Source organism: Papaver somniferum, chromosome 7 (genome assembly GCF_003573695.1).
Source record: "Papaver somniferum cultivar HN1 chromosome 7, ASM357369v1, whole genome shotgun sequence".
Taxonomy (NCBI): domain Eukaryota; kingdom Viridiplantae; phylum Streptophyta; class Magnoliopsida; order Ranunculales; family Papaveraceae; genus Papaver; species Papaver somniferum.
The window spans coordinates 205,034,729-205,106,817 of record NC_039364.1 but is presented as its reverse complement, the minus strand read 5'-3'; the positions used below and the strand labels follow the sequence as shown (position 1 = coordinate 205,106,817).

General features: G+C 36.8%; 4 protein-coding genes and 1 long non-coding RNA gene across 8 annotated transcripts; 2 read left to right on the top strand and 3 right to left on the bottom strand.

The window, feature by feature from the left end:
- Positions 1 to 2,598: 2,598 nt before the first annotated feature.
- LOC113295844 lies at positions 2,599 to 5,589 on the bottom strand. The gene is made up of 5 exons (XM_026544175.1): positions 4,556 to 5,589; positions 4,151 to 4,465; positions 3,873 to 3,975; positions 2,903 to 3,310; positions 2,599 to 2,844 (listed from the first exon to the last, which is right to left on the bottom strand). Exons 1-5 carry the CDS (start codon positions 5,587 to 5,589, stop codon positions 2,599 to 2,601), a joined length of 2,106 nt encoding a protein of 701 aa, XP_026399960.1.
- Positions 5,590 to 41,592: 36,003 nt separating this feature from the next.
- Positions 41,593 to 44,855, bottom strand: LOC113299425. Of its 4 annotated transcripts, none has more exons than XR_003334898.1 (5): positions 44,674 to 44,855; positions 44,286 to 44,375; positions 43,767 to 43,979; positions 42,303 to 43,480; positions 41,593 to 42,015 (listed from the first exon to the last, which is right to left on the bottom strand). It is a non-coding gene; the product is annotated as an uncharacterized LOC113299425 (long non-coding RNA). The 4 variants fall into 4 exon arrangements; XR_003334897.1 differs by lacking the exon at positions 44,286 to 44,375 and having other exon boundaries at positions 42,303 to 42,432; positions 43,336 to 43,480; XR_003334899.1 differs by lacking the exon at positions 44,286 to 44,375 and having other exon boundaries at positions 42,303 to 42,398; positions 43,336 to 43,480.
- Positions 44,856 to 54,124: 9,269 nt separating this feature from the next.
- LOC113295843 (L10-interacting MYB domain-containing protein-like) lies at positions 54,125 to 55,092 on the top strand. The gene is made up of 2 exons (XM_026544174.1): positions 54,125 to 54,457; positions 54,559 to 55,092. Exons 1-2 carry the CDS (start codon positions 54,125 to 54,127, stop codon positions 55,090 to 55,092), a joined length of 867 nt encoding a protein of 288 aa, XP_026399959.1.
- A 1,847-nt stretch (positions 55,093 to 56,939) lies between these two features.
- On the top strand, positions 56,940 to 57,374 carry LOC113295842. The gene has a single exon (XM_026544173.1). The coding sequence runs from the start codon at positions 56,940 to 56,942 to the stop codon at positions 57,372 to 57,374; it is 435 nt and encodes a 144-aa protein (XP_026399958.1).
- Positions 57,375 to 58,821: 1,447 nt separating this feature from the next.
- Positions 58,822 to 60,477, bottom strand: LOC113295841 (protein FAR1-RELATED SEQUENCE 5-like). Its single transcript, XM_026544172.1, has one exon. It carries the CDS (start codon positions 60,475 to 60,477, stop codon positions 58,822 to 58,824), a length of 1,656 nt encoding a protein of 551 aa, XP_026399957.1.
- Positions 60,478 to 72,089: the final 11,612 nt, after the last annotated feature.

Below are 72,089 nucleotides of genomic sequence, written 5' to 3'. Positions count from 1 at the left end.
TCGGTTAACGTATTGGGTTTATCTTTCAGATTCATTGCATGTGTATTTGTGAGCTTATAGTGTTTCCTTTTCCACTTGCCCTTCTTATCTTTAAATATTCCACCATCAATAGACAGGGTACCTTGTTTATGACATTCATCAACAACAAACAAATCCTGAAATGAATAAAAAAAAATTGCCATTCAGTTCATAAGTCACACAAACAATCCTTAAGTTCACTGCAGAGTGTGTTCACCTTAAGTTCGGCTCACAACCAATCCTTAGCGTTGTCATCTTGCAAATTCCAAGGGTTTTCCCAGTTCCAACGGCGAGATTGTTTGAGAAACACACCAATGACACTAGAATATTTGGCTTGGTTTTTTCCACAAGGTCTCTATTTCTTCATATCCCAGTCGACCATTTCCCTTTCTTTCTCCTCTTTTTTCTTTCCAATGAAAGATGCAAAAGTGGTATCACCTCGCACCTTTTTCTCTCGTTGGACAACAACTGCTTAGAGAGTAACATAAGCATTTTGTACACGGTTAACTAAAAATACATCTAAACATAACAGTACCCAAAAAAAAATCACCAGTAGTTTCGGAATTCAAGATACGACTTATACAAAGACAAAATCCATGTTATTATTATTTTATTTAATTTTTCTTAATATATTTTAATTTTTTAATTTCTATTAAAATGTTATTACATGGGATTTGTACGGAGCCTAGCAACAAGTTATACACCTATATCTTTTGGATGGCTAGCACTTTTATGTCAAAAATAAAAAAATTTACCATGATATTAACATCATAACTAGAAAAATAAAATCACAGTGCCCCCAATCTAGTTGTGTACAATTTTACATATAAGCTAATCCAGTTGTGTTTAGCTTTACATAATTAAATAAGAATTCATTGGATCATAGACATTATGAGTGATTATACTTCATGTGAATAATTTATGTATGTATTTCCATTTATATAACTAAATAAAAATATCCATAACTTTTCCATAGGATTACTCGATGATATTCTCTATGACCGATTATCATATAATTTAATCCAACCATGCTCAATTTTGCATAATTTAATTGGATCATAGTCACCATGAAAGCTAAATCGTCTTTATCCTAAACTGAAAGTTAATCGAAGAATTGGAAGCTAGCTAATTTATCTTTATCGCAAAAATAAAATACATCCAATTAATATTGAGTGTGTCATGAACCATAGTGAACAAACCTCGTCTGAACAATTCTCGAATGATCTCTCGGATAATTTGGACTATAAATTCATTTGATTTTGGAAAATTGAAAATAATTCTACCTGTGAATCCAAATAACGAAATCCAAATCGTCTTGATCGGAAACTGAAAGTTAATCGAGGATTTGGAAGCTAGCTAATTTATCTTTATCGCAAAAATAAAATACATCCAATTAATATTGACTCCATGACCTTAGTGTATAAACCTCGTTTGAACTATTTTCGAATGATCTCTCGGATAATTAATTTGGACTACAAATTCATTTGATTTTGGAAAATCGAAAATAATTCTACCTGTGAATCCAAATAACGAAAGCCAAATCGTCTTGATCGGAAACTGAAAGTTAATCAAGGATTTGGAAGCTAGCTAATCTATCTTTATCGCAAAAATAAAATACATCCAATTAATATTGAGTGTGTCATGAACCATAGTGAACAAACCTCGTCTGAACAATTCTCGAATGATCTCTCGGATAATTTGGACTACAAATTCATTTGATTTTAGAAAATAGAAAATAATTCTACCTGTGAATCCAAATAACGAAAGCCAAATCGTCTTGATCGGAAACTGAAAGTTAATCGAGGATTTGGAAGCTAGCTAATTTATCTTTATCGCAAAAATAAAATGCATCCAATTAATATTGACTCCATGACCTTAGTGTATAAACCTCGTTTGAACTATTTTCGAATGATCTCTCGGATAATTAATTTGGACTACAAATTCATTTGATTTTGGAAAATCGAAAATAATTCTACCTGTGAATCCAAATAAGAAAGCCAAATCGTCTTGATCGGAAACTGAAAGTTAATCGAAGAATTGGAAGCTAGCTAATTTATCTTTATCGCAAAAATAAAATACATCCAATTAATATTGAGTGTGTCATGAACCATAGTGAACAAACCTCGTCTGAAAAATTCTCGAATGATCTCTCGGATAATTTGGACTACAAATTCATTTGATTTTGGAAAATAGAAAATAATTCTACCTGTGAATCCAAATAACGAAAGCCAAATCGTCTTGATCGGAAACTGAAAGTTAATCGAGGATTTGGAAGCTAGCTAATTTATCTTTATCGCAAAAATAAAATACATCCAATTAATATTGACTCCATGACCTTAGTATATAAACCTCGTTTGAACTATTTTCGAATGATCTCTTGGATAAATTTAAAAGTGCATTCATGAAATTCAATATGTTCCGAACCATTAATCACAAATTTTGTCTAATCAATGTTCGAATGTTCATCATAAGAAAAATGAGAGCAAATAAAATTTAAGTGAGCATTGAAAGTAATTCAAGCTAAATAAAACATGAAAACATCAAATAAACAGTACATTCAGTAGTAACTTTGACTTTATGTTAGGCGAGATCATCTCGTTCACAATCACTAAAATAATCACTGTGATCACTATCACTGTCATTATTTAGATCACCTTTATCACCGTCAGTTGTACTTCTAATCACCTCTTCCCCTCCAATTTCATTTCGGGTCCAACTCTCAAAGTCTTGGACAATTTCAGCTGCACTGGTTACATTATCTGTGTGGGATGAATCTTCTTGGATGAGCTCAACTTCCGGTGACCCCAAACTATAGTGATCCCTTGCCTGCATGTTAAGTACAATTCGGCGATTCTTGTCCTTATTGTCCCGAAGATAAAAAAACTTGATGTGCTTGCTTTGCAAGCATAAAAGGTTGATTTTTGGCTATGGTTCTTGTAAAATTCAACGACGTAAACCCAAATGCATCTCGCTGCTTCTTTCTTGTCTCGTTGATATCACACCAATGACAATTTAATAAAACAACTTGGTTCCCCTCGCGATACTGTAATGCCACGACTTCATCTAATCTACCGTAGTAATCAATAGATTCAATACTATCTTTATTTGAAGTTTGTACATTAACGCAAACACCATTGTTCTGTGTGTTTCTGTTCTTCTCATGATCAATTGTGTGAAACCTAAACCCATTCACAATATATCCTTTATAACAACTAACTGATTTTTTAGGCCCATAGGATAGGATTTCAATATCCTTTTTCACTATTTCACCATCTCGCTTCATTTCACAAACCTAATAATAATAAGAAAATGGGTATGTTTAAAAGATTTTGAATCAACATTGAATAATAGTTTTCAAACATCAGGATCAGTATCTTCCACAGTAGTTGACATAGGGATGCTAAAAACGTCATAGGGATGCTAAATGCAAATATGTGGAGTATCTGTATAAAGTATAAAGAAGTTCTTCTAAGATTAGAAGTTTCATGTAATTGTTTTTCATCATGATATAAATCGAAATGGATCAGTTTTATACTTGTATGACTGTATTGACAACTATCAGTTTCATCATGGTATCGTAGGTTCCACAGTAGTTGATGCTACTATCTACGATAACCTTAAGTTATAGGTATCCTTGTCTGCTAAAAAGGTAATATTCTTGTGTAGTATACTTGTATGACTGTATTGACAACTTGTATTCTTACTCAGGTGGCGTTCTTGATATATCGTCCTGTCATGAGGCTGTTTAAGTGTGCAAGTGGCTCTGATCCTGATGTATTTTGGCCGTGTAATAATATCAAAGAGACAAGTATGTCAACTACTGTAAATTGAGTTCATAAGATACAAACACTTACATGGTTTTCGAACCAACCACCGAACATTTTGGCATGCCAATGCTCCAACTCATTATCACGAATTTTCCTTCCATATTTATCACGAATTGTTTGCTTGTGTTTCCTGCATAAATGATACAGAAAGTAGACTTACCCGTTTTTTGTTTATATACATTAACTGCATAAATGATACAGAAAGGTGATACAGAAAGTAGACTTACTCGGTTAGTAAGTATATATACATTAAATCATCTACCAACTCATAATGATTTTTATTCAACATCAGAAAGTAGACTTACTCGATGAACGGAATAATTTCATCACAATTACTCAACATATACATTCGGGCTTCCTCCCACTCATTGTCAGATAAAGTTCGGAAAATTGGTTTCCCTAAAGAACGACCTGCGTCTTCAAAGATAGGCGATTCATGAATAGATGTCGTCGCACCATCACCATTACTATTTCTCCCTATCTGGTTGAACTTTGTATTAATCTCAGCACTCAAGTATCTGGAGCAAAATGTCAGACATTCATCAGCAAGATACCCTTGTGCAATCGATCCCTCAGGTTGACTTTTATTTCGCACATACTTTTTCAAGGTGTACAAGTACCTGATAAATACAGGAAAAATTCAGACAGACATCAGTAAAAAAACATCACTATAATAATATTCTACTCACTATTTAAAAATACGTACTAACCGTTCGATTGGATACATCCACCGGTAATGAACAGGTCCAGCAATTATAGCTTCTCCTGCTAGATGAACAGGCAAGTGTGTCATAATATCGAAAAAGGAAGGAGGGAATATCATCTCCATTTTGCACAAAGTGAGATACATTTTTTTAAGCGCCTCCAAATCTTCGATTCTCAATGTCTTGGAGCATAATTGAGTATAAAAATCAGAAAACTCAACTAAAACTCTAGTCACGTCATCGTGTAAGATACCACGCACCGCAACAGGAAAAAGTTGTTGCATGAGAACATGCCAGTCATGACTCTTTAGCCCGGGAATCTTGCATTCTTGTACCTGAACGTGCCGCGAAATATTCGATGAATAACTATCAGGTACCTTTATGTCACGCAAGAATTGAAAAATATTCCTCCTCTCCGCCAAAGACAAGGTATACTTTGCTGGAGGAAGGTAGAATTTGTTGTTCCCCAAAGCTTCAGGGTGAAGTGGTCCACGTATACCCAATACTTTCAAATCTTCCCGAGCGTTCAAGTTATCTTTTGTCTTACCTTCTATGTTCAACAGTGTCCCTATCCAACTCTCGATGTTGTTCTTCTCGGTATGCATAACATCAATATTGTGCCGTAAGAGAAGATCTTTCCAGTAAGTTAGTTCGAAGAAAATGCTTATCTTCTTACAATTATAAGGAAGCTCATTGTCATCCCTCCTTATTTTATCCCCACACACATCATGTCCTTCCTTGCCAAAAGTGATTTGATGATAACCACGGAACTGCCGAAGAACATCCTCACCGCTTAAAGGTTTTGGTGCACTATCATGTTCTCTGCGGCCATTAAAAGAGCTCAGGTTGCTTCGTAACCTATGACCAATAGGTAAGAATCTCCGGTGCCCTAAATAAACATTTTTTCTCCCATTTCGCAATCTTACTGAACTTGTATCCTTGTGGCAACATGGGAAAGCGAGATAGCCTTTAGTACTCCATCCTAACAGGTTGGCATATGCTGGAAAGTCATTAATAGTCCATAAGAGAGCTGCACGCATTTGGAAGTTCTGCTTGGAATAAGCTTCATACGTCTCAATTCCCATTTCCCACAATTCCTTTTAGCTCTCCGATTAGTGGTTGTAAGTATACATCAATATTATTCTCAGGACCCTTAGGCCCAGGAATAAGCAGACACATGATAAAATAGGGTTGCTTCATACACTTCTCTGGCGACAAATTATAAGAATTAACAAAGAATGGCCATGTACTATGACCAGTACCCATAACACCAAAAGGATTGAACCCATCACTTGCCAACCCGAGTCTAACATTGCGATGTTCTGAACCAAATACCCGATGCTTTTCGTCCAAGGTTTTCCAACATTGCGAGTCTGCCGGATGCCTTAAAACATCATCTTTGGTACGCTCTTTATCATGACATATCATATCCTCTGCGGTTTTAGGGTCCATATAATACCTTTGAAGCCTTGGTATTAACGGAAACCATCTCAAAACCCTGGCAGCTTTTCTCTTGACTTTCTGTTTTCCACTTGCTTCTTTTTCTCCAGATTGACAAGTACCTGATATCCATCTAGATTCACCACAGGCGTCGCACCTTTCCTTATCACGATTATCCTTCCAATATAACATACAATCATGTGGGCATGCATCTATTTTAATACATTCCATACCAAGATCTCGAATTTGTTTTTTTGCTTCATAGTAATTCTTAGGGATACTGCTATCTGGAAAAGCTTTCGTGGACCGTAATATAGTACAATACTCGTCAAAAGCTTTGTTACTCAACCCATTAGTACACTTATGGTGTAACATCGAGACAAGAAAAGATAATTTCGAACTTGTTGTACATCCAGGGAATAACGACGTTTCTGCATCTTTCAGCAACTTGTAAAATTTCTGGGCCTCCACATGCGGCTCATCTGGAACACGATCATGCTGACTTGATCCATTTGTATTGGCTTGATCTGGAAATTCACCATCCCCGGCGAAAAACCTTGATTCAGGGAACGCAGCTTGTAACATCCCATGCATATCACCCTCACCTATAACATTTGTGACTTCTTCCCCAATATTATTAACTAGCTCTTCAGGTTCTCCATGTTTTGTCCAACAAGTGTAACTATGTGTTATTCCACTCTCTCTAATGTGCTCTCACACCACATCTCTACCCAAGCAGTTCACATTATTGCATCTCAAACAGGGGCAAAAAATACTCTCACCTAAATCAGGAGTACGATGAGACCAAGCAAAATTTATGAATTCATCGCAGCCAAGGAAATAGTCAGGGTGGCACCTACCCTTCTGCATCCAACTTTTATCCATCTAAGCTTAACAAAGCTTAACAATGAAAAAACAACCAGCTCCTGCCAAAAATTTCCCAACATTAATTCAATGTGAAAAATGAAATAGTTATGTCATATGATACGCCAAGTTGGTTAAAAAAATTTCACAATTTTTCTACAATAAAATATCAAATGCACTATTGAAATTTTCCATAAGTGAGAAACCAGATGGTCGTATTCCGCATGATTTTTGCAGGTTCTTTGAAGGAGGATGGCAATCAACATACTAGACAGATAAAAGAAAAAAAGTAAATTCTGAACCTACTCGAATCTTAGAATTTACAGTACCACATTCCTATTAATGAAGGCGCATTGAAACTTAAAAGCAGGGAGAAATACTTTTTACACAGTTGTACAATACTACAAGGCCTTGAAGTAAATTCTGAACCTACTTGAATCTCAGAATCAAATGCATCTAAGTTTAACATAATTGATTGCAAGGTTGTACAATACTACAAGGACTATAAGAAATCTGGGATGGCTCTGAAGCTTGCAACGTTAAGATAGAAATGTTTATGATGCTTTTAATAATATCTTCCTTTCAATCTTTTTTTTTTTAAAAGTAAAATGTTTATGATGAAACCACAGAAACTTAGGGTGAGAATATTTATAAGCTTAGTTTGGATGCTAGTACATGAGGTGGACAGACATGGATTGAGTTTGAGTCATCATGAAGCAAATGCGAGAAAGCAATTAGAAGTTTCATTTGATTCAAATCACTGAGTCTTAACATGACAAGGTTACCATGATTGGTTTAAGCAACTGAATTTTATCAATAATTTATTGCACCATGAATCACATGGTTTGCATATAGACTCCTTTCAATTTCCCAACCACACTCTCTTGCAAGCTTCTCACATTGCAAACACATAAAATAAACAGAATTCAAGTAACAAAAGTTCTGATGGGAGGCAGGCGACTCCATCATAGTCCCATCTAAAAATGTTAGAATATTTGTGTAGGGACTCAGGAGGCAGGCAGTCCTCATTGCAGTGAATCAGCACCGCACTTCTCAAGGCAATCTAATAGAGAAGCAGAGGCTACCAGATTACCGGAGAAGGTGGGCAACGACGTCGCCAATTAAGCAACGACGACTTCTCTTTACTGCTCGGATAAGAATAAGATCAAGTAGATGCAATTTTATGTTAAACAAGATTGGGAAGATCACCTAAGGATCAATTATTTAAAAAACATCAAAAATCAAACACTAACAAACAAACAAAAAAGGATTTTGGGGATGAAAATAGCTATCTTCCCTAACAAGAAACAAACCAAAATCTAAATCTACGAATTTATACCCAATATGAATTTAGAATGATGGAAATTTAACAAAATTAAAAATCCATACCTCAATTTTAGGTAAACAAAGAACCCCTTGTAATCTGTTCACCGTTCTGCTGTTCCGAGAGAGAGTCGTACCAACTCGAACTTCACTGGTTTTGTTCGTTTTCTCCGTCAAGTAATGGGGGTTTGGTTAATGGCTTCGTGTGAAAATACTCTTGTTTTCATCAGATTTTCATCCTACGGCGATGCAGAAATCTTTCCAAAAATTCCAGACTATTTCTTCTATGAATAACCCCTAATTCCCCTTTTCCTCTAACAAACTTTCAATAATTTGAAGTGAAAATACTCACAAAATTTATCCTCGTTATCTCCGGTTCTCTCTGCAACTTTGTTTTGAGAAGGAAAAAGAAAAAGAAGAAAGAAAGAAAATTGAGACTCTTGTGTATTAGTTAGGTCAGGCCAGGTGTAAACAAGGGAAAAAAAGTGAACATTTTTAATCCTAATTTTTAGTGACGGACGCTTCTATGCCTTCGTTACGTGTGGCTTCCACTTCTATAAGACTATAACTTTCTTAGTGGTTTCTTTGTTAGTACGTGGATCATCTGTGTGTATAGTGATTAACATCAAAAATTTACCAAAAAAACATGGAGTGAGTTGATAGTACCTGATATTGGGAGCCGTCGACATTCTCTTTTTCCTCAACTAAGAATACAAAACAAGTCGAGATGATTTTAGCTGTGGACGTGGGAAAAAAATTAAAATCAAGTTCTAGGGTTAAGTTGCACAGGGTAAGGAAAATTGCACAGGGAAAGAAAGATGAGATTTTGGCTATTCATTACCAAGAATACGTATCCAGGGTTTTCCCAAAAAAAGAACAGAAAAAGGCACGTGAATCACGTGATTTATTTATTTTTCTAATTAACCGGATATTATTGTTATTATTGATATAATTTAGCCTCAAAAAAGAAATGAATATGTAATAAATATTTTTAGCCTCAAAAAAGGGAATTTAAAATTTATTAATTATCCTATTCTACATTATTTAAACCTGTTGCCACCTCTATGTGGATAGAAATTAAGCTATTGCGTCTTCAAAGAATAACATGAAGCAAAAACGTATCTTTTGCCTCGTCTGTTCACATGTGTAGCAAAAACTCTTACTTAATGCCACACCTGTTATGACGTGAGGCTAATCCCCCCCTTATTGCCACATTATTTATAGATGTGTGGCAACATAATGTGGCAATAGACCCACTTTCTTGTAGTGAGACGGCAATGTCATGAGACTTTATTTTCGCAAGAATATTTAGGCCTGTCATATTGTCGCAACATTCCTGAAGAGGCCATAATACAAAAGAAAAAGTTAAGGCAAGATCAATGGGTTCTTGCATGAAAGTGTAAGGACGTCCTGCGATTTTGTCGAAATGACAAGAGGTGGCATAATAAGACCTTTAATTAGGAAGGCAAAATAAGACCACACAAGAATGAGATTTTGAAAAGAAACAAAATTCACTTCGCAAAAGGTTGTGAAATTATACAATAAGAATTTTTTTATGAAATCTCTCATTTGGATTCAAATAACAGAGGCAAGTATGGGAATGTATGAAATTAGAAAATGTTATTTGTCTCCATATGAGAGGTTTACTCAAAAATTCAAGAATTAATGATTATATTGATTAACTGTATTGCAAAGAAGAATTGTTTTAATTTACGCAGGTCAAAATGAAAGAAACACGAATATACAGAAAGAAGAAATAAATGTACAAGTATTACAAAGAATCAAAGAAAGAAGTAAAGACTATTTCTTGGTTAATCCTTCATTATCTTCATCAGACTTGTTTCCTTCTTCATCTGCATCAGAATCTTCACCACCATCAGAACTTCCATCACTATCAGATTCTTCATCGTCAGCTTCGCTATCAGAGATAATCAAACTGGGAGTATTCTGTGGGATTTCTTCTAAAAGAAAAGGATAATCAGAATGTGGGATATTATGATCATCACAAACCATTTGTATGGTTTGATTGCGAAAATGCATAGCGTCATTCTTAAAATTCACAACGGTGATCTTGATTTGATTCTTTAATCTAGAATACTTGTCGTTGCGAGAAGAAAGATTCTTTGCGAGTTCCTCCTTTTCAGCTTCAAGTTCTTCAATCTTTTCACGATATTTATTTTCAGAATCTGAGAAAAAAAGACAATCAATTATTAACTTGATGAAAATTCATAAGAAGCAAAAGATTAGTAAAGAAGAGCAATTAGCAACCTTCTCTGTCAGAAATCATATCTCTAATCAAGGATGTATGTTCAACTTGGAGACTAACATTTACGCCTAAATCTTTTCTAGCATCATCTAAAATTTTCGCAGCCCAGACCAATACACTATCACTACTTATGAGAAGACGAGAACGAATTTGATTTTCCCTTTCGCAGAGTTCAATATTCTTGCGGTTAGCTTCATCTCGCTCAAGTTGAACTTCAACGAGAGCCTATTGGAATTTCTCCAAAGCCTTGGCACCTTGATCAGAGATACGATCTTTATCATCTATGAGACCGCTAATTTTGGTTCTTAAGTCATGGGTTTTCTCTTTGGAATCAATAAGGAGACGCTTAAATCTGTTGGCTAAACCTAAACTGGATCTATGATCAATTTCTAAGAGGCGGAATTTAGATATAAGTTCATTTAGAGAAAGAGATGAAATTTTATCATTTGAGAAGCTATTTAAGGAATTGTTAAGACGTTCAAGAAGGGTATCATTATCCAAGGCATTAGGAAATGAGCGAAGAAGGGTATCTTCATCAGAAAGACCATAAATGTCTGCAAAAATGATCATTTAAATAAGATAAAACAATAGGATGAATGAATAAAGAGAAAAGAGAAAAGTAACATACCGTAAAGCTGATTATTAGCTTGCTGAAGACTAGAACTTCTGTTCTTATACGAGGAAGAATCAATTTCTAATTGTCTATTTTTCTCGCGAAGACCTTTAACTTTAACTTCTAATTCTTCATTCTTTTCGCGAAATTGAAGATTATTCTTTTCAAGATTTTCGCGTCTTCTCTCTAGATCCGAGGCAACAGTAAAAGAATCTTTTCCAGCCTGCGAAAAAATATTAATATAGAAAGAGATTTTGAGTTATAACAATGAAGAAGTAAAAGGATAAAAGTATACCAGACTATTGAGAGAATGCAAGAAGTCGGGAGTCACTGATCTAGAAACTCCACGAAGAGAGCTATCACCATCTAGTAAAGGGACATCACAAAGGGTAGCGAGAGATTTGCAGGTATTTGCGAATTGGCTATCTCCCATTCCTTGTAGAGAATCAGAAAAGAGGCCAGAAAGCTTAGCCATAGAAGATTCAGGTGGAGAATCTTCAGTTGCAGCAAGATCATCGTTATCCTCATCACCCTTGTCACTTTCGAAATTTTCGTTAGGAGGAACATTTGAAGGAGAAGAAGAACGAACTTTTCTTTTCTTTGGAGGAGGACCGGTTGATTTTTCCCTGCGAAGAGCACCTTTACCTTTATCACCAATCTTCGTAGCATCAGCAGATTCTTCTACTTCGGAAATAATCTTCACACACAGATAGAAATAAGAAATGGAAGCATGGAAGTAACAGTACTATTTAAAGTCATAAGAGAAAATTTCTTACCTCATTTGTGTATGATAGAAGAGCTAACAGAGTATTAGATTTCCCAGTCCTGTTATAACTATCCTTCAGTTTTTGGATCTGCGAAATGTCGCAAGAGTTAGCGAACAGAATAATAAAAATCAATAAAGAAATATAAAATGAGTTAAATGGGAGAAACATACCTCTTTCTCTTTCTTGGGCCAGGAGAAAACCCAAAGTTGATATGCAGCGAGATTCGCAGGAAGAACGTTTGATCCAGCAATGTAGGGTCCCTTTAGCATTAAAGAAAAAACACACCATTTATCATCTTTGGATTGGCGAGGAGTTGTGTTTTTACTAGAATGCCAGTCAATATCTTGCATAAGAATTTTGGCTTCATCAATGTTATCTTTCCTTTTTAATCGAATACCCCAGCAAGTATTCTCTTTCTTCATGGAGATAAGTTCGTAGTTCTCAAAGAAATTCGCCATTGTATACTTCTCAGCAACTATCTCTAAGTTTGCGAATTTTGGATCCCTAAGTTCTTTAGAGTAAAGAGATCATCTACCAGCACCACGATTAGCGAACTCTAGCATCAGACGGATGCAGTCCCCACTTAGTTGGAAGATGGCTCGCGAAAATCCCGAATGAGCGAGAATTTCATAAAATAAAGGAAGATCTGGGTTATAAAGAGGAATGGGGAGACCTGCGAGAATCTGACCTAGCGAAATTATGATTGATTGATGATCACAATATGATCAGAGAAAAGCTTGACAGAAAGAATTGATTCGGCATTCTCACCGGGAATGGTGAAGAGTGTGAAACCTTTATCAGCAAGATCTTTTTGGACATCTTGTAAATTCTTCTCATATATATGACCACTTGGAGACATGTTTGAATATAGAGTATGGGAATGTATAGAAAGTAAAAGGATTGAAGGAAGAAAAAATTACAGCAGCAGAATTTGCAGAAGAATAACAGAGTTGCAGAGATGAGAGAATAAAAATAGAAGAGAAAGTAAAAATAAAAGTGGAAAAAGGAGGGTAAGAAGAGTATATAAAGAATATTTTTTACTCGAAGAAATAAACACCATTAAGACGAAGAGACGTGAGCGGTTGAAAAGTAGCGGTTACAGAAGACGTGTCAAGAAATAAATGGAAGAGAGAGTACGTGTGATAAATGTGGAATATGAAAAGATAAGCAACTGCGGAATTTCTCACATCATTCTCTACTTTGCAGAGAAGATATGATAAGAGGCAAGATGTAGGATCAGAATTTCGCAATGACAATGTTTCAGCGAAGTTATCAATGACATAGCATAACAGCATCGCAGAACAGTTTCAGAAATGATAGAATAAATGACGTCATCTAAGGTCACGAGAAAGATGTGATAGTCTTGTGAAGATTATAGAGTTTGTGAAATTAACATCTGTAAGGTTGCGAGAATGTCGCAAACCATATCCGAAAATAAAGGACAGATTAGCTGTCATCCACTATGTATTTCCTTATAAATAGTCATTCGAGTTGTAAAGAAGAGAGATATCTTTTTTTTTGAGTAAGAAACAAGTAAATAGGAGAGAGAAAGTTCAGAGCAGAGATCATTCTTGACTTCTTTATCGTTCTTGTAAGAACATTCAAAAATTAATCAATAAAATTAAGAATATAAACCTAAAAATGAGTTGATCAACAATGAAATCATATGAGGGGTGTAGTGTAGGATTTCCTGCAACTAAAAAAATCATATAAGAGAAAAATGGTTTTTCCTTGGGGCTGGTACGTCCCCCACTAATTTGGTACACCCCCATTAGCCTAATTGCAGACTCTTCCGATTCTCAATATCTAATAAAACTGCCATTAAGGGGTTGATAGACAGTTTAACCAAACACTAATTATGATATTTGATTTTTTTTGGTAGATACTGTCATTAAGAGGTTGATAGACAACACCTGTTGAGAGACATGATGTGGCGCTGGTGTACTGCATCTATAATGGCAGTGTTCACACCTGAAATGGCTTAACATTGATGAGATTTGTTAGGTGTACAAAAAATGGTCAAACATAAGGTCAATAAGAAAAATAAAATCATCACACTTGTTTATATTTGGCATAATTATTTGATTTGTTAATTAGTTAACAGATGGGCTATATCTTGAACTGCAGCATGGTTTGGTTCAGGCATCATGCCATATCTCAATACCCTGGTCCCTGAGTCCTGACCAAAAACAAAATAGGTCAAGAAAAATAAAATCAGCACTGTGCCACATAATGCCTAAATTTCCATCGTTAAAATAAAAAGGTCTAGAAAGTTTCGAACCTCAGACCTCAAACTTACTATAACTAAAATGAATCACTATTCCTCACTACCGTTTTTGAAATTTGATTTCCCTTGAAGATATTTTCTATTTTTGTTGTTGTTATTTGGCATAATTACTTGATTTGTATACTGTTTACTGCTTAACATCTAAACTGGAGTACTTATTATTGTATTAGCTAATTCCTTTGTTACTAGTGCCTTGGATATATAGTAGTATCTTTTCTTTACAACTTAGTCAACTACATTGCACTATTTTACTCCCAATTCACATATTCTTAAAAGCAAACTAATAAATTAATAATATAGTACTAGCTAGTGCCTTGAAAGATCATAAATGCTTTTTGGTGCAATTTTTTTTGATTAATATCTCAATTCATATTCTTAGAAGCAATTCTAGCTAGCTCTTACAATTAAATTTGTATTAAAAGAATCGATCAGTATTTATCTTTTAAAATACTGGCCGATAATATAGGATTTTATCATGAAATATAAAATATCAGTGAAATATGTTTGTGCCTTTAATCTGGACGAAACATGAAATATCAGTGATACATACATATGAATATCCGATAATATCGCATTATTGGTCGTATCGGACCGATCAGCCGATAATATTGGCAAGGATGTTTGGGGATCTTAGGTTATCAGGTGTAACTAGTTTATTTGATTGGTCGGCATTATGAATTCACGAACGACTATGATTGGCTTCATCGACAAGACTCGATATCCAAGTTTTTTACTAATGTCACTCTTGGGCATGGCTTATTCATCTAAACCAATTTTTATTTCGATGTCACGATCATAAAGAGTATAGTTCATCCAAATCTAAGTTTCCGAGAGTATTTCCACCAACATAAATTGATAGATGGTAATTTTCCATTTTTTCCAATGTCACTCTTGAACGAGCTTGTAAACCATTTTTTATTTCGATGTCACGATCTTAGCAAGTGATTATCGTCCAAATCTAAGTTTCTAGCATATCTCCACCAAGATAAATTAATTGATGGTAATTTTTCATTTTTACCGATGTCACTCTTGGACGAGCTTCTAAACCCCTGATTTTAATTTCGATGTCAAGATATCTTAGCACGTATATTTCATCCAAATCTAAGTTTCCGGAGATCACCGAGATAAATTGATTTAATTTTCTATTTTTACCGATGTCACTCGAGCTTATAAACCAATTTATATTTCGATGTCACAATCTTAGCAAGTATAATTTATCGTCCAAATCTAAGTTTTACCGATGTCACTCTTGGACGAGCTTCTAAACCCCTGATTTTAATTTCGATGTCAAGATATCTTAGCAAGTATATTTCATCCAAATCTAAGTTTCCGGAGATCACCGAGATAAATTGATTTAATTTTCTATTTTTACCGATATCACTCATGGACGAGCTTATAAACCAATTTATATTTCGATGTCACAATCTTAGCAAGTATAATTTATCGTCCAAATCTAAGTTTACGGGGAATATCTCCACCAAGATAAATTAATTGATGGTAATTTTCAATTTTTACCGATGTCACTCTTGGACAAGCTTCTAAACCCCAGATTTTAATTTCGATGTCAAGATATCTTAGCAAGTATATTTCATCCAAATCTAAGTTTCCGGAGATCACCGAGATAAATTGATTTAATTTTCTATTTTTACCGATGTTACTCATGGGCGAGCTTATAAACCAATTTATATTTCGATTTCACGATCTATGGTAATTTTCAATTTTTACCGATGTCACTCTTGGACGAGCTTCTAAACCAATTTTTATTTATTTCGATGTCACGATATTAACAAGAATTTTTCGTCCAAATCTAAGTTTCCGGGGAGTATTTACACCGAGACAAATTGCTTAATGTTAATTTTCCATTTTTACCGATGTCACTCTTGGACGAGCTTGTAAACCAATTTATATTTTTTCCAAGTTAAATTCCTTGATGTTAATTTTGCACCCAATTTTTTATTATATATTATACTGTATTTATTTATTTTCCAAAGCTATACTTGTTCACTAGCCAAGTTATCATTCTTGTACGTGGCTAAGCTAGAGGTTGAATCGTAAAGTGAAAACGTGTGTCACGGTATAAAACACGAGCAAGTGAGACTAGGAGAGTACTACTACTCGGCCTTTTCTTTTCCAAGTCTCTCTCTAAACTGAACCTAGGGTTTCAGTATCAAAAACTGAAAGTTTTAATATCAAACCAGAGAAAATGACTGCTATAGTAGTAACTTCCTTCCGATTTCTTCTTCTTGATGATGAAGACAACGAGATTGTTGGTTATTTTGGTTGCAAGGTTGTTCCTTGTTTTGGAGATGAAGAGGATGATGATTATGATGTTGTTGACGATGAAGAAGAGGAGGACGATGAAGAGGATGATGGGTATGATTCTGAGGATGATGATGCTGATTTAGATGATCCAGAATACTTCTTTTGGTTTGGGCCAGCGCTTGAGGATGAATATGAAGATGAAGACGATGATGTTGATGATGATGATGATGATTGGACATACAAAGACGTGGTTACAATTGTCGACAACAGCAGTGAAGAAGAAGGGGATTCTAACTGATCTAGTCCTCTGTTTTCATGGTTCTGCTTTGCAAGAATGGTATTGAATCACATCTTGATCCATCATATTTTGTTTAGTTATATATATATATACACATATTTTTGATGTTTAATTAGTTTGTTTGTAAAGCTGCTTGTAAGTTTACTTTTTGTGAATGTTTAATATTTACGGATGCAATGTTTTGTTTAGATTCCAAGTGCATATGTTGTTTAATTTCTGTCCATTGTTCATCTGTTGGAGTATCAATCTTTTGATAAAACAGAATGAACTAGTAATGTGTTTAAGGGGGTTTGTCTTAGAGATTTGGATCTGAAGAGTTAGGGTTAACCATGATTTTGTTGTGGCTTTGCTGTTAAAGTGATAGGATCATGAATATGTACCGAGTCTTGTATCAGAAAGTTGAAAAATATAGTCAAAGTTTTCATAAATTACAATGCCAAATCTGACAAACTTAACCAAAAAAAAAAATCAGAATTGAGAGCATAATTGAATAGTAGGCCTTTGACTGCTACACAATTTTGCTTACACAAACAAAATTAGCATTCTAAAAATAATGTAAAAAACTTGAATTTAGTCTATGCCGAGTGCTCGGCCATAAATTTGCTCGTCTTGGTTTCTTCCCATGTTCTTATTCATTATAATCATTATCCAAATGTTCACCATAGCTTTTCTCAAATGCATCCCAAGAAGAAAAACCCTTAGGAGGAGGATCATCTTCAATATGGATCATTTTCTTAATATGAACTAATTCCCATTCTTCATCGACATACTCTTCTAATATATCACCAATGCTTTCCACAAAGTCATCCCATGAAGCAAAGCCCTTCGGAGGAGGAGGATCATTATTAACAAGACTATTGGCAGGAACAACACATTTCTCATTAGAACTCATCCTCTCAATTCCTTCGTTCTTTTACTTATGAACGAGGTATCTAATTTCTTATTTCTAGGATCCAAATCTAGCTAAATATATTATTTTTTTCTATAAATATATAGTATGCAAATCTAAATATAGTGGGTGGGTTATGTTTACCAAGGTGATATACGGAAAATGCGATTTTGCGGATTTTGCGAGACCCAGCAGAAAAATATTGCATTAGGATTCTAGGATTAGACTACTGATTGTCAGTTCTAATTAGACGCCTATAATCTTGCTGAAACCCTAGAGAAATGTCTAAATATCCTTACATGTTAAGCATTCATGTCAATGAGATAGTACACATGTTAAAATTAAAAGTTTTCCTTCCTTATTTAACAAAATAGTCCTTCCTTATTGAATCTCAGACGCAATTTTTCCTACTACATTATTACTACAATCATAATTGATTTTTTGTAAAATTCATAGACACCAGCACTTGTTGATCATGCAAGGTTTACCAGGGTTTGTGTGTTTGCAGATCCGGAAGAGCCAGCACCTGTTGACAGGCATTATGTGACGCTGGTGTACTGCAATATGTTGATTTGATTAATCAGAACAGATGGGCCATATCTTGAACTGCAGCATGGTTTGGCTCATGTATCATGCCATATCTCAAGTCCCTGACCAACAATTAAAATAAAAAAATGGTCAAACATAATAGGTCCCTGCACAATTTTGTACATTTATTTAATTTTAATTAGTTAACAGATGGGCCATATCTTGAACTGATGCTAGCATGGGAAACTACCAACATTATGTCAACATCGCCTGAGACATAATCTATTCTTTCTCCCAAATGAACAGCAGTAGAAATCTCTCTCGAATCCTTTCTTTTTCATCGAAATCCAGTTTCATCTTCATCAATTTCACACCCTAAAATCTCCATCACTCAATTTCGACTTAGAGTACATAGTTTGGATTTGGTTGATTGAATATTCAATCTTCTCCAACCTGTAACCCTAAATTCAAAGTTCGGTGAATTGAACGAACCACCACCACCATCACCAAGTTCGTCCTCTGCTTTCTAATCGAAGACTGGGTAAATTCATTGAATTAATTCCACGATGATTACTTTGCATAGAATCATAAACCTTTTTTTTCAGGAGATCCCAATTAATTTTTTTTGTAATCGAAGATTGCAAACTTCAGATTTGGGTAAAAAAATTCTGATTGAAGAACAATTTGAGGTAAGATTAATGGGTCGCATATGATAATTTGGTATAACTTTTACATTTTCCGGGGGTTGTATATTCACTTTGCAGGTTTATACTTTCATGTGTAAACCCAAAGTTGTTCAGGTTTTTGTGGAAGGATGACCCAAAACTGGGGCATCAACTAATTTCCTGCATAGTTATTAGGCTCTCATATCTCACTGAGTGATTATTATTAAATTTTTTGAATTGTATTGGTTTCCCTTAAAAACGATAAGTAATTGCTTGGTGAATGATTTTTACATGTGCAGGTTCACTTCCTCTACAAAGGCATTTCGCGTGTTCTGCTGGTGCTAAAACAATTGATGTTTTGTGTGATTTTTGTGACGGAAATTATGGAATTTGGTTTAGGTTGAGTTAATTTTTGTTAGTAGTGTATGTTAATGGATTTAGGAATTAGATTTTGTTGCTGTAAGGAGTAAAATTTACATTGTAGATTAGGCCGGCGTTGTTATATAGCTGGAAAGGAGAATTTGTTACTGTATTCTATCGATTTTGTTTTTCTTCACTTAGCGACGGTGTTCTATCATGCTAAGCAATTGGTTTAACAGGGAAGAAGGCGTATTTGAAACTCGGCGTTCGACAAGCAACGCACGTGCACTCCACTTGCAGCCTATTAGAGAACCTACTCATTCCTACCTCCACATACAACAAATGGCATCGTTTGACTCCGCGGAAGATTTGGCAATCACCAAAGCATGGGAAGACGAAAGTCGAGCTCTAGATCGCTCCACGACCGAGACCCTTTGGGCGAAGATACATAACAAATTTATCCAAGATTATGGGAACCCGAAAAGAAGAAGTGTTTAACAAATCAAGGATAGGCACAACATCATCCTAGATGCGGTAGCTGGGTTTTTAAAAATCAAACACCGGATCTGGCACGCAAGCCACCCGAGCTTGTCCCCTGTACAACTTGTACGTATCTTTATGGTTTATTCGGAACAATAATTTTTTTCAATTTATATGTAACCAAATAAGTTTGTGTGTTGTTTTTGTAGCACGAAGCCGTTAAAGCGCGCTACTTAGAGGAAAAGGGGGAAGCATTCACATTTGATGAATCGTTTACTTCATAGTATTCATATTTTCGGAGTACCACCAGCTACGGAGTACCACCAGAACTCAATGGTGGGTGAATTGGACTCCATACTCTTATTTGGCTTCCAGATAGCAAAGGCCAATTCTCTGTTAACAGTGTCTATAATGTGTTGTCTAGTGCATCTAATACTTTTGCAGGTACTAATTCTGTTTCTCCACAGGTATGGAAAGCTTTGTGGAAGTTAAATTATTTGTTTGGAAGTGCTTAAAATATATAGTCCCAACAAGAGATAAACTAGCTAGATATGGAAATGATATTGAATTGCATTGCAGTTTGTGTAATAATCTTGTGGAATCCAGTAATCACCTATTCCTTGAATGTGGTTATGCTAGATCCATTTGTTTGGTTTTCAGAACATAACTCCAAATAGGACAATGTCAATAGATGGCATTAATAAACTTGTGCCTCTCGGAACTAATCTCGTTTCTTCTACTAATGGGGTTGTGCAGCCGCTAAGATGGAAACCTCCTGATAATGTTTACAAATTTTGATGCTTCTTTTAAGTCAGATTCATTACAAGGTGGAATAGGGCTAATAGTGAGGAATTGTGCAGGTAGCTGCATTCGGGTGCAAGGACAATGCTTCAATGGAGGAATGAAGATATGGGTTGAAGCTGATGAGATGGAATGTAAGCTTATGCTGGCAGTTGTTACTCTGCCACAAACTTTAATCATGTTATCTTTGAATCGTATTGTCAAACTTTAATAAAATCCATCAATGATCAAACCTATTATATTAATTGGATGAATCAAGCTTTGGTTTTAGATATTAATTCTAATTGGACAGAACACACAAATATAGTAGTGTGTTTTAGTTCACTTAATTCTAATTGGGGCCATAGCTTCTTCCAGTTCTTACGATTTTTTTTTAACTGCACCAACACGTACTCCACTTTATACAAAGATAGTTTTTTTACTTTAGTACCGTTATAACAACTGTAGCAACACGTACTCCGCTTTTTACCTATCATTTTGATTTATTTTTTTTGATTCATTTTGATTTTTTTTTCTGAATTTGGGTAGAAAATTATGCAGCAGGATAACAAGATTTGACTGAGAAAATTATAACATAGAACGTGCAGCATGCAAATTGAAGGATCTTTACCTTCATATTTTACCAAATTATTTACGATATACACTTAAATATTTTGCCAAATTATTTATTAGTAAAGATATTTCCAAATCTCCATTTACCCTATGTGTTCGTCTCTCTCGTCTTAAATCATTTCATGTTTCTGCTCTTAAATCTTCTAACCTCCCCCTTGAAAACAAAACAAGTTGTTTACTTTGATCATCTGATTCATCTCCTGGATAAACCATATATTCCCATGTCAGTTTTTCTTTGCGGATTAATCGGATCGACCGTGTAAGTAATTCTTTTCAGTACTGCTTTGTTAACTGAGATTGTAACTCTAATGGTCATAGTAGGGTAAATATTGTCATCACATGCAACTGTATGTAGGTAGATAACCTCTGATTATTTGTATGATTCATATATGATAACTGAACTCACATTGTGATTTGTGATTACTCTTTGTGATAAGTTTTATTCGGACCACAATAACATTTTGACAAGGTGTTGACAAGTTTTTTCTTCGTCCAGTATCTGAGAATTCATAATGGATCCTAGAGTAATGGATAAATCTTGGATGTATACGGATAGAACCGAACGGTGTTATCAAGACAGATTCGATGCATTTATAAAGTTTGCTACGCATACATACCAACAGGATATTGCGAATGGGAAACGAAAACCATACGACAATGGAAAAGTTAAGTTTCTATGTCCATGTGTGAAATGTCTCAACCTCTACGTGCGTAAGGCAAGTAAAGTTAAGTTTCATTTATATTCTTCTGGATTCATTCAAAATTATGCCGTATGGACTAAGCACGGAGAAGGAGATGAGTCATCAAGGTGGACACTTCTGGATGGTAATGGCAGTGATGGTCCGCACTATGATGAACCAACACATGCTGCAGAGACTATAGAAATGGTTATTGCTTTATTAGGAGATAACTTTTCAAAGGATTCTGAGAAGATGCAACGGATACTCAAAGATGTTGGGCAACCCCTATACGAAGGATGTGCGGATTTTACAAAGATATCTGCAATGTTTGAACTGTCTAACTTGAAGAGCAAGCATGGAGCTTCCGACAAGTTATTTAATGAACTTCTACCACTGTTAAAATCCATGCTCCCTCCATGAAATGAGATGATGAAAAGTACATATGAAGCTAAGAAGGTGATGAGAGATTTGGGTTCAGGTTACGTAAAGATACATGTATGCATCAATGACTGCATTCTCTATAGGAAGAATTACAAGGATCACATCAAGTGTCCCACCTGTGGGGAATCAAGATGGAAAGTTGATGACACCACCAAAGAGGTGCATGAAAAAATTCCGGCAAAAGTCTTGTAGTATTTCCCAATTATCCCAAGACTGAAACTGTTGTTTCAATCAAAGAGAATTGTCGAACATTTATTGTGGCACGAATCCAGAAACAAATAAGAGGGTGTTTTAAAGCGTCCGGCGGACTCACCAGCATGGAAAAATATAGACGAAAGATATCCCATAATTCGTGATGATCCTCGAAATCTGCGGCTAGGCATTTCGGATGACGGGGTTGACGTAAACAAAGGCATGAAAAAACAGCACAGTGTGTGGCCAATTCTGACAGTGATTTACAACCTTCCGCCAGAGTTGTGTATGAAGAGAAAGTTCACCATGTTGTCATTAATTATCGATGGGGGGAATTGTAAGGACATTGATGTTATGTTAGAACCGTTTGTCGAGGATCTCAAGGAATTGTTTGAGGGAGTCGAATGTTTTGATGCGCTGAAACATGAGATGTTTACTCTACGTGCGGTTGTTTTATGGACAATAAATGATTACCCGGCTCTCGGTACACTGTGTGGTTGCCCCTACCAGGGACGAGACGCCTGTAAGGTGTGTGGGAGAAATACTTACTATGTCAGGCTAAAACATTGTACAAAAGAGGTTTATACCGGGCATAGAAGATACCTACCATACAATCATCCATTTAGAAGTCAGAAGGGGTTCAACGAAAAATAAAAAAATGAAAAGGCTCCGGAACTTATATCCCCGTAAGAAATATACAATGAGGTAAAGTCTATAAAGAATAAATGGGAAAAGGGACGGAAGAACATTGTGGTGGAATTCGTGTAGGATAACCCTGGAAGCGGTGGAAAGATGAAGAGAATCGAAAAGACCATCGACCCAAAAAAGGGGAAGGGTAAGGGTAAGGAGACCGACAGAAAGTTCAATATATGGTTCCGGCTCCTCCCCTACTGGCGGTATCATGTTGTCCACCATTGCATAGATTTTATGCACGTCGAAAAGAATGTATGCGAGAGTATCGTTGGAACATTGTTGAACAATGAATTTAAGTCGAAAGAACACCTTGCTGCTCGAATGGACCTGGAGGAGATGGGTTTTAGAGACGAGTTGCAACCTCGGGAAAATGGCAAAGGAGGATATATACTAAAGGCAGCATGTCACTCATTAAGCCCGGAGGAAAAGGACAAGTTTTGTGCAACATTATCCGAGATAAAGGTTCCACAAGGGTATTGTTCAAATTTTTCAACCCTGGTGAATCGAAAAGATTGAAATCTTATCGGACTAAAATTGCATGATTATCACATGCTAATGCATCATTTTTTCCCCATTGCGATTAAATCAATTATGCCGCAGCCAACAAGATATTCTATTATCGGGTTTTGTTTCTTTTTCAGGGAAATATCTAGCAAAGAAATCAAGGTGGCAGAGCTAGAAAAATTGCAGTCGGATCTCGTTGTGACGTTGTGCTTGCTCGAGAAATACTTTCCTCCATCCTTTTTCGACATCATGGTTCATTTAACTGTGCATCTTACCAGGGAAGTGCAAATTTGTGGTCTTGTATTATTTCGATGGATGTATCCGTTTGAAAGGTGCATGAAGATCATTAAAGGGCATGTGCGAAACAGAAACAGACCTGGAGGAAGCATTGTTGAAGGAAACCTTGCGGAATAGACAATTGAGGTTATCAGTGAGCACCAACAAAGCATGAATGATACGGTCCGAATTCCACCAGACAAACTCAACACATCTGACACTGGCGAAGATTCTTATTCTTTCAGGGGAAAACCAATGTCAAATACTAAGTTTCCTCGTGTTGATAAGGATCTGTTTCATAAAGTGCATTTCTATGTGTTGCAGGAATTCGCCTGAAGTTGATCCTTACATTGAGTAAGCATAACTAGATCTAACCAAATAACCTCATTTTTTATTTAGTTTTTGGTTCTGTGTCCGAATTTCTGTAAACATAATAACATTAATCATTGCACTGTCCAGCCGACACCAGAATTTTTTGAAGGAGAAATATCTTGATATGAATGATAAACAGCTAGATCAAAAACATCGTGAAGAGTTCGCCAAATGGTTACAAAAAGTGGTAAGAGTTTGCAGAAAATGTCACTCTTTCTATGTAATTTTTATGTTGAGACGGAGGCTAATCCTTATAATGTATTTCAGGTTGAGAGTGAGTGGGCAGATTCTAGGGAAAACTTCAATCAGGACTTAAGGTGGCTATCAATCCTACCGAATGCACAAGTAGAGACATACGAATCATATCGCATCAATGGATACCTGTTTCGCACAAAATATCATGATGGTTCCGTTAACCAAAATAGCAGGGTTTACGTACAGGCAACTGACACGCACATTAGAAAAGAGGGGATTACCCTTAATCTGGCGGGTTATTATGGTGTTTTACAAGAGATATGGGTGCTAACATATCATACGCTGAAAATGCCACTTTTCAGGTGTAAATGGGTTACCAAAGCAGGGGTCTCAAAAGACAAACTTGGCTACATTTTGGTTGAGATTGATAAGTTGGGACTCCAGGATGATCCTGTCATTGTAGCCTCCCAAGCTAAGCAGGTATTTTATGTGCCATACCAGGAAAATAAAAAAAAGTCTATTGTGTTAGGTGCACCTACCCAAAGCTGGAAATATGCTGGTGATGAAGTCGACGAGGAATTCAGTATGGCAGTTATTTGTCGGAATGAGTATAAATTGCCGAAGGTAGATAAACTTGACCTGCAAAAGACATCCATGGATGATTACTATTGGGACGACATTAAGGGTAGAACTGCAAGGAAATCACCAGCACCAACAGCAGTCCATGCTTCTCAAACGACTGCATCTGAGCAACCATTTCCAAGGACTAAGCGAGCCAGGTGATAGAATGTAGTTGTTTGTGTTTGCTAATAGATGAATGATTAGGTTGAAACATTTTTTGGTTTTTGTTCAAGGAACTGGTTAGTGTAAATTATATACTCTGAGATTTTGTTTTTGGTTTTGGGTTATACTATTTTGGTAATGATGATCATCATGGTACTGAATTTGGTACAAATTTAAGTCAGCAGTTTGGAATTTCTTGTTAACTAGAGAATGAATGTATGGATTGTTGAAAAAAAATGATTCTTAAATCATGGTGGGGTTTGTATGCAGATGGGTTTTATCAATGTTGGATGAGTTTGGATTTGGCTATACTGATTGTTGAATTAATATTCTGTCATGTTAGGATTAGTAGTAATAGTATTAGGCCTGCACATAGATTTTCTTTTATAATTGGGCCTAAAATAGTCTTTTAGGATCAGCTTTCATCTGAGCGGGGTATGCTGTGAAGAGGCCTCTGAGTCAGATGGTTAAAAAAATTCCCCCCATGCTGAGTAGAGACTTCAGGCGGGTCGAGATTCACGGGTAATATCCATTGATTTTTATACAGGGTCCGACCCGCATATGTGGTCAATTTATGAGCACCAAGTGTTTGTTTCCGCTGGGAATGAGCCAATGAGATGAAGTTTCTTTTTATAGGCCAAGGAGAGTAGCCAGTAGGCTTGAAAAATTGTGTCATCATGCAAGTCCAATCTCTAAGATGATTGACGGTTGTGATTTGAAGACTGTTTCTCTTTCCATACCGAATAAAACTATAGAGAGAAGCAGTTCTTTCAGTTTCTCAGTCAGTTTTCCCATAGAAGCACCAAGCAACCTTTTTAGTTTTTTATGTCGAGTAGCATTCCAAGGAAAAAACAACCTTTGATTACTAGTGAAATATATGGAGGGAGAAAACCGATCCAATGAAGGAGTTCAAGGACAACCAAAGAGAGCCAAATTGATTCAGCCCAAGCAACATGTAAGTGATTTTGCAATTCCAGAGGAATTTGGTATTTATTGTATTTTTAAATAGATGATTGTGAATATGGGTATTGATTTTGAATAAGACTTGTGTGATGTTGCATAAAAATTCAAGAATGAGGTTGCGGAAGTGAGTGGATCTGCTCCCAGAACTTGTAATTGTAGGAAGCATGGCTATTCTGGAGGAAATATTGCAAATGAGAGTTTTGTAAGTGGTGGTGAACGACATGCAATGGAAGGGTAAGGTGTGCAACAACACCATGGATAGTGAGGTCGTTGGTGTGAAGGATGGCTGGGTTTTGTTTGCACTGCATCCTGATCGAGGCAGGTTTGTTATAAATGAAGGAATTGTTCTGGTGGGGGATCAGCGGGTTGTCTTCGGCGGTGCACGACAAGGTTTTTTCTCCACACAAATTCCTGAAGATGCCAAAGCACAGATACATGAGAATGATTCCCTCCCTCTCCCTGTTGCTGCTGTCAGCTTTTCTATTTTGTTCATGCTTGCTCCTGAGATTCGACAAATGGCTGCAGATGTTGCAGGGATAGCCAGAGCAAGCCTTGGAGAGATTACTCAGCCCCATGAAGTACCAGTAAGTGATCCTTTGCCCACTGGGGTTAGTTCTAGAGCTTTTTCCCGAGTACCTAGAGCTGCTGCAACCAGACCTGCAAAGAAAGCTGTAAATGCATCTGGAAATGCATCTGGAGATGCTAAAGATATCTAGCTAGGTAGGTTTTAAGGCATGCCTCTGAGTGAAGCGAGGATTATAATGAAGACTTAAATCAATAATTATATAAATGCAGGTGTTAAACTGATTATGGTAATTACCTAAATTACGAGACAATATTATGGTATGTGAAGTTAAAGTTGGTTTTCTGTTTTTTTTCTTGAAGCAATTGAACATGCTGTTAAGGTTAATAGATGAAATTGTGCACTGCTTTCCATAGTAGATTAGAAAGGATTTAAAATAAGACCAGTAGGTAGAAATTTTAAACTTAGCATGATTGAGATAGGTAACATAAGTATAATATCTTCTCCTGAAGGGGATGCAATATAGTACTAGAGTTGAGAAGTGACTTACCTTCGAAGAGCTGAGACATGGTTATGGAGAGATTCATACCAGAGATTAGAGTGGAATTTTCCAAGTATTTCCCCCATTTGATCAGATGCCTGGAAAGTCTCAGAGAGAAGGGAAGGATTTGATGTAGAGAGTAGTTATAGTCAGCCTTTAATCCACATCCAGCCTTAGGATCAAAGTTAGAGCATCGGTCTAGACGGGGTATCTTCAGAAAATCAGTATTGGTGCGTAGAGAATAGGCATAATCATAATTAGATTGGGTTTTGATTTTCCAGATCTTGAATTGTAGGGGGAAAAATTCTTTGGTTCCTTGCAATTGAAAGAAATTCTGTTTCTAGGATCAAATAAGACAACTTCAGTAGATTGAACTTTGATACTGAAATTGTGGTGAGAGATTTCCATGGAAAGGGAGTGACCAGCTTCCAAGTTAGAGTAACTAGTGATTTGGGTGTAATTTTCGTTTCCTATGCTGTAAGTGATGCTTGTGACTCTTGTGATTCTTGTAATGCTAGTGATGCTGATAGTGACGCCAGAGCTGCTTGTGATTCTTGCGATGAGAGTGAAATGTGTATGATTAGTGAGGTGAATATAGTTGCAATTGCAATGATTTTGGTGATTTAAATGATCCATCGAAACAAAGAGAAGAGAAGAATTAAGATTTCGTGTCTAAATTGCAATGATTTTGCAATTTAAAGATGGACAACTTGGTGGATTGATACATTACCTTACTCCTTCGAGGTCATGCGTTCGAATATGGGAAAAATCTTTTTCTCTGAGAGAGCTCTGCAACGTCATCCTGACGTGTGCATCCTTTTCTTTGTTCATGTTTTCAGTCATTGTAATTCTCATTAGCAGTTATATCATCTACAGATCTTTGTTATTTCTTACTACCCTCATAAACAGAAAATCATTGCAAAATAATATTGATTCCAATAAAAACAAGTACAAACTTTACTCAAACATCCTCGAAATAAACAACAACCAATTCATAAAAAGCTAAATTAAGAGTTTCCAAGTTTCAGTTCAGCATTACATCCAGATTTCATCAGTTAATTCTCAAAATACCACAGTCTCAAAATACCAAAATATCAAACCAGAAGCTGAATTCCACTCTACTTGTTCCCAAATTCTAGCAACTACTGAACATTGTAACATACCTGAAAAAACCATAACCACTTCAAACCTTACATCTTTAAACCAAAAAAGTTCCCTGCATCTTTTCAATTCAACACCACCAAAAAAGGAAGAAAGACGACCGAATTTACAACCAAAAACAGAAGAAGAAGCTTCACACCATCTGCACCAACATCAAAAAAGGAAGGAAGGCAAAAGATTACCAGAAAAATTGTTTTGTTAAAAACTTGTTGATCGTTTTCAAGCTTTTTTCAAAGCCTGAAAAACTAGCTTTTCCTGGTAATTCTGAAGAGATTACCATCAATCATCTTCGTCAGTATCCCATCTTTCATCTTCATAACGTTCACCATCATCACTGTTAGATGAAGGCGCAGGTGATGTTCCACTGGATGACGATGATTCATCACTGTCCTCATCTTCTCCATCCTCGTCACTCTCACTTTCCTCCTCATCTACTGTGGAAATTCGTTTACTTACCCTTACCTTGCTTCGCTCACCTTCACTCATGGTGCGTGCAAAGATTTTGGGATTGGCAAGTTGATACTCGAATCGGCTCTTCAATCTCCTATGATAAGCATCCATCTTACGTTTATCCTCTGCAGCATCAAATTCAAGGTCACTGGTGTTCACTTCCTCCACAACATAATCAAATCCATCAGAAGCCTCGGAATCACTCTCTGTCGCACTTCCATATCTCGGGGCTTTGGCATGCCTCTCTTACTTTTCCTCATCTTTTCTACTTTGCCATTCTAAGAATTTGGGTAGCCATGCAGTGAGAGATCCTCGATTCTTCGCTCTTTTCGGATACGAGCAGCTTCTTCTTCTTCTTCTCTTTGACGTAATTTCTCTTGAACACGACGATCAATCTCTGATTGTGCTTCATCTCTCAATTTATGAAACTCAATCACACTCAAAGAAGGGAGAAGTGATTTGGCTTGGGAATATTCAAGCGTTTCTGGTGGAACAACGGGATGATTATAATCGGAGTTTGATGGATTTTGGACAGGAAAATCTGCCATTCTCTCAAACTAATTTGCTAAGCCTAAACTTTTCCTCTTCTGTAGAGAATTAACTTGAAAATATTAACCCCTCTGCTAAATATCCATTTGAGTATATTCAATTCCATTTATGGCGCTTAGCTAACCGTGATGTCTCTTTGTTTACCACGCCGATTTAAAGCCATGCGTACTCCCTTCACCGTAATGAACATCATTACCCTGTCAAGACCTATTTTCAACACCTAATCCTTGCCTTTACTTCTCTCAGAATTGCTATTAAGGGAGGTGTTGGTAGGTCACCAAACTTTGAGATCGCTATTTGGGGTCTAATTGCCATTTTTTGTTTTATGCATACTAAAGATGGGCAGCTTGGTGGATTGATACGTTACCTAGCTCCTTCGAGGTCATGCGTTCGAATATGGGCAAAAGATTTTTATTAATTTTTTCAAAATGAACTTTTTAGTCACGCTATAAAACCGACGTGTCTATAGAACGCACACTACAGACACAATAGCGTGTCCAAAAAAGGAACTTTTTGGCCACATTTTGAATTTGGCGTGTTTATTAAAATGTTAGTTAAAGCAGTTTAGTTTTTTCAAAACACTAATTTTAAACATCTAAAGATGTTCAGCTTGGTGGATTGATACGTTACCCAACTCCTTCGATGTCATGCGTTCGAATATGGGTAAAATCTTTTTATTAATTTTTTCAAAACGAACTTTTTAGCCACGCTATAAAACCGGCGTATCTATAGAACGCACACTATGGACACACTAGCGTGTCCAAAAAAGGAACTTTTTGGCCACACTTTGAATTTGGCGTGTTTATTAAAATGTTGAGCAGTTGAAGCAGTTTAGCTTTTTCAAAACACTAGTTTTAAACATCTAAAGATGTTCAGCTTGGTGGATTGATACGTTACCCAACTCCTTCGAGGTCATGCGTTCGAATATGGGCAAAAGCTTTTTTTAATTTTTTCAAAGCGAAGTTTTTAGCCACGCTATAAAACCGGCGTGTCTATAGAACGCACACTATGGACACACATATACTAGCGTGTCCAAAGAAGAACTTTTTGGCCATACTTTGAATTTGGAGTGTCTATAAATCGTACCCTATGGACACGCATATACTGGCGTGTCTATCAATCGTACACTATGGACACGCATATACTGGCGTGTCAATCAATCGTACACTATGGACACGCATATATTGGCATGTATAATGAACCAACTTTAAAACCACGCATTAAATGGCATGACTAACCTTTTGGAAACACCACAACTACCTAATGTGGCCATAGACTGGTCTATAAACACGCCCAATCAAAAATTTAAAGTTAACGTGACTAAACGGTTGATATTTTGACACGTTACTAGTTCTGGCGTGGCTGAAAGAACTTATATTAACACGCCCATTGAACATGGCGTGTCTATAGGGTATAAGTATACCCTATAGACACGCCAAAACCAAAAAGGCGTGATAGGGAAATTTATATCTGGCGTGGCTAAAGGCCATTTCTGTACTAGTGAGGAGAATAAGGAGAGTCCAATTGTCCAACCAGATATGAGTAGAAACATCATATTTTATTTTAACAAATATAATTTGATTTCAGGGTATTGATACACATTTCTTATTGTTGATCCAGATCCAAAAAAGCTTCGAGTTATTTTGAGGCCTGAAAAGGATGGATTCTGATCAACTACGTCGAGATTGGCACTTACGGAGATATTATAAGAGTATAACCAAGGTTAGCGCCTATGCGACCTTGGCTATAATATCAAGAGTCACTTATTCCTATACATATATCCCGAACTTTTAAGCAAGAGGAGACCTGCTGAGACTCTTGCGTCTGAAACCCTTAACAAGAAGGCTAGACTGAGCACGCTGCAAAAATCTGGTAATGAGTCAAACTTTGGTATATGTTTCTTGTTGCCTTATTGGAGTATTAGTCTAAGTAAAATTTTGGCTTGTTGATGTTTAACGTTTACTCTTGAACTTCATTAGTGAGATTTATCGTGCGATTTGCGGTAGTAAGATTTCGAATGTAGGTGGTAATGGAAAGAAGAGTAATGTATCATCTTATTATCCTGCAAAGAAGGTTGTTAGGAGAGACAAACTAAAGCAAGAAACTCCAAAATCTTATGCTACTCCAGTGTCATGAAACCTTTATATCGGTAACATGTATGTTATAATGGTCCTTTTAAATATTGAAGTATCGGTTACATTTAGCTGATGCTGAGTATTGTATATTGTAATTGTTATATTTTATTTGTTTACTAAGACCCAAATTCAAATTTGTAAGTTTAAATTTTGAGCCAATCCAAAAGAGGGAGACCTTAAACCCTTTTTCCATGTGATCAACAGATTCATAAACTTTCAGATACAGAAGTAAACAAAAATTTTCATGATTTAGGTGGAGTGATATTGAAATCCGTCGATGTATTTTGAACTTGGATTAAAATTTCTCAAGTCAGGTGTTACGTATGTCGGATATCATCAACTAAAATAAACAAAAACAGTGAGACCAAGGATAATTATATGACGGGGGTCCAGTGTATGCAAAACACACATTCACTCCTGATTTTACTAAAACTTTCGAAGATATGATGAATAATGAGAGAATAAAAAAAGCTTCACGAACTAGCATATACTTTTATCACGATAATAGATCAAAGCATATACTTTTAGCATGATAATAGCTCATGGAAAATAGACTAACATATACTTTATGCCTTATTAATTTACAATATTTCATGTACTTTGAAGGTATCAAATTTATTAGAAGTGAACTCACTGCCATGATTCACAATATCAACATGTACTTTGCAATTAATCAACTATCCAATTTTGAAGGTATGTAAGGTAATTTCCATTTAATATTCAGGTTAGACATTGATGAGAAAAAGATGCATACATCACGTATAATATTTTGTTGTTGTTGCTAAAGAAACGTGGATTTTTTGTGGTTGCCAAACAAATATGTGGGAAAGAATTACAGGCAACCAATGTTTTTTTGAGTTGCGAGAAATTAGTAGGTTGAAGTTCGTCGCAACTAAATTTCGTGTATGTTGAAGCCATATGTTGCCTTAAACTTGGCTGTCAACTAATTTTTCTTGTAGTAACATGATTTTGTCTGGTTATTTAAGGTTTTATTGTAGTGAAGAATGCACATGGTTGCAATTGTACTCTGATAATAATTTTGAAAATAGTAATTATATTTTTTCTTAATTATAAAATTTTAGTATTTACGTTTATACTTATTAGGAAGATAATTCAAAAAACTTTCAAATATCTGATTTTTATTTTGAAAGATACCGAAGGTTTAAATATTTTTGAATAATTTATAAAATAATGACTTTCTTGTAAACATATAGAAATTTTTTTAATAATTAAATCAGCAACATCAAAGCTACATATAAAGTGGTAGTTGTTGATGTTAAAGGTGATATCAGTAACATCAAATTTACATAACGAATATGGATTTTTCTTTATATTGGGTAGATATATCATATATCCTAATGCTCATATCATTCTCAAAATAGTCTAACCCTAGCTGTGTCCGATCGAAGAAATCTAAAAGAATCGAACATAAAGAAATATCGCTTGGTTAACCGTTCACCAGTGAAAAGGCCGAAGATATCCAAAGACAATATCATTTTGTAGGAATATATGACGTTCATCCAATCACATCAAGATTGTACAAGGTGGTGGTTAGCAATCTTGTTGAAGAAAGGGGACTATCTTTCGGAGGAAACATCCTTTATTATATATATTTTTTTTTTGATAAAAGGAAAATAAATTAAACTAAGAAGAGGAAGATACAATGTTTTTCTTATATAGCTTACCGAGCTTATATAGCCAAGCATATTTCTAGATATATCCCAGTATCTAGAGTCTAATCTAATTTCCGAGTGCTTAATTAAAAGTTTTGCTAAACTATCCGCAAAACTTGTTACAATTTCTATTAACATAAGATAAGGAGGAACTAGCAAGATGTTGATTGTGATAAAGGGCTTGATGAAAAATAACCTTTGATCTCCAATTAACGGCAAAATGGTTCTTGTCCTTCATGCTACTGTTAAAGTTCTTGTTGTCATTTAGAAAAATTATTCTTTCATTTCCGCACTCTTTTGACCATTTGATGGCTTCTCTCCATGCTCTGGATTCAGCTTCTTCTGGGCTGGAGCACCATCTTGAGCCACCTGCGAAGTTTGAAATAAGGCCCGTGTTACTCGGTTTAATAATTCCGAAGGCAAATTTTCCAGTTTTTTTTCTTCTGGAAAGCTGCATCAAAGAAGACATAAGAAGCATTTTGAAAAGAATTATGATTGTATCAATTGCAGCAAGGATGAGAAATATCACATCTATTAGTCCGAACATCATTCACAGAAGAGCAAATTTTAGGATTAATATAATATTGAATATCTTTCCTAATGAATTCAATCAGATCTTTAGGGTTAGCTTTAATGTTATCAAAAACAACCCTGCAACGATATTTCCAAATATACCATAGAATGTAAGCAAAGAAATCCCTGTTGTTAGTATCTTTTAACTACTACAGTTGAATGGAGAGGTATCTGGAAATTAAATGTTATTCCCGGAGTCAAATCTTTTATTTGGAAATCCTTGAGTGGCTGCCTTCCGGTTAGGGAAACTCTTGGTAAATATACCCCGATAGATATAGTTTGTCCATTCTGTAATTGTAATGCTAGAAAAATAATCGAACAATTATTTACTGAGTGCCCATTCTCTGAAGCTATTTGGAAAGGTTTATCTTTCCCCGGCATCTTTTATGTTGTTGTTAATCAAAACCTAAAAGAGCTAAAAAACTTGTTAGATCAGCCAACAACCACATATTTTGGTGAAAACTAATGGTTAACTTAGAAGAAGTTTCATTTGCAAATGGTGATCTTAAGGTAATTCCATTTTGGTTTTGCCATATTTTATATGTTTTGATCAAATATATGTATGGTTATTCTAGGGATTTTCCATTGAGTCAAATCATAAAAATTTGGAATAATTTCTCTAATTTATCTGTGATTTTTTTTTGTACACTTTAGTGGATTCCATCAAGTGTATCATGAAAAATGTTTTAAACTAAATTTTTTACTTATTTCAATCAAATGCATGGATATGCTTAAAGCATTGGAAAGCTTAACTGAATGTAACCTACTTCATGTGGACTTAAATGTCGGTAATTTGGTACCCAGTTGAAATCGGATAACAACAAGATCGTCGCGAAGCTAACGAGGATGAAGCACATCTATTATACAACGCCCGACTTTCTTGACCAATTTACAGTTTGAAAGTACTGGAATACATTTTATGTGTATATGCACTTGGTATTACTCTGCAGAAGCACAAGACTTATTTAATAGGATTAATTCTGCTACTGGACGTCGTTTTAGGTGGCCACTAAAGCATCAACATTGGAAATCATTGCACGGAGATATCTTTGTGTGCCTTTCTAAATGATAGGTGTCTAAAACACCTAATTTTATATCTAATATTTATATTTTCTTTGTTATTGTCTTTATGAATTGTGTATCTTATGTTCGCTTTTGAGTTTTATAGGTGTTTTGGAGTCATTAGAGTAAAAGAGGAGAAATACTTGGAGGCACATGCCGTTGACGAAGATGAAGCTGGCAAGCACACAGCTCTTTTAAGGCATTGGAAAGAAATATTATGCAGGAACTTAAGCCGTCAGTCATCCAAGACTGACAGCTCAATGGAGAATATTAGGTCTGCCCGTATCCAAGCTGTAGGTGCCCTGGGTGATCCCGGTTATTACTAAACCCTGAAATCGTGAGAAATCGATCTCTCTCTATCAATTCTATTCGAACTCAGAGGAGACTCATGAAAGTGAATCTGAGAAAGGCAAGAACTCGTGATTCTGCCAAGATTAGGTGGTAATCTGGAAAGCAACAAGAAATTAAGAGTGGGTATGAGTATAATAAGGGTTGATTGAGATTTAGAAGTGGTACGAGTTTATGAATCTGTAGCTTGAATTTGGGATTAGATGGCAATTGAGAAACACAGAAGAAAAGGGGATCTGGTGAGTGATTTCGGTTGCTTCACGAGCAATAAGAGATGGGTTTGTTATGATTCAAGACAGGAAAGAGGAAGATCGAAGCAAATCATGGAAGAACAACAATTGTTGTTGTTGTATTGAATTGAAAGAAGAGGAGAATTGTGACCTGAGCAGGTGGAGTTGTTACTTCAGTGGAACAAGTGGTGCAGCTGAGAAGACAAAATGAGATTTGTTGGTGTTTGTGCTGTGAGTTTCCATGGTGGTACTGAAATTGGAGGAGGTTATGGATGTGTAGCTGAGAAACTGCAATCAGATTGAGGAAATGGGTCTCTGGTGGTGAGTTAAGTACAACTGAGTTGCAGGACAAGAGTTGTTATGATTGCAGCTACATAGATTGGTGCAGGTATTGCAGCTGACAGTGACTTGAGCAATAGTTGTTGGCTGAAAAATTATAGCAACTGACTGTTGCAGTGGAGGAAATAGTGGAGAGAAGAGTTATTGTTGCTGCAATGGGTTGTCTGCTTTGAGCTATGATGATGCTGCAGTTGCAACGGAACTGGAGTTGGTGCTGGAAAAGATGTAGAAGGCAATAATGAAAGCTACAGGTAGTGGTGGATACAGTTGCTGCCATGGAGATGTACTGCAACAAGCTACAGATTATTGGTGAGCTGCAAATTAATGGAATGAAGTGAAGCTGTGAACCTTACATTTATGTTAGGATGAATTCACAGGGAGACAAAAGAAGCTGTTGCTGTATGAATTGAGTAGCAGTGGGAGATGTATTTGAGTGCTGAGTTCGAGTTGAATTCGATCTGAGAAGAAACTGTGAATGGTTGGCAGTGGAAAAGAATTATAAGAGGCTGCAGATGTATGTGATGTTTGAAACAGCAGCTGGAGTTAAGAAACTGGTGGTGTTGCAGTTGCATATGACAGCTACATGGGTATGAAGCAGTTGCAGTGCAGGGAAGATTGTAAGATGAAATTGAAGGTTAAGGGTGTTTCCCGAGAAGATGATATTGTGCTTAAAGGGTTTTGGCAGGATTATGTTGCTGTGAGATCAAGAGAGGAGCAGCAGGGTTTGAACTGAGAATTACATCGCAGCTGCTGACTAGAATGGCTTGAAGCAAAGCTGGAGAGAATATGTTGCTGCTTCAAGGAAATTTGGGTGATATTAAATTGAGCTGCTGGTCTTGTAGCTAATTGTTGGTGGTTGCAGAAGACTGAAATGGTTGGAATTGCGAAACTGGCGGTGCTGTTGTGTATGTCCTGGAACTTTGTATCTGGTGGGGTTTGTTGAACTGTTGTTGTAGCTGAGATTTCAGGGAAGAACAAGTATCAGTTTCTGCGGTTTGGTGATGTTCAAGTGGATGTGGAGAATAGCAGGTGTTGGTTGTGGTACTTGTGTTATGACGAGATTACAGGACTGATGGCTGGAGTAGTGTGCTGAATAGATGAATGATTAGGTTGTGCAGGGAAGTTGTGTCATGAATGATATTGCAGGGATTGAGAACAGTTTGGGCAGTGAAGTATGGCATGAGGTGGTTAAAATAAATGAGAGTTATAACCTGAGCTGTGAAATAGAAACAGAATGTTGCAACCAACTGCAGAAACAGTTGGAAAAGAGAGCCGAATTGGTGCGCCGGAGATACTAGTTCATGTTGCCGTATTTTGGAACCGAAAGTGGGGATTGTATTATTTCACTGAATCGTGAAGGGGGTTCAAGTCGGATGCAAGAGTCGAAGGCCTGATATATGAGCTCCGGGTCACACTTTTGGGTACGTTTCCGCAAGAAATAAGGAATTGAGTTATATGATTCTAGTGAATGTTTGAACTGCATAAGAGTAAAGTTGAGTTGCTGGGAGTATGCACTTGCTGGTGACAGTTTCCGATGACAAAGGCGGCCAGAGTCAGTTTGTTGATGACCGGATTCCGGCAACTGTGACCGGATGCCGACGATGGCGTCAGCAATTCGACGAGCAGTTTTGGCCCAAAATTTCAGAGAAGTTATTTTCTATCACGGGCTTGGTGGACCAATTGGAGATGGGTTCTGAAAAGACCTAAATTTGGAAAGAGTATCCTTTTGGGATTGGAGAAGCATATAAATAGAAAAGTCTTTCTCTAAACCTAGATATCTCCGTTATGGAGACTTCTACTTGTTTTTTAGGGTTTCACATGATAGTTCTTCTTTGCTTTCTATGATGATTTCCAAAAACACAAGTAACCAAGTTTTATTATTGGTTAAAGATGTAGTAGGATTTTGCAGCCAAGTTATTGATTTTATGAATTAGTTTTCTCTCAATTTTATCGTTTGATTTCTACTGCGTATAATAATTGCATGATTGATGTATTGTAATATGATTGAATGTTTGTTTAAGTCTAGAATTGATTGAACTCACATTCATATCTATAGATAATTTAGGGTTCATCATCGAACGATAACCTTGAGTATGAGTAGCATGATATGATTACGGTTTGTAGTGATACACTCTTGTAATCATATGTAGAAATTGACCTTTGTCCGAATTGTCATGCGCAATGTATGACAATTGCATTGATTAGCCTATTTATTAAACTTAATGCTCCTAGGAATTGAACTTGATTAGCGCAAGGCGTTAGGTTATTCTTTTGGTAGAATTCATACTTGCATCGTTTTACATGTATGTGTGATGAAATCAGGAAATTGCGGGATATTCTTTCGACTAGGTATCTTAGGGCTTTTGATAATGAGAGATTAAATATCAATTCTAGTTATTAAGACAAGAACATGTTTGTGAATGAAAACGAATCCTTAACCAATATCTTTATATCCTTGATTTGCGTGTTTATTTCTTTGTTTGCTTTTATATTATTTTAGTTTACATAAATCAGAAAAATCCCCCCTTGCTTTACATAAGAAACTGAAACATATTGACAACCAAGACCTCTCTGTGGGAACGATCCTTTCTTTCCCTTGCTTCATAATATATTTTTAGTAGTAAGAAAGTGTAATTATTTTTGACGCAGACGACGGCGATCAAATTTTGGCGACCTTGTCGGGGAGGCAGCGGATGTCACTTGTTTTTGGTTTGTTTTTTTTTCAGTTTTTTTTTTTTAATTTTTCTTATTTTCTGGTTCTTAACATAGTTTTGAGAACTCTTGTTTCAGGTACATATTATGGATGTAGCATATTGGAACAATCAATACGGCTTTCAACCTCAACAACATGACAATTATCACCCTTTCGGGGAGTACAATCAAAACCAATCATTTGGTTATGGTCAATACTCCACGTACCCTTTTAGTTGTTCTCATACATTCCAACTTTCTTACAGTGGGTATGTGAGTGAGAAACCACAAAGAGGGGATGGTATTTGTGATCCTGTTAATATTTCCTCTAGTTTGGTAGATGAAATGCAACAATTTATGGTCAGCATGCAGTCAGTTCGTAGATAACCAAGCATGGAACCAGTTTCATCGACCGAATATGCTCATAGTATGTTTGGCCCAATTTCTGATCGTACTTATGATCATTCATCCATTCAAAGGGAAGGTAATTGGCCTAACAATACTGAAGTAAGTGATTCTACTTTTGCCCTGTCGAACGAGATTTACAAACAAATGGAACATTATATCCAGAATTTGGAGGGATCACTCCAAGAGCTTCAAAGAGGTGTTTCCGACGTAAGAAAGGGCATTGATGAACACAAAGATGAAATGGACAATTGTGTAGAAAAGGACCAACCTTTGGAGATATTTGATAACATTAGTGTAGTTGACTCAACTCTTGATCTTTATAATGACCAAGCACCTATTCAAAAGGTACATGAGGATGATGAAACTAGTGTTTTACAGAATTTCCTTGCAACAAGGTTTGTGTCTAATGATGACGAGTATGTTAAGAATGTGGATTTGACCAATATTGTGGAAGACCCAATTGAGCTTGCAAATGATTGTAATGAAGATGTTGATGTCAAGACTTTGGTTAAGGAAAAAATGGAAGAAGAATGGTTGCAAGGTTTGATAGAGGACCATGATATAAAAGAGGTGAATAACTCACTTGAGTTTTTCAAGGATGAAGATGATTCCGTAATACAAGAGATTGTGCAAGGTTTGTCTAACCCTTTTCATATTGTTTCTTCTCCTTTACCTCTTATTGGTTTGAATGTATGTGCTTCGAGAATATTGTTGAATGACTTTGTTTCTCGATTTCCGCCGTTAGAGATACTTGATTCTCATACTATGCAGGTTTTGAAACAAGAAACCGTGGTAGTCCCCGACTTCTATATTCTTTATACACTTCCAAGTGTGAACAAGAATTAGTGTGGGAGAAACTTTTATCGGTTAATAGCTTCATTTCTGTTTTATATTACTAATATTTGTGTGAAGCTAGTGTCTGCAAAACAGGTTCTATGGAAGGATCCCCAACTTTTCAGATTATTGGTGTATGGGGAATTCGTCTTGCAAGTAGGGCTGACGACTTTAAACCAAGCGCTAAATGGGAGGAAACCCACTGGTTTTGTGTATCTACCTCTATCTTTTTATTTCTCAAGTCTTTTATCTTTATTTTCTTATTTTGGATATTTGCATATCAAAACTCCAACTTTTAGAGATTTTTGAACAATTTAGATTAAACACTAGCCTTTCTAAGTAGATGGAATTTTTTCTTGACGATGAGGTATATATATTGGCTGAGTTGGGATGAGATGCCAACTAAATAGCTTGTTTAGTGTTTATCTTCTATTGTTCAGAAGTAGCTATGAGTTGGAGTATTCAGTTTTATTTTTCAATTTTTTGTTACGCATATTATCTTCTTATTTTGTATATCACTAGAAATAACCCGTGCTGTAACGACACGGCATGAAACGATATAATTTTTGGTTATAATGATTTAGATAAATACTGTAAACTATGATAAGACTTATTTTGACCCATGAAAACTTGTAGTTATGAAAATCTTAGATATTTGTTATTCAAACAACGGAATTGCCTTAATCTAATCTATGATACATGTATAAGTGTTTGTTACATTACAATTATTGGTGGTGCACTTTCAAGAAAAAACTACCATATGTTTCCTCCTCCATTTGAAGACCCTAATTGTGGTTTTGATAAGGACATAATTTGTGGTTTTATTTACTACATAGAATTTAAATAATTTTTTACTCTCATCAACCGTGACTTTATAAAACAGGTAAAAATATGAAACTTGGCAAGGTTTAAAATTTTAGTACTAACAAAACCCTTTGGGTTTAATATGAACTCATCTACTTTAGGATGCGTGAACGGTAATTATGACACCTAAAAGTTCCTCAAAAGTTTCCACTAAACATTTAATACATGAGTTTGTCGAATAAAAATCGACACACGAACAGATAAAGGTACTCAATTGTAATATTTTTGCACCTTTATTTCAGAAGTACAGCTCTATTAGAATCAACGTGCATACATATTATTGTTCAAATTTTCTCTTGATGGTACCTTATCATATTTCACTGGTTCCCAAATGAAAAATAATTCCTTTTTTGATAAAGATTCTAATGTTGTTCATTCTTTATAGTTTGATGAAGGATGGCTAATTTGTTACTAACTATATAACATTAACTATACATCTTTTTAACTCCAAGAGATATAAATGATGGTCTTTATTTTATTTTTTTTTGACACATTTAATGTTTCTTTATGATCATAATGACGAGGAAATCTAATCAATCATTATTTATAATTCAAAGAGGTTACAAATCTTACATCCGTGGGATGTCTTTCGCTGGGATGAGATTGGGATGGTTGGATGCAACGTTTGTCTCTCAAAATGTTATCCGGCCGTCCAAGCTCAAAAGCCCATTCTGTTTTGTATTATAGACTAGGGAATCACCCGTGCTGTAACGGCACGGGCTATTTCACAATGTTTTAGGCTGGGCTGATGGGTGAAGTTATAGGTTTAATACATTTTTTTTTGTTCATGTGGTACATGCCCAAGTTGTCGTTAAGCTTTTTTCTTAAGCTTCACTTTGTCATAACTTTTGTCCAGTAATAATGAAAATGTTTTACATAGTCTCGAAACTAATATAAAACTGTGTCATCACCAACTCTTCATCTTTTTAACTTCTCTTTCTTTTTATCTGAACCTGTTGACATTTCCTTGGAGTTTACACTCATATTCCGACTAAGATTTCACTCACTTGAATGTACTCGTACTATGCTAATAAAAAATTCGATTTATTATTTGTTGAATTTGTCTGCGTTCGTTTAGTATGTTCTATATCATCCTTTGACAACAATGCAGACGAATTATATCATTATATTTACCACTATTTATCGAACTATGCTTCATAATATCTATAAATAAGCTACGCAGTTATGAAGCTTAGATGGACATAGGTAATACATATCATGTTAGACGGATACATGAGGAATTACTGGATATCATCAACTCCTACTGCATACTGGGATCGACAGATAAATCTTAATCTCTGTGCTAAAAATGTTACATGCCTCCAGAATGATAACTAACCCAGTTGATGGAATCACTTGAGTATACATCGATCCTGTTGGCAGCGATACTTGTAAAATAAGCTGTGGTTTTTGGTGAGCAACCTCTTTCCTTGGTAGACAATGAAGTTCACCTCTACCGATCTCTTAGTAACTTGAGCTGCGACTGATTTGGGATACCATAGAGTGTTTCTATGTATTGAGGAAGGAGAAGCTAGACCAAAAAAAAAAAAAAATTGTTTCAGTTTATACGAAAATCTAATCAGTCATAACCAAAAATAGAAAACTTCTAAAATAATTCACGGTGCTCTAAAGAGCTTAACTATAACAAAGACGAAGCCAAAATTAGAATATGTAATGTTGAGATCTACCGAAAAGTGATAGGAGCAAGGGAGACTTCGGAAAATAAAATGATGTAAAAAAGAAAAATAGAATCAAAACAACAATGGTTGTATCGTGATTGATAGAAAATAACAAAGGAAGTTGGTAATGGAGACTTACCACCTGAATGGTCTGACAATTTTAGCGTAGAATCCAAATACTGTAACCCCCAGAAGTTGTACTCTTGTTTCTTGTAACCCCCTAGAAGTTCATCCTCTTCCGACAGTAATAACAATAATTAATCTAAATACTGAAACATTGTAATGCACATAAAAAAAAAGTGAATACACATAGGTTGATACTCTTTCTGGTGTTACAGTATACACAGAGATCAAATTAAGGAAATCCCGTATCCAAATAAGCTGAAAATTTTGTTGTGCAACAGGATCTACATTACTCATGACGCCATGGCCACTCTTAACTAAAAAAAATGAATATAAGAAAGTTTTAACCTTTAAAGAATTCCATCAGGTTCCACGCCGACTTAAAAGGATTCTAAGGGAAATAGAACCATAACCATAAATTATTGACCAAAATATGAAGCCTTAAATGCATGTAGCATGCTAGTTAGAACAAAAGATCTTTAGCTAATCTGTGATAGCATTTATTAAGCCTGCTTCTTCATTTCTTGGTAACTATGAAATATCAGGTCTCCTTCATTAGTTAGCAAATCTAATTTCTATCTTGATATGCCATGTCTAGTTGAAGGAAATTTGACTACATATCAGAGATTTATAAACTTAATAACTTTAAAGGCGAAAACATGGAAATCTTACCATATATCCCATAGATATATAAACCTAATAATTTTAAAGGCGAAAACATGAAACGAAATTTTTGTGAGTTCCCGTAAACAATGAAAACCATGAAAAGAAAAAGAAATAAAAGGCTTTGTTTCCTCTTAAGTTTCCTTGCGGTATTGGATGCTCGTCTATTAAACACTCAACTTCTTGATGCACCTTAAATTCCAAAAATGTATATGTGTGTGTGCGAGAACCATAGGCGGTATCTAAAAAGGGAAGAATAATTTGCTAAACAAAAGCAAAATAGGCATAATGGATGTTGTAGTTCTTAAACAAAAGTTTGACAGGTGATGAATAAATAATAGGAAATAAAGAATAGGCATATACAACCAATCCGAATACATGGGTACCTTCAATTCCTTTGACAACTGTGTTAGCTTATGCGTGCCTTTCCATTATCTGAAGTGGCTCCAATAGATGGGTACATTTTAGAAATATCAAACGGAAATACACCTTGACCTCGTGTTTATACGGGGAAAGAACAATTGAAGCAATCTGCATACCACAATGGGATTAAAGAGAAGAAAATTTACCACATATCAATTACCATAAACACCTTGATTGAAGTAGACCAACTGACATAATAAGAAAGCAGCAAACTACAAATTACAGGTAAGAACATGATCAGACACTCAAGAAGACATATTTACTTTTACCTACACATTGTTCAAAAAAAGAAAAGAAGAAAAGAATTGCGGTATTCTTTGAGCTAAATGACTTCGAAAGACACTCATTGAAGAACATGTCTTGCAAATTTACAGAAACAGGGGGTGGTCAATACCTGCTCATCAACAATAACCGTATCGACGCTGGTAACGTCATTGGCGGACATAAAATCCAATTCTTCCCGTTTCCTGGCAACACGAACAGTAACGCCACTTGATTTTCCTTCGTCAAGTGATCGTAAACTCTTCAACTTGTCCTGGGCAGCTGAAGATGGTACCTGCTGTGGTGTGATATTGATTTGAGATGCCATTTAGTCTGTTCTTTAGACCTAAATGAAAAGTGGAAAAGAGATTCATCAGACACACTAATTCATACAAAGAAAAGATCCACTCCAGTGAGAACATCAAAAACAGTTAGGATAATGAACACCATGTAAGTTGTGTTTTTTTTTTTAAAAAAAAGTGTGTATAATCAGTGTACAAAATCAGAGTGTCAATTCAATTGTTTTTCTATGATGATGTATGGTACAAAAATTATCAACCAAACCTAACCAACTGAAGCCAAAATGTCACCAACAGTGGTGTTTTCTAATTTCTAGCCATAGAAATTCAAACTGAAGCATATCATCAGATACCTTTTCTTATCTCATGTACCTAAACCCCTTAAAGTATAGACAAAGTTATCCTAACCCATTATTATGGGTTGTAATTCACCCCATTCCGATCTGCACAATCAGAGTGTAAAATCATGGGAATAAGAACAGTTGATCATATGCGGGGTATTGGAAAATGAATCAATCAGATAATCAATATTGAGATCGGTACTAAACAATAATAAAATTAGGGATTTTCACCGCGGACCTAATTAACGATTTTAAAACAAAACCGAAAAATTAAAATCAGGAATGGGAAACCAATAACCACAACACAACCTCTCACAGGATTGCATACGAAAATTCAAGCAATTTAGCATGAACGAAACAAAAAAAAAAAGGAAAATTGAATTAGGGAAATAATACTCACATTTTCGACTGGAATTGATGTTCATTGCGATTCGGATTAGCCATTTTATAGACCTGATCCAATGCAAGGATGAGCGATTTTTTATTTATTTTGAGATGCATCGTTACGGAATCAGGATGTTGAAGCGAAAAGATCACAACAACATGAAGAGAGGTGAATCGGAACCCAAGAAAGCACTCTGGTGTGCGTTACTTACAATGAAGGATGTTTTTTATGATCCGCTTTTAATTCATGGAATGAAAACATCTCTCGTGGGATTGAGCATAGAGCAACCATTGGATCAACCGATCTAATACGTTATTCTAGGAAAGGAGGGCAGATCTCAGCTAGTAGTTAAAATTTCCTATGTATCTTGGCCGCTGGGTGACACACCGAACCCTCCTGTTGTATAAGCATTGATGATATAAATTTCCCATCTTAAATCTTATTTTGGATGACTTAATTTACATTGAGGACAATGTAAAGTTTTAGTGTGGAGGAATGTTTTCGCATATAGAGTTTTTAGTCTTGCTAGTTTTTCCCTTTTGGTTACAAAAAAAAAATAAAAAATAAATAAATATTGCTTTATACACTCCGAAACCTAGAAACATGTGCCTTTAAGATGAAACTATCAATCTAAATGGATGGATCCATCTTGGCTGCAGGAGTTGAGGAACCCATTAACTAAAATGACAGAATTATTCAATTATTATAAATAATATGATAGTTGTTACCATATCTCGGAATGTCACCATATCTCCTTCTATTTTTACTTTTCCATATTTTTCTATTGTTTATCTAAGTGATTTGGTGGGTCACTAACATCGAATTGTTATTACTGTTAGGATGAAATAGAATGATTGAGTTACTAAAAAAAAAAAAAACTGACCAATCAGACCAACCGGAATAAAAATATGACACTTGGATAGCAATATGTGTGTGTTCTCCCTGTCTCCGTCGCCTAAACAAGCATGGAACGCAGGATCCATGGGAACTATCATGTAATCTGCTGACAAGAAGCATGCGCTTGGATCCAAAAGATCTAATCATGTTGTCAACTAAAAAGAATTTTTTTTTTGTTATTATGGTTCAATAAAATCGACTCCTGGTTCCCTTGTATATGCCAGTTGAGTTGATCTAGAATTAAGATTGTCAATTGCTGGTTCCCTTGTATATTCCAGCTGTGTTGATATTAGAATTCAGACTAGTATCTCAATCCAATAGGATTCACAGGTTCATCTTGGAGGTGACCTTCAGACAGATATGGGAAAAACCATTCACTTAGTCAACATTCACAAACATCTATTTCTATATCCATCTTCTTAATCTATTCATGTGTGATTGTGCTTAGTCAGATTCCGAGTATTGTGGTTTGTTCAATTTTCTGAGTAGAGCCTAATTTACATATATATATATATATATATTAATTTGGATTCGCATCAGGGTACCTCCTCCAATAGCTATTTTGGATTCGTTCATAGATTTGTCATAGGTAGATGGAGTTGGAAATATAGATTTTTGTAGGTATACCTCTAATAAGCCTTCACGAGCCTATAACTCGTCCACTAGGGACACCTAGGGGTTCAAAGGCCTGTTATTCATGCTAAGAGTAGCCGTATCCTCGGCGACACGGAATTGTATGTATGTTTTTAAAATTATTTTATTTGATTTGCTTGAGGACTAGCAAAGTCTAAGTGTGGGGGAATTTGATAGGTATCTAAAACACCTAATTTTGTATCTAGTATCTATGCTTTCTTTTCTACTTTTTTTGTAAATTATGTATCTTATGTTTGCTTTTGAGCTTATTAGGTGAAACAGAGTCATTATGAGCAAAAGAAGGAGATAACGTCCATTTGGAGTGAAAAGGGTTAAAAGATCAATTCACGGGCGAGTGTTACTGGGAGCAGAACTGAGCCAAGCCGAAGATAAGGGACAAACACTGAAGCTTAGTCTAGAGAAGCAAGAGGCGGAATCTTTGATGGCCCTTATGTAAGGAGTAGGTGCCTAAAGACAACCAGTTGGAGTCTAAAGAAGAATTTCTAAAACCACCCATGGGTGTTGATAGCCGTCCTATTTTTATTACCCTAAGAGCGTCCACAGTGGTACGATCATAACCAAAGATCAAAGACCAAAACAAACGATCAAATTTGAGTTTACTCTGGTGTGTGACGTTACGGGTGAAAGACTAAATTTGATCGAGCGTACACTATATATTCGCCTGGTGTGGGGCGTGGGATATACGTCCGCCTGATTGAGGAGATTCTTAAAAAAGAAAAGAAAGGGCGGAGGTATAAAGCCCGCCCCACAAAAAATTTTTTGGAAAACAAAGAATGGGGCGGGGGTATAATGCCCGCCCCATACAAAATTAAAAATAAAATAAAAAATGGGGCGTAGACTTTACGTACGCCCCATGTGAAGCGTAGACTTTACGTACGCCTGGTGTGGTGCGGGGACTTTACGTACGCCTGGTGTGGGACGTAGATTATATAACCGCCTGGTGGTGGGGCGTGAACTATACGACCGCTCGACTATATCTGGGTTTGGTCTTGATCGCCGACCAAATTTGGTCTGGGTTTTACTCTTTAATCAAATTTTGATCGATGGTCCGTCCCACTACGCCAGTCCACTCGACTAGAAATTTGCTCTTAGTCGTCCACTGCAGTTGCTCTAAAACAACTCAAAGAGAAGACAGGTTTTCTTTTCTCCTCTTTCACGCTGTTCATCCCACATTCCATCTGTGGCTGTTGCTGTTGAGAAATGATGTAGGAGATGGAAGTATTGGTGGAAGAGATCGATGGGTATCAAAGAAAGAATCAAGATGTTGCTATATTTGTGAAGATTACAGGGAAGAACATATTCATGTACTTGATTTGGCGTTGAACAATGGTGAATTGTTGTTGTTGATATGAAGATGAAGATTCAGAAGCTAATTGAGACTCTAAATGTGAAGAATTTGGGATGAATTAGAGACGGGTTCGAGTCTAATTTCAAGACGGAGGTGAAATTGTATGTGGTGGTGGTTCTAATGGCTGAGAAATTACAGGGAAAGAACAAGGAAATTGTGGTTTCTGTTCAGAGAAGATGAAGAGCTGAAACAAGGGTTAATTGATGATGTGTTGATTGATTCATGGTTGCAGTCTGTGAGAAGATGGATTTAGATGAGTTGAAGCAAGAACTTGTGGAGTTGCTGAGATGGGCAGTAATGCAAGATCTAGGTTAGATGTTAGTTGAGATGAGAATGGTGGTTTGAAGCAGTTTCAGATGCCAATGGAGACAGTTGTGGTGCTCAAGTTTGTGGAGATTTGATTGTTTAGCTGCTGCTATTGATCTGAGAGTGTGAGCAGGAAATTGCAGGGAAATGGCATTTGCAGGCGCAGTTCAAGGAGCTTACAGATGATGGAGGAAGAATTGATGAAGCGGAGAAGACAGAAATGAAGAGAGAATCAAAGAAGAAATTGGGGGTTTGATTGGAGATTAATCAGGTCTGTAAACAATGGGTTTGTGTTGTATTTGAAGAATACACAGAACAAGAGAAGATTGAGCTGTTGGTGCTGCAATGAGATTGAGGCAGTGATGCTGTGGGCTAAGCTGCAATGAAGGGGAATGTGCTGGTTGCAGTGGCAATCGAACTGATGTTGAGGTTGGTGCTGGTAATGATACAGCTAACCTGAATTGCAGAGTTGGTTGTGCAGCTGTAATGGGTACAGAAGTGGCAGGTTTGTGAAGTGGTTTTGATGGCAGGTGAATGAGTTGAAGCACCAGCTGAGACAGGAAAAGATGCAGATTTGGAGTTGGTTGTGGAACTGAAGCTTAAATGGAAGAATGAGCTGGTATGATGCAGTGATGTTGAATGAATAAGGAACCACAGATTGAAGAGTGTTGTTGCTTCCATAATGGAGAGGATACAACTGAGCATGGAGCTGAGATGCTGCCGGTGATAGTTGTTGTTGCTTATAATGGGTTATTGAAATATGTTGTTGTGGTTAGATGGAGAAATTCAGAGCTGCATCTAATGGGTTTAGGTTGAACTAGAACTGATAGCAAATAGTTGTGGCAGAGTCCAAAAGGAATTGAAGCTGTTGCTCATTACAGGACATAGAAAATGGATCTGGTGGATGTTTACAAAGGGTTTTGAGAAGCAGCAGATTAATTGAAGCAGGTGTTTAGCAGTGGGGTTAGCTATTTGCAGTTGCAGGTGCAAGCAGAGAATGAATGAAGGGTATGAACGTGTATTGGTTCATGACTGAGATGGATTCGAATGGTCCGGGAAAGTAGATGGAGTACATCAAGTTGCAGCTGAAATAATAATGTTGGTGTCGGAAGCTGACGGAGTTAATGAACTGAATTGTGTTGTGGTGGAGCTCGCTGCAAGGAATCCGATGGCTGAGTTAGAAGATAATGAAGATGTTGATGCTGTGAACATGGTACTGCAGATGTTTGTGTTGTTGCAGGAGTGGACGATGAAGCTGAAGATGGTCGACTTTGAATGGATTTGTTTATGGAAGAACAAGGGAGTTCTCTGAATAAAAAGGCAGTGCAGGGAAGACTCGCCTTTGATGAATTAAGAAGGTTGTATGATTGATTAAATGTGGTGTGTGTTGAGTGATTGCAAGAACTGCAAGGGGGGATTATGTCTGTTATTGAGATGCAAGGAGCAAGTCAAGGTTATGAGGTTCGGTTTCAGTCTAGTTGCTATGATGATTGGCAGATGGAGCTGGTGCTTGTATGGAAATTGAGGCTGACGCTGAGAATGGGATGATACTGCAGTGTTGAAGCAATTGCAGGTGGTACTTCAGGTTCTAAATATGAAGTAGCAGCTGAGCTGCAGTGAAGCGGAAACAACGGGTCTGGTGGCAGTTGAAGCAGCTGAGCACAAAGAGATGGAATTATTGGTGCTGTGTGTTGACTGATTCGATGCTGCGAATGCAATGAAATGTTGCAGGCTAGGCTTAGGAGTTGCTGGTGTGTGCAACTGGTTGGCAGTGTTGGTGGTCGAAGTTGCATTTATATAACAACCAGGTACAGGGTATGATGGTTACAGTCAGGGTTTGGTGATGCTGATAATGGATCGAGATGAATAGAATTTGAAATCTCAGAAGATGGATTGATGGGTCTTGAGCTCGACTGGGTTTGGCAGTAATGCAAAGATGGAACTGTTGGTGGAGCTTCAGGTGTTGATAGTGGTTGAAGTGAATGATTATGCCCTGGTTGAAATCAAGAAACCGCAGCTATTGTTGCTGTATTGGATGTGTGTGGAATGATCGAATTGCAGAGATTACAAGGGAAGTTGGTGTTGAATATATGAATGCTTGAAGCGCTAGATGAATGCTAGGAATCAATGCAGGGAAGTAGAGGAATTGTGCCGTTTGCTGGTGAAGGTAGAAAAAATGAATTAGCTTGTCAGTTTCATAGAACTGACAAGCTAACTGATATGCTATGGGCTGAGTTAATGGGCTAACATTTGGTGGGCTGTACAGGAAAATGGTTTTGGGCGAGCTTATTTGGTCTTGACCTAAACTTGGAACTTGGAGGAACAAGAGAAAGATATAAAAGCAAGACCTCCCCTATCTCTCTTATCTTTGCCTCTATTTTTTTTTTCTAGGGTTTAAAAACATGAAACCTTTTCTCTTTCTTCTTGTTATGAACTCCTTGAGAATGAGTATTTAATTTTATTATTGGTTATGGAATAGTTGGATTTCACATATCATGATTTTGAGTTTAATGAATTAGTTTTGTCTCATAATTATCGTTCATGATTCTCTGGAAATATAGTTATATGATTGACGTATTATAACATATTTGATTGTTTGTTTTGTCAAGTTGCAAATTGGTAGAACTTGTAATCACATTTATTGCTAGTTTAGGGTTAATCATCGAGCGATAATCCTTGAACACAAGTAGTATAAATATGGTTATAGCTTGTAGTGATACATCCTTGTAATCATATGTGAATCGTGACCTTTGTTCGAATTGTTTGCGCAATGTATTTCAATTGCAATGGTTGGCCTAATTTCATGAATCTTACTGCTCCATGGGAATTGAACTTGATTAGCGCAAGGCGTTAGGTTATTCTTTTGGTAGAATTCATACTTGCATCGTTTTACATTATGTTTGATGAAATCAGGAAATTGCGGGATATTCTTTCGACTAGGTATCTTAGGGCTTTTCATAATGAGAGATTAAATATGAATTCTATTTATTAAGACAAGAACATGTTTGTGAATGAAACAAATCCTTAACCAATATCTTTATATCCTTGATTTGCGTGTTTATTTCTTTGTTTGCTTTTATTTTATTTTAGTTTACATAAATCAGAAAAATCCCCCCCTTGCTTTACATAAGAAACCGAAACATATTGACAACAAAGACCTCTCTGTGGGAACAATCCTTTCTTTCCCTTGCTTCATAGTATATTTTGAGTAGTAAGAAAGTGTAATTATTTTTGACGCAGACGACAACGATCACTAAACGTCCAATTTCTCTATTAAACTACCCATTCATTGGGATAGTTCAAAAAGTATTATTCTTTTTACAATGTTTCAATTCTTGTAAGTTCTTGCGAAAATAGTTCAGAAGATAAATCGAAGAACAAAAACCCAGAGTACCATTTATTGAGAAGCTTTATTCACGTAATAAGGAAGATATGGCTTGGAACTTCACCAACAATGGAACGTTATATAACATCTAAAGGGTATATGATGAAGATAGTCAACTGGAAGGAGGAAACTCAAGATACATTTTATGATTAGTATGTTTACCCATCAACTGGAGAAAATGGATAAGGTTAAAAAGCTCTGTAAACTCAAGATACATTCTATGATTCAGTAGAGCAATACGTACTATGTTAACAGCCTTGTTTTTCTTTATTTTTGTTTTTATTTTAATACTTATGTATAAAAATGGCAACGTATCACATGACATTCAAAAAAGGTGTACCTTAACAATTTGGGTAAACTGGACTGGTCTTTATATATGTATGACATTCAAAAAAGGTGTACTTATTTCGTGAACTTATCCCTGATTTAGCGGAGTAGTGCAAATCCACCTACTCGGGTTTGGAAAACCCTTAACAAATTATATCTTCTTTGAATCCTTAGGAAAAAAGTGGTGTTGATGTATGGATATCTAGTGAGATATGGTGCACTTGAAGTTATATATCCATAACAAATTACTAACAGAATGACTTTTAAGATGAGTGCATGTGATTTAGATTAGCATTTGAAGCCTAAAATTAAAACGAATGGATGTCTTCTTTTTTTTTTCCAAAATTTCTGTCCACTATTCTATTTTCATCAGTTGCAAAATTATGTTCAACTTCTGTTTATGGTCATATTTTTTTGATAAAATTTCAAATATATCCTTGTATATTTTATCCTCATAAATTCATTTTAAATGAAATCCAATTCAAAATACTATTAAAAAATATTCCTATAGTCAGAAAATGAATGTTTTAATATTTCAAATGTACCCTGATATCTTTTATACACATAAATTCATTTTACACGGGATTCAATTTAAAATCTTAAAGTATATTTATATAATCAGAAAATAAATATATTTATATTCTTCTTGTTTATCCTTCGTTCCTCTTGAAAGAAAGCTAATCTCAAATCTCAAAGAATAAAAAAGTAAACATGTTAATGTTTACTTTTATATCCTTATATTTATAATAGAAAAGTAAACATTTTAGTGTTTTTCTTTTATATCCTTATTTATATTTATAATAAAAAAGTAAACATGTTAATGTTTTTCTTTTATATCCTTATTTCTTTTTAAAAGAAAATTATTTTTTATTTGGGAGTGGATCCCTAAACTTAAGCATTTGACTTAATTTTTAACTTAAGTTTCTGGCCATAGATTAATCCATCTCCAGCTGTTCAAATTATAAGACCCAAAATGGTTAAAAATATGGTTTAGCTCGGCTTAAGCCAAGCCGATGAATGCATCTTTCCATAAATCTCTATGATAATATATTCGGTTACCTAAATCAAGGAACATTCTCTCCCTCTTTTGACTAGGACCTGTACTAGGTATTCTTACGAGTCCGGAACAGAGAAAGCTTTAACCTAAACATTCCCGCCCTTATAAAAACTGGTTGATACCCTAGTTTACTAACAAGAAAGTAAAGTAGGGACTACCTGCGATGGCATCACAGAGACATTAAGTGACTTATTTGTAGAGCGTGATAATTTGGGGATCCGTGTAATGTAATGAACAAATAAGTATTCTTGAATTACAAGGTACTTGGACAAAGTGGAGATCAATCAATAATCTGACAGATAAACACTCTAATTCATATAGGTCGTGTTTGGCCGCTTGGATATCCTTATCCTAGGATGGGTTATCTAGATAAAACGGTTATATCCTGTTTGTCTTCCCTCAATTCCCAACTTGGGATAAGAATAAGAAAACCCACCGTGATTTTCGTATGCTAAAAAGGTGTGATTAAGGTATTCCCTCAGATACCTGTTTTTCCAATTTCCTCGCCAAGGATAGAACTCCACAATCCCATTACCATTCCCACGAATCCATGATACCTGTATCACCATTACTAAACCCACGATAGGGTTTTTCATACCCAATTTCTTCCCTATCCTATATATACTGATGCAAAGCTATTGTTTCCACATAAATTCATCCCAGTTGATTTCTACGATTCATCCCACATAAATTCATCCCACATAAATTGGCACAAGGTATTCTCTTCTTCTCAACTAGTTTAGTTTAACAAATTCATCCCAGTTGATTTCTACGATTCAGTTTGTTACAAATCTGATTTGGTTTTTCTTACAGAGCAATTACCGATCAAATCTGCAACAGATCAATTAAATTAGTAGGTAATTTTTTACATCTGATTCAATTTCTATGATTCAATTCATCCTAGTAATTTCTATGATTCAATTTCTTATCATGCAAATCTGATTTGCAAGTTGCTATAAAATCTGATTCAATTTGTTTTTTTTTTTACAGAAGGGTTTTCATATCATATCTTCTAGGAATCAATTGCAAGTTACTGGTACCATATTCATCCTCTTTCTTTTTCTTATCATCTTTGTTGATGCATGAGTATTTATCCATCTTCTTATTATTGTGTATGTTGTCTTTTATTTTTTTCAATTGCATGTTGCTGATATCATCTTCATAGATTAATGATTTGGTTTTTCTGTTGATAGTGGTTTTTCTTCTCATTACTACATATATTTTCTTTTGTTTTTATCAATTGCATGTTGCTGGTATCATCGCAATTATAATGATTTAGGTTGTTTGTTTATAGTAGGTTGGTATGACTTAAATTTGGGAAAGATTTTTTAGTAGATTTGATTGAATCAGTAGGTAATTCATTTTTTTTATGACAAGCTTTGTTTGAGTAATTACTAGCTTCCCAAGTTCACAGGGTTAAGCTTTGTTGTGTGGCCAAGTTTCCTGAAAAGTTTGTTTAGCAATAGCTTACATATTCAGTTGATTATAGAATATGGAGAGTGATCAATCATCCAACCCCCAAACTGGAAGGACAACTTGGACTCCTCCCATGGATAGACTGTTCATAGGTATAATGGAAGACCAAGTACAGAAAGGACAACTACTCGATGGTCAATTCAGCAAATATGCTTGGACACACTTTGTTGATAATTTCAAGCAGAGTTTTGGTTCTTCTTTTACCAAGGATGTGTTGAAAAATCGTATGAAAACTTTGAAGAAGAACTATGTTGCTGTGAGTACTCTTAGAGGTCAAAGTGGATTTGGATGGGATCAGTCGCGAGAAATTGTGATTGCTGATGATGCTGTATGGGATGATTATATCAAGGTTTGTAATTTATCTTATTCTTTAAAAATTTAATGAATTTTGATTTTCGTTTTGTATTTAGAAGATATGCTAATAGGAAAATTTTATAATTCCACTTGCAGAAGCATCCTGATGTCAAATGCTGGAGGACAAAGACCCTTGCTCACTTTGATGAGTTAGCTATTATATTTGGGGATAATAGGGCCAATGGAAGGTATAGCCGTTGTAGGAATGACAATACTGTGCAAGATCATGATGACCATGATAATGAAAATTTAGATAACACGCAATCTCCAGATACCCCTCAAGAACAGAATGAGAATGGATATAAATATAAGGATGAGGACTTGCGTACATCTGACACTCAAAAAAGGGCTCGAGCTTCAACAGGTCTGAATTCACGTCCTTTTAGAAAGACCAAAAAGAGTACAGGAGAAGGAATGGTAGATGCAATTCAGGTAATGGCAGCGGCTGTGAACAATGTTGCGACTAAGAAAGAAGAAAACAAAATATCATCATCTTTAGAGGCAAGTTTAGTGTCCGCACTGGAGGATGTACCAAATTTGGATGATGATACTTTTGTGCAGGCGCTAGATTTATTGGAAGATGAAAAGAAAGCTAAGATTTTCATTGCATTGTCTGGGAACAGGAAATGACAGTGGTTGTTATCGAAGCTCAATATTCCCGCATATTATCCTTCCAGTTTTAGTGACTAGGTGTCTGATAGGGTGAAGTTTGGCCACATAGTATTCTCAGGGATTTCGAATTACTAGGTTATGTTTAAGTTTCTTTTCATTTAGTAGTTTGTGTCAGAGATTTAATTTGGTTAATGTTTAAGTTTAGTGTTGTTATGGTACTGTAATAGTAGTTTTCCTTTCATTTTTCATGAACTATGTTCCTGCTCTATGAATTAAATTGAAATGTTTTTATTTTTAAAGTTTCCATGTTGATTTTTAATCTTCTATATTCTTTCTGTTGGTAGGTACATATAAGATATCATAATATGGCGAGTTCTGACGATGAAGAAGATTTGGTAGTAGTTGTAACAGCAGCCACAACAACACTAATTGCTGTTTATTACCAATATTTTTTGGAGAAAACAATATGCCATGATTCAATTCTTAGTGGTGCAGCTCATGTAGATGAAGTCTTAAATGGTCATGATGCACGATGTCAGGATAGTTTTCGTATGGAAAAACATGTTTTCTTAAGATTATGTGATATGTTGAAAGAAAAGGAGTTACTTCGTCATAGTAATGGAGTTCGTGTTGAAGAAAAAGTAGCAATTTTTATGCTTGCTGTTGGACATAATGAACGTAACAGGATACTTCAAGAGCGTTTTCAGCATTCAGGTGAGACAATTAGTAGAAATTTTAATGCAGTCTTGGATGCTATTGTTGCATTGGCAGATGATTTTCTTGTACCAGCAGGGCCTGATACCCCCACTGAAATCTTAGAAAACCCAAGATTTTATCCATACTTCAAGGTATTGCATATCTTCAACCAAGCTTTATCACATAAACTCAATTAGTTTTTGTTGTATATATAAATATGTTTGTATCCACAGCCAACTACTTTTTACTCGTATTCTTTTCATTATAGGATTGTATAGGAGCCATTGATGGAACACAAATACCAGCAATGGTTGGTCTCGACGAACAAGTCCCTTTTTGGTGCAGAAAAGGGTTCATTTCGCAAAATGTTTTAGTAGCTTGTTCCTTTGACTTACAGTTTCAGTATGTTCTAGCTGGTTGGGAAGGCTCGGCTGCTGATTCACGCATACTAGATTCAGCTCTAACAAGATGCGATAGATTAATTGTTCCCGAAGGTATAACGTGCTATCATATATTTTTCATTCTACTTCCAAATACTATTGCCAACCCATGTTTCTAGCTTTGACATCTTTTTAACGGGAAGCTCAGGTAGACAACTACTTTTTAATTAGATAGATAGGCATGCTGGTCATGCTGTATTTTTCATCATTTGTTCAATTCATCATTTAATATCAAAGAAACCCTCCAGTTGAATTATGTGTTTGGAATTCCTAGAGCATGATATTTAATCTCATCTGTGAGCATGACATTTTAATGATTATTGGGAACTATTTGTCTGTTTTTTTACACTCCCCATGTCTCAGTTCAGTGGTCTTCCGAGACCCACTTAATCTCATCTGTGAATCCATTTCATTGATACTCACGGGTGGCTCTCAGTTCAGTGGTCTTCCAAATGGTAAACGAGTAAAATACGGGCAGTAACAAGGGTTTTGGTTTTGGTAGTTACTGTTGGTTTTAGCACTGCATTGCAATAGCTGCCATTCCTATTCCTACTGTTGCAGGGAAAATTGTCAATGTTTGTACTTCATTTTAGAATGGGGAAGAAGATCCTATATGCAGTAGAGTCTATAATCACATTTATGTTATATCCACGGAGAGCTTGATTGATAACTTAGCCTTTTTTTGTTTGTACAAGTAAATTTTATCTCGGTGATGCAGGATTCGCCAATATGCCGCAGTTTATTACTCCATATCGTGGTGTCCGTTATCACTTGAAGGAATTTGGTGGAAATCGTCCAAAATGTGCAAAGGAATTATTCAATCTCCGACATGCATCGTTACGGAATGCAATTGAACGTGCTATCGGTATACTTAAAAGACGCTTCACTATTTTGCAACTGCAGCCTCAATATCCATTCGAATCACAAGTGAAAATTGTACTTGCATGTTGCATCCTTCATAACCACATCCGCAGAGAGTGCATTAATGACTTGATTTTCGATGATGAGAACTTACAAAACCTACTAGAAACCGATACAAGAATGCAACAAGACAGTGAATGCCCTACACTTGGGAGAAATAGACAACGAGAAGTAGCTTCAGAACTTCGAACTTCAATCGCAGATGCAATGTGGAATGATTATCAGCGTCGCTGCCGCGACTAATGTTTGCATACTGTTGAGTTAGACTTGGATACTGTTATTTTCATATTGTTGTTTAAATTGGATGAGTTAGACTTGGATACTGTTATTTGCATGTTGTTTAAATTCGAGAGCGAAACAAACATGATTCAAGTTATACTTATGATTTCTGTTGGGTGATTGAGATGCTAACCAAACAACTTCTATGTTAATCTGGGATAAGATAAAATTTGAGACAAACATAATTCAAGTTAACCAATTCCTAGTTAGATAACTGATATCTCTATTTAGGATATGTTGTTGGGTTTCCAAGCTGCCAAACGACCCATAGAGAAGAGTGTTGGAACTGAAGTCCGGAACACAGTTTACTTTATAACATTAGTTTGCCAAAGGGGCGTACAAAAGCAGTGGACAAAAAATTAAGTTAGTCTTGGTTTTCTATGCACATATATACATCGATATGTTTCTTGGTTTTCAAACACTTTAATCCTTCTTTAATTAGGGTCTTACAATCCACCTTGTCAAACTAGTTCTGTGCCCAGCTGACGACAGGAGCAAAGTTGCCTCAAGACCCATCTCAAGAGATATGTTTTTTTTTTCTTCTGCAACAACAAGTGTGAAGACACTGATCACTGATATTCATCCCACTACCCCCAAAATTAGATTAAAAAGTTTCTGCACTTCCCAAGTTCTGATCGACAGTTTTGCTAATGATATGAGTAAGGCCAACCATTTAGGAGCATTTTATTGTTGACAGACCAGTTATTAAGAGTCCTTGCTAATTGATCCTTCTCATGCAGATGAAAAAGTACCATTATTTGAAGACAAACCAGCTAAGAACTACAAGACTAACAGAAGCAGTACAAAATACACTACATGAAAATATAAAAAATTTAAATTTGGATCCATAAACAGATAAATAAATAACTCGCTAAGACAATAGATTTAGGTTCAAAAGAAGGTTACTTGTCGTCAAATTTCATAACGAACATAATTAAGTCTATAGAATTCGAAGAAGCGCATACAACCTTATTCGCAATCAATTCATTTTTTCACGAATTACCAGGTGAACAAAGCCATGAACCCGAGTCAAATCATCAAAGTTTCAGGAATCATCTTTTGTGATCTTAACCACGATAATCTTCCCGATAGTACTGCCATAGTGGGATTTCAGTGGCCTGCCATTCAAAATTAAGTGAGACTATTATCAGGATCAAAAAATGACATTGTAAGCGAAGACTCGTGGAGAAAAAATAAAACGTATAACTAATGAAATCTTACAATAAAATGAGAAAGATAATATTATGGGAAGAAAGAAATAGACGGCTTTAGCATATTTTTCTAGTAGGGAACATAAAATACTAACCAGGAGCTGGATTCTGTCTTCCCGGGAATTTTCTTTTATCATGTCCAGTCTCTTTACAGATACCACACTTTCGTTTCTTCGGAAGTGGCACTTTAATTGAGCTCATTATTCGACCAGTGTTACTGACATTACCTTTTTTTTTGGCGGCCTACCTTTGGTCTTTGATATGTGTGGATCCTGAACTTGAACTTTGTCGCTTTGTTCTTGAATATTTGAAGTTTCGTCTTGATCAACGACGTCGACAATATTCTGTTCTCTTTTACGTAATTCTTGCGCCAATTGTGTAGCAATTACTTCTATCCCTTCAAGTTCCATTTTGTACAGATCATCACATTTCGAAGCATCAGACCACACTTTTGTTGATAGTCGACATAAATGTGTGAGCCTAAGTGCTTCAGCACACCCATATTTATCCCATGTGGTAGTTTCATCCATCACTCTAAACAAATTTTCACCTTTCAACCAACGCTTTAGAATGAAATGCGATGAAATCTCATCAATCTCAAGTCTATTAAAAACTCGCAAAACATGTTTGCAAGGTAATCCCATAAACTCAAAATACTGAAAAGTACAATATGCTTCCAACGGATCCAACTTCAACTTCACAGTAAATATTGTAGGTCCTTCGTTAGCTCTAACTAAATACATTTTGAAAATCCCATCACCTTCTATCTCTTCAGACCTAAAGCATATAGAATCCACAAACTGCGCACGAAACTTATCAAAAATGTTACGAGTATAAATCGTTGCAGCATGCTTCAAAATTATATTATTCTCGTTGATAAGACGATCCTTGTGCTCCGATATATAATCTTCTGAAATTTCAGTTTCCACTATCTTAGTTAATGCCTGATCATACCTGATAACAAACTCCCTCAGATTGGTTTTTGGCGAGAAAAAATCATTAAATAAAGCATTCGCTCCTTCACTACGACTTGTTGTATTCATTCCAGCATAAAAGGTATCACGGTGGTATACAGGTATCCAATCCTCGCGTATCTCATACAAAGTTCTAAGCCAATCGTTATCTTCGAGATGAAATTCTTTGATTAAAGAGGTCCACCTTTGTTCAAAATCAACTATGTTGTATGTCCAGTGGATGCATATTTTCAAAGCACACTTGAACTTTGATTTCGAGAAATATATGTGTGAAAGCTTTTCCCCAAATTTTTTCTTTATGTGCCAAAGGCACAAACGGTGACGCGTGTTAGGAAAAACTTTTCTTACGGCTAAACACATAGCACCATCTTGATCTGTAATTATTGATTTAGGATGGCGTCCACCCATTGCCTCAATCCATTTCTCAAACAACCAAACAAAAGTAGGTTCACTCTCATCTTGCAGAAATGCAGATCCAAACTGTATCGAGCCATAGTGGTGATTAACCCCAGTAAAAGGTGTAAAAGGCATCTGATATTTGTTTGTCCTATATGTTGTGTCAAATGTAACGACGTCGCCGAAATCCTCATAAGCCATACGTGATCTTGCATCAACCCAAAAAAATTTAACTGCTCTCCCATCATCATCAACTTGTAGGGCATAAAAGAACTGAGGATATTCCCCCTGCTTTCTTTGAAAATAATCGAGAACTGATTGTGCATCCCCGTTTTCCAACTCATGCCTCCTTACTGAATGCAAATGATTATAGCAATCTCTTTTATCGAAACCTATAGTCGAACCCCCAAATACCGAAGGTACTTTTGCTATTCGAAGATTGTCTCTATTGAATGCCTCCGTCAAATCCTTTGCTGATTCTGGCATATAACGATTAGTCCGTAACCGTATCCTTTTCAGTGGACTCACAATTTTATGATTATGCACATCTAAAAATTTTGTCACTCTCTATTGGTTTATATTTTTCTTATGAAGAACTCGCATCTCTGCCTTACGCCCACACTGAATTGTACAACAACTTTTAAAGTTTTCATTTACTCCCTCAACTTTATCTTTGTTGAGTTGTCCTTCACGTGAACGCACAAAATGAGCAGATGTAACTTGGTCGGCTCCGACACGAGTTTTGTTTGTCGATCGAATTCGCACACTAAAACCACTTTGTCTTCCATATTCAGTATAATAATCATATGCTTCTTCGTAAGAGTTAAAAACCATTGAAATATATGGTGTTTTCACAACCTCAGTATTACCTTCTTTGATTGGAGTAGATATCTCGTCCAAAACTTCTCTTGCATATGGGGATTGATTAACACCCATATTTGTTGTAACACCATGATCATCTTCCCTTTGCCCATCGTTGTATGGGCTAGCCATGAAATCCATATTTCTGTATTTTCTTAGGTTTTGATAAAACTATTTTTGATGTTTCCTAGCAAAGTCGATAAGAATACTAAACCAATATATTACGTGATCCCTATTTTTAATTAACAGAATATATTTTCTGAAATATTTATGGTAAATAAGCTTTTATCGGCTTGGCTTAAGCCGCGCTAAACCCAATCTTAACCATATCAGGTCTTACATATTTAACGGCTGGAGATGTATTAATCTATGGCCAGAAACTTAAGTTAAAAATTAAGTCAAATATTTAAGTTAAGGGATCCGCTCCCTTTTTATTTAAAAGTTAAATTCCTTGTAAAGTTTATTCTTCATGTCCTAAAAAAACAATTCTTTCTTTATTTCCTTGATAAAGTTGCCAAATTTTTGTTATCTTTTAGTTTTCCTATTTTTCTCCTCCTCATGGCAATTATAAATATTTTTTAATACTAACTTCGTAAAAATAAATAAAATAGATACACAATGAAGGGTACTCTAGTAAAATTTGATGATCTCCTTGATATTTTACAAAATCAAAGTGATAAACAAAATAAATACATAATTAAGGGTAGTCTAGTAAAATTTGATGATCTCCTTGATATTTTACAAAGTCAAAGTGGATCAAAATAAGAAAACAGAGGGATCAATATTACTTACTATGATCGTTGTTAACATGTGGTGTTTTTTCATTCAAAAATTTAAAGTTACTATTCAACATGTTGTTGGAACTTCTAGAATATTTTTCTTACAATTTGCAATGAATATTATAAGCATTGGATTTTTCTTTTTCTTCAAGGAGATCGAAATATATTAAAGAGAAAATACCTTACACCTAGCACCATTTGGTAAAAATAGAGTCTGGAGGAATGGAGGATGATTATGCCACTCCTGAATTACAAGATATTTTTCATAGCAATATTCCCATACATATCTTGTTTCCCATTAACATAAAACCAATCTAAGTTTCAAAACTGAAAATCAACTAAGGGATTGACGCGACAAGAAATGAAAAGAAATCTTGCTTGAGAAATTCTAAGACAATATGCCTTTTATGTGAACCTAATATACACGCATAACTCACACACTTTCATAAGCATTGTTAGAGCAATGCTCGGTTGAACCCACAAGTTTTTTTTATCTCAAGCTTCTTGTCAATTTCAGATGGAAAAAAACTATCTTAATATCTGGTCTACTAAGTAAAGTCTCAGACTACATATAGAAGTTTGTAGTTGAGTATCAGATATCACCCTCAAAAACTGAAGATCGACGAAGACGTTTGAAAAACTTCATCAACAAGGTATGTGGATAATGGTATGTACTCACAAGCATTTGAAACTATGTCGTATCAATTCAGTATATTTATTGCAAGGAAGAGATTTCGAGTCAAGCTTGTCTTGTTAAACATCTCGAAATATGATTAAAGCATTGGATGTTCAAAAGTCCTTAAAATTATTAGTTCAAAATAATTTATTATTCAAGAATTAATTTTGCGGATCATTTGAAAATTTCTAAAGCAATAATTTTATTATTTTGAGGATCATATTATTAATTTTATTATTTGGACCAGGAAGCAGCCTCCTTGGTGGAAAGTTTATGTGAACTTCTACACCTTTCAAGAGACTAGCGAGCGGAGACGTTTTCCGCAATCAATCAAATAGCCCTGGATGCGCGTTTGGCTCCCTCACGTCCAGAGACTTCAAGAATGTCGGAGATGTCCATCAAAAATGTTACATTTACTGAAGACGACATGATGGCGGAAGAAGGTCATAACAGAGCCCTACACGTCACCGCACGCATCAAGGATTCAGAATTTAAGAGGGATCTCATCGATACCAGTGCATCCTCAAACATTATCACCCTTAGAACACTCAGGACAGCCAAGGTGCGGCCAGGTAAGATAGTATGGCAACCTACCATGATGACAAATTTTGAAGGAAACCAAACCAGCACGTATGGATACATCAGCCTGAATATGTCAGTGGGATCGGTCCAATCGAAGGTGAAATTCGAAGTGATAGAGAAGGAGCCAGACTACCACATGATACTGGGAAGACCGTGGCTCCATGATAATAGGATCATCTCTTTAATGTATCACCAATGCCTGAAAACCATGCTGAACGAAGAGGTTGTCCGCATTCCTGCATCATTGTCTCCTTGTGCACCAATTTGTTGCGTGGAGCTGTTCGAGCCAAAGGAAAATTCACGAGACTCATGAGGCAAGGTTTACTGCACTCCGCTCCCTACATGGACGCCGATTGAAGAAGAAGACAAACTCGTGTCGTTAAACAAAGTGACCCAACCTCGCGCCACGCCTTCAACAACAAGACGTGTCAATTTCCCGTCATCACACGAAAATTTAGCCCACCCTCATACCAAGAGGGAGCGGGCATTTGTTGCAAGTCGTGACGAGAAAGGGAAAACTGTGTACCGGCACCGCTGTTAGCAATTAGAAGTGGATACTACCAACCAGTCTCTCCGCCCAATTTAATACAACCACAACGGCAAGCCACAAGAAGAAGTACCAGATGCCCCACGACAGCTACAAGACGACACCAACTCCACCACAGACGAACTCGAAGTTGTTAACATCGGGAGCGAGGAGTCTCCGCAACCTGTCTCCATTAGCTCAACTCTCTGCGCAGATGAACGCGCTCAACTCGTGGACCTTCTTAAGGAATATCAAGACGAATTCGCATGGACACATGAGGAAATGCCTGGCTCGGATGAAAAGATGGTCACTCATCATGTACATATAATACCTGGATCCAAACCAGTCAAGAAATATCCAAGGTAGTTTAGACACGATGTGGAGGAACAAATCAAGACTGAAATCCAGAAGTTGCTAGCTGTTGGTTTTATCAAACCCATTCACCATCCCACATGGTTGGCCAACGTGGTTCCTGTGAAAAAGAAGAACGACCAAAGTAGGTGCTGTGTTGATTTTAGGACTTGAAAAAATGCTTCCCCAAAGACAATTTTCCTCTTCCCAATATCGATATGCTAGTAGACGCCACCAGTGGACATGGAATGTTATCTTTTATGGATGGGTACAACAGCTACAATCAGATAAAGATGTACGAGCATGCCGCAAGTAAGAAAGCCTTTCGAACTCCTCTTGGAAAATTTTACTGTATTGTGATGCCGTGGTTTAAAGAATGATGGCGCTGCATACCAACGCGCCATGACGGAAATCTTCCACGACATGATGCATAAACAAGTCAAGGACTATGTGGATGATATAGTGTTCAAATCTAAAACCCGAATGGAACACATGGAGGTTCTGCGACAGGTGTTCGAAAGATGTCGCAAATACAAATTGATGATGAATCCTTTGAAGTGTGATTTTGGCGTTTCTTCAGGCAAATTTCTGGGATTCCAGGTGACTGCTGAGGGAATCAAAGTCGACCCATCCAAGACCCAAGCCATCCTCACGATGCCGCCTCCGCGGACTGTGAAAGAACTCCAAAGCTTCATGGGCAAGGTAAACTACATTCGGCGTTTCATACCTGGTTTGGCCCATTTTGTTGCTTCATTCGCCCCCTTGCTAAAGAAAGGAGCAAGTTTTGTCTGGACCGCACTGCAATATGAGGCGTTTCGGAAGATTCAACAAATACTGTCATCCCAAGCCGTCATGAAATCTCCTGTACAAGAAAGACCATTGTGTCTCTACACCGCTTTCAACGACGCTGCCGTCGGAGCCCTTCTCGCCCAAGAGGATGATGAAGGAATTGAACATTCTATATACTACTTCTGTCGAATTTTGAGGGGATGCTGAACTCAGACATCCTAAGTAGGAAAAAGCGTTTTTAGCTCTAATTCACTCCATTCAGAAGTTTAGATATTATTTGCTGTCAAACAAAGTGGTGCTGATATCTAAGTCTGATCCTATGAAGTTTCTGCTTTCAAAACCGGCCTTGATGGGAAGGACGGAAAAATGGATCCTCCAAATGTCAGAGCTGGATACCACATGCGCTTCCCCAAGGGCTATCAAAGGACATGCAGTCACATATTTGCTAGCAGCTTTCCCGGGAGAGGATACCACCGCACTGTACGAAGATCTTCCTGGAGAATTTCCAGAAATCTCTTTTGTCGAAGAAGAAGCATGGATGATGTATTTTGATGGCTCCACCACCCCTAGCAATAATACCGGGGGAGAGGGTGTGGTCCTAGTAGCTCCGACCGCTGAAGTCTTCTCGCATTCCTTCAAGCTGGACTTTCAGTGCATTAATAATTCAACAGAATATAAAGTTTTTCTCATAGAACTGTCACTAGCTAAACAAGCTAGAGCCACACGACTGGAAATAAGAGGTGACTCTAAATCACTGGTTAATCAAATGAATGGAGTATACGCACTAAAGGAGGTAACGCTGGCTCCGTATAGATATGAGGCGCAAAATTGCTGAATTACTTCGGTGATGCGACCATAACCCATGTTGGATGCAAGAACAACAAACATGTTGATTTTCTAGCCACACTAGCATCGAAGCTACAGTTTGAAGGCTTGGAAGAAACCTTGACGGTGAAGAGGCGGACTGTGGCATCAACGTGGCTTTCACAACCCAAGGATCCTGAAGCCTGTGATTGGAGAACACCGATCATCCAAGAGCTTAACAGCTCACTTTCCCAAGGAAAGGTCAGTCTCAAAACCATACAAAACTTCTTCATGCTTCATGGAATGTTATATCACTGAAACCCATATTGCTCATTGTCAAGATGTCTCGGAGATGAGGAAGCACATCTGCAGCTTAACCGTGTTCATGGCAAAATTTGTGGACAAACATTGGTAATAACGCTTTACCGTCGCCTTCAACGCCTCAGCTATTACTGGACAGAAATGGAAACTCAATCCCGATCGCTCCAAGGGTTTTGCCCCAATTGTCAAACAGACAAACACCGCCATATCAATTGGAGGTTTTCAACGTGAGCCACGTTGGGGACTGGCGAGAACCGTACGTCAGTTACCTTCGTGACGGTGTACTCCCTACCAGCAAGAAGGACGCATCCAAAATGAAGCAAAGAGCCAAGAGATTCGTATTTCATGAAGGAATCATATACCGTAAAATCTTTGGGGGTGACCTATTACGGTGCCTGGCCGAGATAGGAATCCCGATTCTGATGAAAGAAATGCATGAAGGCGAACACCAGGGGAAGAAGAAGCTATTTCTCCAAATACACGAGAAATACTACTGGCCAACCATGGAGGATGATGCAGCTGCGTTTGTTCAAATATGCAACGAATGTCAAATTCATGGGAAACTTATTCACGCACCTTCTAATCTTCTGCACTCAGTAAGTAGTCTGTGGCCGTTTTATAGCTGGGGACTTCACATCATTGGTAAGATCAACCCGCCATTGTCAAAACAACACGAGTATATCATAACTGCAACGGACTATTTTACCAAGTGGGTCGAAACAATTCCTCTACGAGGGACTACTGGAGCAACAATCGCGACGTTCATTAAGGAACACATCATTTTCCGGTTTGGCGTGCCTAAACATATCATTACTGATAATGGAACTCCCTTCGCTAACAAGCGGGTACAAGAGTTACTCGAAGAATATGGAATTAAGCAGGTCTTCTCCACCATTTACTACCCACATGGGAATGGGCAATCCGAAAGCACCAACAAAACCTTGATCCGGATTCTCAGTCGAACAATGCATGATAATCCCAGGATATGGCACGAACAACTACCAATGGAGTTGTGGGCATATCGGATGGCACCTAAGATCTCTACTGGCGTTTCTCCTTACTCACTCATCTACGGTGCGGACACAATTCTCCCAGCAGAGATTAAAATCCCTTCGGCCAGAATTGCAGCAGCAAGTGGGGTCCACTAGAATGAAGCCGAAGCATCGAACTCCAGAATTGCTGAGTTGGACACTCTAGACTCCAGGAGAGATAAAGTAGAGGAGCGTACTCAAACATACATAAGTAGGGTCTCCAGAGCGTACGACAAAGCCGTAAAACCACGAGTTTTTAAAGTGGGAGATTTGGTTTTGAAAACTGCCAAGCACATTCAGCGAGACATGTCCGCACCCAAATTTTCTCCAAAATGGGAAGGTCCCTATGTGATCACCAAGGCTTATAACACTAGCTACTACAAGATTATTAAGGTAGATGGAGGAAAATTAGAAGAAGTCATCAACGGAAAATGGCTCAAGGCATACTATGCTTGATCATTGTTCCGCCTCCCGCTGTCTCATGATGCAGCAACACATGCATTTTCATCCTTTACACATTTAAGTTATCAGTTTCTTCAAAATATGTTAATGTAAACTCCATTCTCCTACCAAAACCAATGCAATTCATTTCCCAAAAACAATGTTCAAAACCAAGTAAGGAAGAGACGATCAAGCGTCATTATGCATACTTATTCAAAGCAATAAAAGAAAACGGTTCAGAAGAGGCCTTCCGGCATCAACCTTATTCAAAGCAATAAAAGAAAGCCTAGCCTGATATATCTCTGTCCTGCTCTTCATATTTTGGATCTCCTGCTCCACCTTCTCCGATTCCGCGGTCAGAGCCTTCTCCTCCTCTAGGATAGCTTTCGAAGCATGAACTACATTTACGAGGATACCAGATCGATCAACTTTGATGACGTCAAGACGCTGCCGCAACCAGCTCACGTTAAACTCCATGGATTCACAGGTAGATACCATATTTTCCCACTTATCGACGGTTGATTCAGCAACATTGTGTATAGATGTACTATCCATCTCGGCGATCATGGGGAGGAGGCAGTTCACTGTGGTAACTAAAGCGGACGAACAGTGTTGCACTACGTTCCTGGTTGCAATGTGGCCATACTTTCTCCATATTTTTGTGTATAAGAGTACGAACTCCTTCCGCACTAAGAGTCCCCCGACATCCCGGTAACTGGAAGATAGATATTTCATATGAATATCAAATAGTAAGCCTGTGTTGGGATATTCATAAGAGACACCCAGATCAGCATCTTCAAGGCCTGCAGGAGTAGGCGTGTTTGAATTTGAAGGAAGAGGACTGGTTAGATCGTCATCATCAACCACTGTTACACATGTGAAAAAGCGGGGGTCTAACAACACCACCCAATAATTCGATTAACAATCTGTATGGACAAACTCCGATATACTTTTTATGAGAATCAACTAGACAGTCAGACTCAATCAATAAAAAGATATATCAAAGAGTTTATATCTCAATCTCTCGATTTAATCTTACTCAAGCAACCTGCGAGTCTCGATTAAAGATAGATAGACTTGGATGGTACCAAAGACCAATATCCAAGGATCAATCAATATCAATCAACAACCGTTAGGTCGGACTATCAAATTGATTGATCTAACGCACAACATGTATTATTTCTATTATATAACAAATATAATGCGGAAAAGAAATAACACAGACACCAGAAGCTTTGTTAACGAGTAAACCGCAAATGCATAAAAACCCCGGGACCTAGTCCATATTGAATGCACACTGTATTAAGCTGCTACAGACACTAGCTTACTCCAAGCTAACTTCGGCCTGGACTGTAGTTGAACCCCAATCAATCTCCCACTGATCCAAGGTACAGTTGCACCCCTACGCCTCTGATCCCAGCAGGATACTATGCACTTGATTCCCTTAGATGATATCACCCACAACTAAGTGTTGCTACGAACCAAAATCGCAGGCTTAAACAATAAACAAATCTGTCTCCCACAGAAAAGTCTATCAAAGTATAAATCTGTCTCCCAGAGAAAAACCCTAAAGTTTTGTTTCGTCTTTTGATATGAAATCAAGGTGAACAGAAACCAATTCATAATCCGGTCTTATATTCCCGAAGAACATCCTAGATTAATCAATCACCTCACAACAATATTAATCGTACGGTAGAGAAATAAGATGTCATGGAATCACAAACGCTAAGACGAAGATGTTTGTGATTACATTATATCTTGCCTATCGGAGATCTCTCACGATCTCAATCCAATCAAAGATTGTACTCGTACGATAGAAGATGCAAGATCAGACCACACAACTACGATAAAAGTAGTATCGGTCTGGCTTCACAATCCCAATGAAGTCTTTAAGTCGTTAACCCGGTTTGAGAAAAGAAAACCAGAGGGTTAAAGGATAACCGACTCTAGCTAACAAACTAGTATCACACGGACGTGTGGGGATTAGTTTGTAGAGTTGCTAGACGTCCCCTTATATAGCCTTTCAAATCAGGGTTTGCAATCAATGCTAGCTTAGTAACAAAGCATTCAATATTCACCGTAGGATGAAAACCTGATTTAAATTCAAGCTAATATATCTCAACCGTTAGATCGAAATCTTAGCTTGTTATACACAATTGTACTGCACGCTTCTAGGTTTCTAAACCATACCCAAACGTGTGCATTGTTGGTTCAATAATAGTCAACCAAAAGGTTAGCCATTTAAGCATTTCATACCAACCACTTTCTTCACCATAACTAGTTCAATCAACTCACATGAACTAGTTAGAGAGTTGTTCAATTGCAAGGAAATCTCATGTACTACACAAGACATAATTGACCACGGTTTGCATAAAGCATTCCTTAGTAATTTAATATTCATGTTCAGAGCACATCTTTAGATCATAACCACTTAAGTTCACAAACAAGTTCGCGTACTTAAGTAAACCGGTTGAGTTTTCCAAACTCAGCAGAAATTCTCGGAAAGAGAACTTCCGCCAGTTCGCGGACTAAGCACACAAACGAGTTTTGGAAAATCCAGCAGAAATTCTCAGTCGAGAACTTCCGTCAGTTCGCGGACTTGGAAAGCTGTTACAAATGGTGTAAGTGCTGAGAAGAAACGATATAACTAAAGTGCTGTAAATAGCGACACAGGGTGTAAGCTGCTGGAAAGAACGATACAATCCGTGTGCCGTAAACAGCGACACAGCGTGTTCTGGTTAAGGGTGCACACGGTACGGTTCGGCTCGGTTCTTGCCGAGGCCGAGTACCTGTACCTCCCAGGGATCGGTTCTGAAATTTTGGACCGGTACCGGTACCGTGTACCTCGGTTCCGGTACCATTCGGTTCCGGTACGAGACCGGTATGGGACCGGTACAATTCGGTACTTTCCAGACGAAAAATAGCACATTTTTTCGCACATTCATGTTTTTTCAACTCCTCAATTACAGGGATAAAACCAAGTCTAAAGCAGTGACTTCCAATCTTCTTCTCCCATTCTTCATCAATCCAATAATCAAAATCACAAACCCATTTATTAAAATCAATAATCAAACACCCTTAACCTATATCATGATCTATTCAAAAAATGGATAAACAACATTCCTAAGTGGATCAAAAGAAGCTTCCTTTTATGTTGAATGGATCACACTTAAGTAAATATTCTGAACTTCTTCTCTGAACCACTTTAATCACCACTCTACAATGTAAGTTTTGAATTTACTGATTAAAAGAAAAACAATAAACATGAGTAGCGAACCACCTCACATTTCAGAAGAAAAAAGAGAGAAGGAGAAGAACGAGTTTCTTAGAAAAAGGATAGGGCTTAATCGTTGACTCGTTTGGAGTTACAGTGATGTGTTAAATGAAAAAACAACCCACATAATTTTCCTAATTTGTGGACACCTGGTTAGCATGCGGTTATTGGAGTGGTACGTGTGGGGTACTGTACAACAAGGCGGCAAGTGAAATATGGTTAGCATTCGGGACTTTCGGTCCGGTACGACACGGTACTCATATGGGACCGTGTACCTGTACCTCCCAGACCTCGGTTCCTATTTTTCGGACCGGTACATGTACCTTGTACCTCGGTTCGGTCCAAAACCAGGTACGGTTCCACCGGTTCCGGGACGGTTCCTCGGTCCGGCTCGGTTCCTGTGCACCCTTAGTTCTGGTTTTAAGACTGATGAAGAACGACTGCCTTAGCAGGTCTGTTCTTCCTCTTCTTCTTCCTCCTTGAACAGCAGCAGTAGCAGCAACAATCAATGGTATCTTCCTCGTTTCGGCTCTGAACTCTCTCCTATTTGTCTCTAAACTTTTTTTTAACCCCTCTTATGACTCGAACCAACACTTATATAGCTACCAAACTGATGAGTGCCAAATATTGTATATATTTATCCCTTTTTGTTGGCATTTAACTCATCTTTTGTGCATTAATTCTACATTTTATCCCATATTCTGTATTTTCATTGTTTTCAAGAATAAATCTTTTTATTAATTAATTTTGCATTTTTAGGTACCAAATAAAGTTTGGATGAATAGCGGAGCGAAAAGAGCAAAGACACGGGAAAAAGCCGGAGGAAACTCTAGCGGAAAAGAAGTGCAGAACGCGGTATGGAAGACGCAAGGATGAAAATGGGCTTAAAAAGGAAGAAATTGTTCTTAAAGAAGAAGTGGGCTCAAGAATACCCAAGGCCCAAAACCCTTACCCAAATCCATTTCCATTATCCACACCCATTTCCATGAGAGCCGTCAGATTGGATCCATCTTGTCATCCAACGGTCGCCTCATCATTGTGCATCAAAATCCGAAGCTCCTGTCAAACACCATAGTACCTAACTCCATCTGAAGCCGTCAATTTTGTTGTATCTCATAATCCAACGGTCGCTACATACCTTTCCATCGTAGCCGTTCGATTCAATCTATATGGGATCATCCAACGCTCTTTACTCGATGTTCATCAAAATTCGCTATCCCCGATTCACACCCTAGCATCCAAAACCATCGACTTCACCCAAACAAGTTCTTCTTCCCCAAATTCTTTTTCCCCAAAACTCTCTTCTTCCCCCGACAGTTGCAGTCGAGCTCTGCTCCTGCCTCTCTTCCATGTCCACTGCCACCCTCTGCCTCACTACCATCTCCATACCCGACACCACCTCAAACCCATCTCCCTAGCCTAGTTATTTTCCCCATCTCACAACCACTGAAACCCTAGGTTTTGGGGTGAGTAAAATAACTCGATCTAGGGTTTCACCAACAGCGAGGAGAAGACAAAATTGAGGGCAGGAAAAGCTTCAGAAGAGCAGATGGGACATACCCAAAGCATGGGTCGAGCTCAATTCAGGAAATTGGTGAGAGAATTTGATTTTCCCCAAAAAATTAGGATTTTCAAATTAGGGTTTGTAGAAATTTAGGGTTTT

What these genes read in the sequence shown, in the direction of transcription:
- LOC113295844 (XM_026544175.1), bottom strand. Translation starts at nt 5,589, where the DNA reads ATGCGTGCAGCTCTCTTATGGACTATTAATGACTTTCCAGCATATGCC. An exon ending in TGGATGTATCCAATCGAACG is followed by an intron (nt 4,466 to 4,555) that starts GTTAGTACGTAT and finishes TGTATTTATCAG; the next exon opens with GTACTTGTACACCTTGAAAA. An exon ending in GAAATTATTCCGTTCATCGA is followed by an intron (nt 3,976 to 4,150) that starts GTAAGTCTACTT and finishes TCATTTATGCAG; the next exon opens with GAAACACAAGCAAACAATTC.
- LOC113295843 (XM_026544174.1), top strand. Translation starts at nt 54,125, where the DNA reads ATGGAGAGTGATCAATCATCCAACCCCCAAACTGGAAGGACAACTTGG. An exon ending in TATGGGATGATTATATCAAG is followed by an intron (nt 54,458 to 54,558) that starts GTTTGTAATTTA and finishes TTCCACTTGCAG; the next exon opens with AAGCATCCTGATGTCAAATG.
- LOC113295842 (XM_026544173.1), top strand. Translation starts at nt 56,940, where the DNA reads ATGCCGCAGTTTATTACTCCATATCGTGGTGTCCGTTATCACTTGAAG.
- LOC113295841 (XM_026544172.1), bottom strand. Translation starts at nt 60,477, where the DNA reads ATGCCAGAATCAGCAAAGGATTTGACGGAGGCATTCAATAGAGACAAT.